Raw genomic sequence first — 72,089 nt, 5'->3', positions numbered from 1 at the left:
AACATGAAAGGCATTGTTTTTCTTGATTTTGTACACTCTCTCTATGCCAATCTGTGTGTCTCCGTTGCTTTCTTTCTAGACCTGAGGTAGTTGTCACATCTGGTAGGGAGAGTTACTTCTGTTTGTGCAACTTGGAGGCAATCTACCAGACAGCCACCGGAGAGATGCAGGAGGAGCAATATTTGTTTCTCTTTCTTTGATGCCCAAATACAGGGTATTCAAGAGCATGTATCTGTCAGGGAACTTCGCACATATCTTGATATACAAAGGTCTGCTTGCCAGAAGAACTGTGATGTGTTCAAAAAAAATCAATCCATTTTTCCATCGTATTGCTTCACAACATTTCTGTGAAGCAATACAAGGGAGATAATTTAAAGGAATTCTGGTTTTGAAAAATAAAGCTTGTTATCTATTACTTGGGCATTTAAATTTAAATATCCCCAAAAAGTACAAAAGTTTTTTGGTTTTTTTCTGTATTACAGCAGCAGCGGCAAGTTTACTATCATACTTGAATGGGAAGCAGATACAAGCATGAGACATCAATAATACATCTGCCTAAAGGATGTATCACAAGACAGAGTGCTGAACGTCTATCCAGAGGATTGGATTTTTTTTTATCTCTTCTGTAGTCAGACTTTAACCCACCAAGAATAAACTAGACAGGCCAGGCAAAGTTTTGCGATGATGCAAGAGTTTTTGACAGAGCACTTCATCCACATAACAAAGTTCCCCTTCGGACTCCTTTAACGGAACAGGAAAGCTCACCAAAACAGTTGATGGGTGCTCACTGGCCTTAAATTTGCTCTCTGTAAAGTACCTAATATGTTTTTAGGTTTAAAGTAGAGACGATACTTTATGTGGTTTCAGTTAGCAAGTGTCTGAGATTACCAGATTTAAAGTCTTCTTTATCAGTCTTTTAGTTGTTTCCCCAGATGAATGTATCAGATTACATCAAATTACATTAAAGATTTTGTTCTCTTTGAGATTTTGTTTCCCTCTCAACAACCTGAGGAGATTGTTTTTCTGGATTTTTGTGAGTTAGGTATAAAATTCATACCTTATCTTGTCACCTCTGGATTCACATCTCAGCTATGCATTTAAACAGTATTGACCACATGGGCACCCGCTGACAAACAGACAATGAATTGCGGTCAGGAAGAAAAGATTGTGAGTCTGGGTTTTGCTTCTTAACAACCATCGACACAGAGACCATGAAGTGAAACAGTCAAGCAACTGTCAACTGAGACAGTGGAGCGAGAAGAGAGGCAGACAGAGAGAGAGAGAAAGAGAGAGAGAGAGAGAAGAGAGAGAGAGAGAGAGAGAGAGAGAGAGAGAGAGAGAGAGAGAGAGGAAGAGGGAGAGAAAAGGATATAAACAGCCTCCCTGTAACAAGTTTGCTTTTTCGAGGTATCAGGTTCATAGTTGAGTTTATAGTTATCTGTGAGGTATATCCTGTTTGGTTTGGCATGTGCCTGGGCTGCAGCAATAAAATTCATTGAAAGCTATGAACCATTAATTAGCCTGGGTAATGGAGCTTGTAATTTTTTGCAGAGGCAAAACCCACGTCAATCTGAATTTCAGATGAGCAGCTACAGAGGCTGAAACAAACTGAAACGGCACTGACTGAAGTTGTGTGAAAGAGAGTGTATGCATGCCTTTGTGCAGTGGGTGGACATGGCCATGCATGTAAATATGTGCTGTGTATGCGAATGTTTGTCTGAATTTTAAGAGTATCTGAAAGCTTTCTGTCAGGTGCAAGACTGTGGCTTTTCACTCGGCACGCCCCTCGCCTCCTCGTCTGTCTCAAATTGAATGGAAGCAAAATGGGCTCTTTCATGGTGAATGCGTCCCTCAAAATGGCTTGACGATCAGGTGTAGCAGGGCATTGAGACAACTTGGACGAACTGTCATTTTTGCTTATCTACATAAAATCACAGGCTGTTTGATCATCAGGCTGGCTCACAGTGCAGTCTGATTGAAAACTGATGGGAAATGAGAGAGGTTTCGTCAGGCACTGGATAAGTGCTGCAAACTACGTTGAAAAAAAATGAGATGAGCAAGTGCTAAAAAATGGTGAAAATAGAGGTATGTAAGTATAGGCTTTGTACTTTGTACTCTGCCCGTCTGCATGGCCTTTTGATACATTCTGAATACAGTGGAGAGGTTAGCAAGGGGGGGGGGGGCATCCTGCTAGGAGCCTAGCCAAAGGAAGATGTAGAAAACACACTCACACATACATGAAGACTGTGTGCCATGGGAATCCACGCAAGTAATACAGGATCAATTACTAGCTGGTTGCAGGAGTGGTCATGTAGCATCGAGTGTCCAGGGATGGAGGTCGATCAATGCTGACTGCAGAGGGGTCCAACATGCCAAACACACACTTCACATAAATGGTGGGGGCAGGAGTTGCAGTACATGAACCCTCCATACTCCTTACAATGTTTTCATTTAAAGCCTCTATATGGTAAAGATAACAAAGAGTAGCCACCTATACACATAAAGACACACAGGATTGATGATCTATGCAAACTGTTCTTGTGTGAAAGTAAGACACAGGTCAAAGTTTATACACACACAGCCCACCCAGTGCAACACCTACATCATATTTCAGCTCTATTATGAATGTTTAGAGCACCATCAAACATTGTTTGGAGAATTCAGAGTCAAATGTTAAAGTGCAATGATGAAAAAAAGCTTTTGAATATAATGGAAAGTCTCCTTATGGACCAGGCACATCTTCAAAATAAAACAAAGCATAATAATACAGACATTTATGATCATAGTAATGTCAAGAGGGTTAGAAGCTGCAAGCCGCTGTCTAGTTTTTTTGTTATTTGTTTGTTTGTTTTTTTGTTTCTTTTGCCATCACCGCTTTGCTCTAGATTGAAATATTTCAACAACAATGTCAAACTACCATTCAGCTTCAATATTACTTGTGTTTTAGGAATGATTTTAATGTGAAAAACTCATTCTCAAGGCAGAAAACAAGAGAAAACAATGGGAGGTATTCAGGTGAGCAATTATCAAAGTAACCATGAGCAAAGACTGCTTTGAAATGCACAAATTTTCAAAACAGTCACAAATTTCTTCAGCTACAATAAAGCCAAGTTTCACTGCTGGATCACTGAAGTTCTATGTTAAAATTTAGGCTTCCTTTTCCTTTCCTTTTCGTGGTACAGTTAGCCTGATACAGCCTGCTGCTGACACAGAGCTAGCTCTGGCTTTGGTGTTTGGTAGGTGTTGCTAATTTACAAACACATTTTTGAAAAACACGATACCTGACAAGACATTGCAAACATTTAATAAATAAAACTCAAGGGAATAATCATCAAGAATAGAGGGACATAAATTGTTTATATTATTTGCTATGCTTCAGTATAACTGTATAAAAAGCATAAATGTGCATTTCGCCAACTACATAAAATATATTAATAGACTTGGATGGATGGATGGATGGATGGATGGATGGATGGATGGATGGATGGATGAATGGATGGATGGATGGATGGATGGATGGATGGATGGATGGATGGGTGGGTGGATGGATGGATGGCCTTTAACGTCAGAATTGACTTTGAATTAAAATTACTTTTACAAAATCGAGTCCAAAGTGTTTGGGTTTTTTTTTTTATTATTATTGATAGAGAATAGATGTTTGAATGTGAGCAGGCTGTGCTAATTCCTCTCAAACCCCTCTTTCTTTCAACCACCTTATAGGATATCCTTGTCATTTCTCATCAATCCAAGTTCCTCTGTTTTAAATGGCTCCCATTCACTTTCTTTAATTGTAGAGTGTGAGTTGTGTCACTATCTCATTAATGTCCAAGTCTGCACGAGCAGGCAGTTCTGCTCCAGTGGGCACATCTGCCCATGCTCATTCATGCAGCCACAGAGGTGTCAAGCATGGAAGGAAACACACATACACACTTACTTGCCGATGCAATGTATTGTCACTTTGGCTATTAAAAGCCAAACTGGGCCGATTATGATCCCATTCAGAGAGAGACTATGGCTCTCTGGAGATGAATGATGGCACATCATATGGTGCAGGTTAAAGTGGGAGCTTCTGGGCAAATGGACGGAAAGGGGAATAGAATAAGGGAGATGGAAAGAATGTGCGAGGTATGAGGAGAAGAGTGGAAAAAAGCAGGTGCTGAAGGATGACAGAATTCTTGTGTCCTGACTTAACAATCATAGAATAAAAAGAAAGGAGCCTGCTGCCATTTTAATACAGTGTTCTGTGACTATTAGGGAATGATTCATGTAATAATAACAAATTCAGCGGAAATGATTCAGCCCACCTCTGCTATGGTATCACGTTTAAACAGTCTAGGATATTAATGACCTGAAAATTAATATTGAAAAATGATCATTTGAAATTGACTTGAATGTCCATTTTTCAGTCACATTACTGCTGACAGATAACAGCTCAGCAGTTTAGGTTTCTACACTGGTTGTGCCAAGTGATTTCTCTTGGCATCAACTTCTACAACCACATATTAGCATCAAATCAATAGACTTGCACATTTCTAATATTTAGCTACATTCCTTTGTGTTGTTGTATTTTTCTCTTATACAATGGTCCACCTCTAGGTAGGTGGACAATTACGTCCTACCTCATTGTAAGTCAGATTGTAACTTCCATCTAAATACTTCCCACCATCAAGGAGATAAGTGAGCTTGTATCTGGATCTACTTGGGTTCATTATAAAGCTAACTTTTGATTTGATTTCAGAAGTTTCTACATCCACTATACAAAACAGAGTGACAATCCCTTTTCTTTTTAGGAATCTTTGCTCAGAATATGTAAGTTAGAGAAGGCTTGATGTGCCAGGAACCAGGACAATAAATGAGATATTAAGTTGAGATGAGTGAGGATTGCTGCTCATGGACCTGAAGGGGTTGAACGCATTTTCCTGTTTAGATGTAAAATAAACTTTTATATGATCCATCCGCACACACAAAAAAAGCTCGTCAGCGCGTTCCAGCAGTGTCTCCATTCCTTCTGGGCAGGTTTTATAGAGAAGAGTTTATCCTAATGAGTCTGTGATGGATTTTAACAAAGCCGTGAAACTGCTGGAGGTGTTCACAGGAGCATCTTTCACTCATCTCCCCTTCTGATTCTAACCAGATGGTGGATACCTTTCAGGTCCACACCAAGTTGGAACATGTAAACACACTGTTACACATTGAATAACAATGTTTTTTATAACATTATATAGACTTTTGTTATGATGGAGATATTCAGATATGTACATTTTTATAACGTTGTACTTGCTCGAGCTGTTATTGCATGTTTTAGTCACTTCAAAAAAATCAAGATAGTGTTACAGAATTATCAGAGTGATTTTTAATACTAAAATAATTGACATCTAGTTTTGAGCCTCATACCCAGTGTTCAGCACAAGCTCTATTGTACTGACTGCTCACATTCCTTCAGGAGAAAAGCACCTGGTATCTGCCGTTATCTAGTGACACCTCCTTTGTGGTTCTAAGCATACTGAGCAGGTACTAAAAGGTCATGTGAAACATTAGAGACCACTGATTGGTCCAAGAAAATTGTTTCTACATCACTGCTTCATCAATGCCTGGCATGCTCTGAGCACAAATCAATAGGCACCTAACTCAGACAGCTAAATGGATGCAACTCATGTTTTTTGCGGTCCCCATATTGAAGAGATGCACACTTTCTTGTCTCTGTTAGCTGATGAGAGAAACACAAAAGTTGAACGAGACGTTTTGCTTACTGTCCACCTACCTAGAGGTTCTATCCTGTAAAGGAATATATGTGCAGAAATGTACAGAATATCAAAATAATACCAAGTCTTGTATGACCAACACTACAAAGTAGAAAAGAAGTTTTAGTGAACAGATGAAAATATTTTTATATTACCCAATGCCAAAGACAAATGACATGTTTAATCAACATGATTCTTTTCAACTGAGTACCGTAATTAAATATTTTGATTTAACAAGCAATAATTCAATGATCAAAATAGCATAATTATGTCATTTGGACACATTCTGACATACACATAAAATCGAATAAATCCAGACATCTTCTTTTCTGTAGAACAGTACATTACATCAGGGACACTGATGCCATCTTGTATTGATCATTTAACAACAAGTGGCCCAGTAAAATGCATTTGTGCTCATAAATGTCAACATTTTTCAATGTTCCTCACAGTTGTTTCACACGCCACAGAGCAGAGAATCCACATATTAAAACTGCCTTTCAAGACTTCAAGACATAATAAAGGATCCGGATAAAGCATTCCTGGTGGAAATCACAAGCGTTCACAGTAAGGGAGAGGATGGCAAAGGGGAACTTTGACCATGTTGGCTGTTTTTTTTCTGGTCTGTCTCACAGGAGAGTTTTCTGTAAGTGGTTTATTGTGTGTCTGCATCACAGGGAGACAAAGGAGTGGAGACTAAGGAATTTATTAGATTAAAACAAAGTAAAAATTCATCTTATAATAATCTGTCTTATGGTGGACAACTAGTTAGCAAGACAATGAAAATGAAAGAGAAAAAAAAAACAGAAAGAGAGTCATTCCAGGAAATAAAAATAAAAAACTCTCAATAGATAATGTCAGTATTAAATGTTTTCAGTAAAAAAAATGCAAAGGAAGAGCAAGTGACAGACAAAATAACATGTCTCCATTACCTTAAGTGCATAGTGACACTGGAGGCAGAGCAGGTGATGGTTCTGTCACATGTGTGATTGTCATCCCTTATGCAGGCACCAACTCATTGACTTTCAGTGGGATTGGGGAGTTATATTAGATGTGTTTTTCAAGGGCACTGGGGTGAAGTGAAGCAAACAAAATGAGTCAGTGCCATTCACAAACCCTGTTCGTACACCATGTAAATTAAAGGTCATGAAAGAATATGAATATAAGTCTGTTTGAAGTCACATTTAACAGTTCATTATTTCATGTATTTCTGCAAACGTGTCAACCTAAATTGGTTAGGAAATTTTAATCTGATATAAACCAGGCCATTAACATTCCATAATGAGCCACCACCAGATCTGATGGTGCTTTACCTTACTAACATATTGGAAGTGTGTTTGCATCAATGAACCATGATGTAGCCCGTTGCTTACTATCCCCTTATTTAATTTTAATTTATTGTAGATACTATTACTGACAAGTAACTCTACCTGTACTCTGTAATTGACTTAATATAATTACCTTTAAAAAAAAAAAGTCTGATCTGTAGCCTCAGTTGTTATTTGACGGTTAATTCCATTGCCTACTCTAAATCGATCATCAATACCAAAATGTTAAAACAATACCTGTATTTTGGAGAAGAAATAACAAAAATGGTCAGAAGTCGGAATTTATTCTCTGAATTGTTTTGGGAGAGAATTAAAAGGCATATTGGCGTAACAAACACTTGATTCGGCGATACGGTTTCAGACAGGAAGTGACACTATATCACTCAGAGAGAGACAAACTCAATCTGTCACTTCAGGTACACTGCTTACGCAGAGGAGGGGAGGGCAGACAGCTCACCTGGGAAAGGAGTCTCAGCCTCTGCTGCCTCTGTCGCCGGTTAGCCACTCACAGCAACAGCAGGGCACTTTGATTAATTTGTCCAAAGGCAATGATTTATTCGTTTGTAAGAGACCCGGGTGAACTGCACAATGGTTTTTACACGATGTGCATACAAAGGCAACACGCATCCCTACTTGGACTTCCTTAATATTTATACACCGGGTTATTCCTCTCTCTCTCTCTCTCTCTCTCTCTCTCTCTCTCTCTCTCTCTCTCTCTCTCTCTCTCTCTCTCTCTCTCTCTCTCTCTCTCTCTCTCTCTCTCTCTCTCTCTCTCTCTCTCTCTCTCTCTCCTCCTCCTCCTCCTCCTCCTCCTCCTCTTTCCTTCGCATTAATCAGTTTTGACAAGAACCCAGAGGAGTGTGTTTAATGTGAATTTTTATCATGATTAATTTTGTTTGAGGGAAGCATCTCGATACATTTTAATTCAAAATCTGCATTTCCTTTTTTTGTTGGGGGGTTGAGGGTAGGGAGGATTGTCAAACAAAAACTCTGGTGTTGGTTACTATATTCTGGCCCAAAACAAAAAAAAAAAAATAGTACATCAAACAACACATTATGCCATAACAACATATTCTGTAACTATAATATAATATAATATAATATAATATAATATAATATAATATAATATAATATAATATAATATAATATAATATAATATAATATAATATATATCATGGAACAATTAAGGCACCCACACTAGCAGCCTTATTGCCAAATTATACTAATCATCAGCTGTTTGAAGTAATCAAGTCAAACAAACAAAAATTTTCTCACAGTTCATTGACCATGCTATTATTGATGACTGCTACAACCAAAAGCAGAAGAAAAGATCACCTATTGAGATGAGACAGAGAAGATTTGAGGTGCTGCTCTGTGGAGCGCTGAAATAAAACATCTCACCATGAGCCTGAAGTTTGGGTGTCTTTGACATTCTTAAATGCAATTATCCAAAAGCAAACTGATGAGGTTTTTCTTCAGAACACATTCTGTAAAATTCTACAGTAGCCATCAAAGTCGATTAGATTGAATCAGAGTCGATTAGATTGAATCACATAGGAAACATGGAGGCTTCATCCATGAGGAATGGGCTAAGATTCCTCAGGAATGCTGCCAGATGCAGGTATCTGGACACGCATGCAAACCTGGGCCTGTAAAGTGCTTAAGACTCTTGTCATTAAGGAGTTGAATAATTTTAAAATAGCAGCAGTCAGCAAAAGAGGCATGTTGTGTTAGATTGGGGGGAAAAGCATAATATGTTCTGAGTTATGCTATGCTGCTCTTGTCTGATGTGGTTATTGTGTAGAGCTGATGAATAAAACATTTTGCCAATAAACCTATATGATACAACGGGGGCTGAATCATTTTGATATTATAATGTAATACAATATAATTGTTTGTCTATATGGAGATTAGACAGATAACTAAAATCTTGGTGGAGAATGTACCTTATGATGGAATGAAAGTCCCAGCTGGTGCTAGACTTTCTAAATGTGTAAATGATGTTGTTTTACCACAGACTACATATACAGCTAGCACCTGTCAGAAACAGAGCAAAGGAATATGTGAATAAAATCCATTAACCCTAAAAGTAATCCTGTTATGGACAAACCTTAAATCACAGACGGTGTGCGGACTGTAGCAAAGCAGACAGATTCACTGCTGCAGCACTGTCTACATATAGACAAAAGCTCTCTCTCTCTCTCTCTCTCTCTCTCTCTCTCTCTCTCTCTCGCTCTCTCTCGCTCTCTCTCGCTCTCTCTCTCTCTCTCTCGCTCTCTCTCGCTCTCTCTCGCTCTCTCTCGCTCTCCACTATCCTCTCAGGAACACATGCATGCACAATTCCACACACATACACACACATGCAAAGTGCTGATGCCGGCATTTTGCACTCTGTGTTTTCACTCTCAGCTCTTATAATCTGTTTTATCTCAGGTACTGCCAATAGCAGGTTTAATTAATGAGAGGATATTCCTAATGTAATTTAGCCGGCACAGGATTATAAAATGACACATCACTTTGCTGCCTGCAAGGCAATAAGGGGAAGATACAGCGGATAAGGAGGGAAGGGATTGAGGGAAGGAGAGGAAAAGATAGAGAGAGGGAAGTATGTATAATTCTAAAGTATTATCAGCGCTACATCAGAGCTCGACAGGCACATTAAAAAGCTGAAAATTGTCTCGGCTAATGCATGCATCTATACTGAATCTGTGTGTAAGAGCGCCTGTCTCGCCATGTGTGTCATGTTTGTATGTTTATGTTCGCACGTGTGTCAGCAGCCTGATTTTCAGGGCTTAGGTTTTATCTTTTTGTACAGAGGGAGTCCCATACTAATTAAGTCTAGGGCAATTAGAGCAAGCTTCTCAGCCTAAAGCATTACAAAGTGTCACTCTCCCATTCATCCTGAGAGCCAGAAAAGCAGAAAGCAGACAGGCGAGAGACACAGGGTTACTATTAAAATCAAGATTGCCGGTATCCTACTGTGTGTACACCGCTCAGTGAATAGATTCATTTATGAAAGGATGGATGCAGGGCTCCCTGAAATTTAATGCTCCTCCAAGGCCATATTTTATGGAGTCACTTAAGATTGTATATCACCATTCATGCTAAATAAAAACTTTAATCCGTAGGTCAATAGCACCAGAGGGGGTTTTGTATCCTTGCTGTTGATCATACATAATTCTATGTAATTTATGCATCAATGCATTTTAAAGTTTACTTTAAAAAGGATGTGAAGGCAGCATGTGCGAACACTAGATGAAAATTAAATTTGTTCTTTTACTCATTGATGCTTTTCTTACAGACTTTTTTGCATATTTGCATATGAATGAAAAGAAAAGGCTCCCTTTTCACAGTTTCTGAATTTCATTGGTTCAAAAATGAAAATTCAAGCACACACTTGACATTCTAGTCTTGTGCACCCAGTTAAGGTTAAGTCACACATCATCATGGACAAATGTGCAACATAAGAGTCTTGGCCATCAACCCTTCCAACCTAATACAGAGAAATTTCTCCCAACCTTGGCAAATTATTACTATAGCCCAGCATGTATTCCATTTATCATGATCTGTGACATTGTCCAAGAACAGAAAAGCTTTTTGTAATAGCAAATTTGACATCAATTTAATTAAGTGTCTGGACATGGACCTCAATTTGCATTTCCTAGATTATGGGCTGCGCTCTATATTCAGAGGGACTGAAAGAGGTTTCATAAAATGAAAAAAGTATTTTCCTGGTTTTAAAAAAAGAAAAACAGATGCTTAAATCATGGCTGTAATCATGAGACACAAAGGCAATCAGTGCCGTGCGGTGAGGTTCATGGCTGGTGAGGCACTGACTTCATCATAATCAGATAAAGATGTTTACAAACATACTAACCTACAGTGTAGCTTATTCACCATTTAATAAGCAACAGTGAGTGGGAAATTTTTAAAGTCTCATAGCAGAATTATTTACACATACAATCTTTAACACACAAATAAGCACATTTGATTAAAAAACTTGTTACCTACACATTTTTTTTAAAGTTATGTTTACTTATAAATGTAGTTGATTCGCAGCTCTGCAAAAGCATCATAAAAATTCTGAGTTGAGATATGTAATCTTCCATTTTTATAGTAAGGCAAGGCGAGCAGAAAACAAATGAATGGCTGCACTTGACTCGCTGACTATAGATTGTAGTTTGCTTCCGGATTAGTTTGGGAGGGTGCGGGAGCAGAGTTACTGATACTAAATGACTAATTTTATGCTCCTCATAGTGATGGCTTCTGGGAAGAATCTCTACTGGGAGCGGGGATGTGATGGACTATAACACTGTTTCTGGACTCGTATGAGTCCCTAATGGAAGGCAGGTTGGCATTTTTTCTTCTGTCCTGACACTCCATTGTAGTTCGTTCCCCTGGTGTTTGGTGGTCAACCCAAACATGGAGGTGACAGACATGTGGTGCAGACTAGATGTCAGCATCTCCTGAGGGCGAACTTGACCCAGGGAAAGATGCGCGTCGTACGCTGTGCTTTTTTGATTATTGAACCAATTTTGGACAGACGCTTTAAGTTGTGGGTCTGAAAAAATAGCAGACGCAGTATTCTTGAGTTGGGGGATTGGGGCCAGTGTTCGGGTGCTCCTCCTGAAGGTCACTGCTGTTTAAAGTATGAAATATTCAATCAAGTACGACAGTTTGGTGAAGAACAATGGTTTATTGTGTATCAAACATAACATCTCACGACTTATTCTTTCTGTCTTTCTTTCTTTCTTTCTTTCTTTCTTTCTTTTTAATGCAACTACAAGCAAAAACCATTAGATTGAGATTTAGAATCCAAGTGAGATGTTTACGTTAGGCATTAGCGTTTTGTTGTTTAACTGAAAGAAATCTACTTCCAGAGAGCTCGATTTGTTTTCCAAATGATTTGTACAAAGATGCAGCACATTCATTTGCAGCCACTTAAGCATTAAAGGCTATAAAACGTAGCACACATTTGGAACATCATTTGAAGAGTTTGGTGCGACAGAGAATTTTGTAATTGGCAAGATTAATAATATTTACAGCGCTGAGATGCAAATCTCACTTCACTGGGGTCCCATAAATAATTGAGCACGAACAATCACTGTGAATAATTAATTTCTAAATATTCTTCAGTGTATGTTTTTTTTTTTTTTTATGACCAGAGGGCACGCTGAGTTTCGTGTTTGCAGCAATGTGCAGCAGTAATTACGCCGAGCGTATGCGGCCCCTCTTAATTGCTGGGAGAAGTTCCTTCGTGCCAGCAGTCTTCTTCAGAGAGAAGGACTTGGAGAAACAAGAAGGCAGAGAACAGAGAAGATAGAGAGTAGACAATCATCATCAGCGTTCTGTCAATCTTGCCACTTATATTCTCTCACCATCCTTTTTATCACAGATGATCCCTGTACCAGCTCTCCCTGTCGGTGTTTGATGCTAATGATTAGAAGAGTGACGCTAATGGAACTAATTGCTTGTGGTGCATTTTATTTTTTCTGATTGCACATCCTATGGTAGTGGTAAATTAGAAAGGGAACTTTAAGAAATAAGAAATCAGTTAATGTGTGTAGTGAGATTTCCAGACCTCCAGGAACCACTAGGAATACCGCACTCCTGATTAAAAACACAGGTATCATTAAAGCATCGCCCAGCTCCCCATTTCAAATAGCGAGGTTTTAATCAGACACTGTGACTCAACTACAAAACACAGAAAGCAGAATCTGAACCTATATGTGCTTCCACTGTACTTCCTGCTGTTAAGGTCACTGATGTTAATGATAAACACACCAATTAATTTTTCACTAGGAAAATACATGACAGATGACACTTAATCAAACTTGCCTTTTCTTGATGATGCACTTGAATGCTTGATAATGCACCTGTAGCAGGCTGCAAATGTTCTGAATTATTGCTCGGCATTGTTGTTCTCTGTATTTTTACATCATCCAAAACCCATCACAACAGAACCAAAATCTGTTGTAATGGCACAATCCTGTTTCCTCCCTTCACTGAGTTGTTGCCAGTCAAAGATAAGTGATGGCTCCTTTCATTGGCTGAGGCATAAAGTGAAACAGAATGTCAGGCACAGCGCAGACAAGAAGGCACTGAGTAAAATTTTATTACGCTCTGATAGATGATTTGCACCTGTTCTGATTACGGCCATAAAACACAGTTCCATCCATTTCTTGAAGCAAAATATCCTTCGCAATTAACTCAAATCCCCTACTGAGAGATAATAACACAACAAAGTATTTTATACTTTTGAGTTTTGACAGGATGTAAAGTTTTGTTGTGTGTCTTTCTTCTTTTTTATACAGAGATTACTTGTATTTTGCTGTCCTTTCTTGTTAATTACCTCCAACAACCCCAGAGTTGTACTTTGTCAGATGCCTAAAGCCATACTAACACTCAGTGGCCTCCCTCATCATCCTATCTCTTCTCTCCTCTCTTTTACTCTCTCATCCACTCTTTTGCAGTGTAGCCAGAAACTTAACCAGAGGCCTTGCTGCTCGCTATCGATCCACGTGTCGTAATGATGGCTGAGAGATTGCTTGCACCAGGGAGTGATCTGGGAGCTAGTGCAGGATTAAGGAAGGCATGGATTGCTATTGATTTCTATCTGATACAATCATTTCATTTGGGCTCAAATCTCCTTCCTGGTGCATTGTGAACCAATCCACAGCGAATATCTTTTAATTCTCCTTCTCCCCCCTGCACCCCTCAGAGGAGCCAAACACTATAACATGCCTGTCTACTAACAGGGTCAACACCTCCTGTTGTTCTCGCTATTACTACAAAACTTATTAATTAAGGCCAGCACCAGGAATGAGACCTAAGGGCTCCACCCCCCATAAGGGACCTGAGATAGAATGAGATTTTAGGAAAGATCTCAACTTTACCACCCGATAGGTCCGATGGTTAATACAGCTTCTCTGTGACAGTTTTGTGAATAGCAGGGTCATTTACTTTGATTGATTGTTTTGTGTTGAGAAACCTCCATGTTCCCCCTGAAAATAAGGCCAATTTATTGAACAGCAGTCCCCATGGGTGAGGGTTTTAAATTTGTTGTCTCTGCTGATGAGATGTATCACTGTCACTGGATTTATGTCATCAGATCAGAATCCAGTGGTTCTTATAACACATGCCCCCTTTTTTACTGTATGAAAACATGGCTCATTGATGCTATTCTGTGATGGATTAATGAAGAAGAACTTAGGGCGGACACAGAGTAATGAAACATACACTTTCTACTGGTTAGAAAAGTAAAATGTGAGACTGTTGATGCTGTAATACAGCCAAATTTAAAAGATGACATCAGTTCAAATGAATCTAATATGCTGCTTCTCCTTTCTGGCTTGGCATCTCATGATCTCCTCCTTATGCACTTATGGGATGATGAAATTCACATACAAGCATGATGCTACCACAGACATGCTTTGTAAGTCGGCTTATTTCCTGACGTGCTCTTCAATTAGTCCAATTTATGTAGCAAGGCCAAGATTCACCTTCAAAGCAGGAGAACAAGCAGCCAGACTCCTATTGATTCGGCCCTGCTTTTCCTCGCGGCCATTGATTAAATCTCCGGCATTATTTGCTATACAGGCCAGGGGATAGCGTTATTGCTCTGTTCTGCCGTTACCTGTCAGTTTCCTTCCCTACCAGACAGAGAAATAAGACCACCAGAGGTAGAAGAGAGAAGGATGTAATGGAGACCCCCCCCCCCCTTTTCCTCTCAGTATTGAAACAGATTTGTCCCTTAATGAAGGTCTCACCACGGAAACGAGAGTGGTCCAGGAGGGTCACAGGGGTTCCAGTAGACGCCCCCTTATCCTGGGCTGGCTTACCCCCACAGCCACTGGAGATGACAGTGCCCCAGTCCAAGTGTTTGACCCCTTAGATTGATTTATCGTAATCAACTGTGGACCAGGAAGAATCCGGAGGATGCCTATGTACCGAGGAAAGGCACCTTGGGACCATACAGACAATCACTATACCCTCCATCAATTTAAACATGACAGGAAGCAAAGACAGAGAGACAGAGAGCTGCCGCTGGAGAGGGTGAGAAAGGAGGTTTCGGGTAGGTGGGGATGGCTAGATGAATGACTATATATGTGTGTGGGTGTACGTGGATTGGTGGCGATAGTGGGGGATATAGGATGCAGGGTCCCTAAGGCCAAGACAGTTAATTAGCTTTGTGAGAAAACAATCACACTAACAATCCAAATAAACTTATTAGACTACTCCCATTATCGTAGCAACTCTCCCAGGGCAGTGGCAGGTGGCAGGTTGAGAGACAGTTTTTCCGTCCCTGCAAAAGATTTGCACATTTGCGTGGTGATTCTGGAAAGACATGCAAACTCTTGCACAAATTTCGCATACAACACATGACTGTCCTAATGTGGAATGATACCAGCTCATTCAAGCATCCTTTAACACCATTTTTAATCACCGGAGAAGTGTAGCTTCTGCATTTATTTCGACAGGAAATGAGAGAGGTTCAATTATGTGTGAGATACAAAGGGAAATGATTCCACAAGCACCCCTTCTCACTTTCACCACTCACTACTGGCCTTGTGTCACTGAAATAGGGTACAAGCCGATGATAAAAGTCAGCTTGGCACATAAAGCAGCATCTGCCCACGCAATCTGCACAAAACTGAGTGACCAGTCTTTAGCAGCCATTGGAAGCATAAACACATCCCCCTCACCTCCTACCAGCACTTCAACAGATTAAATAATGCTCATCGTAAATTTTAAAGGAAGGGAGGATTTCACCCGAGTTGGACTCAGCTCTCCGCGGACACGTGATTTCTGAACTGATTGGCCAAATCGTAAATAGTAAAAGGCGGCCGTCTATCATCCGCTTGCAAACATACGTTACATAAAAACCTAATGAGCACAATCAGGAATATATTTGTTTGATTTAACTACCAATGTGTAGACCATGGCCTTGTGCTAATGCACTTGTAGTCTGGTACAACTGGCATATGGCCGCTTGGGATGATATGCCGAACATAAAGAGGCCAGGGTGTAGAGTGAGAGCAGATGCAGTCCTCTAGGGGTGTGGTTGGCATCGAGCTGTTTTCCTTGGCCGGTGTCCATGCTTTCCCACTGGTGTAGGACTGTAGGAGATGCTTTTAATATGGCTTTAAGTCCCACTGAACAGTGGGGAACCTTAGGGATCTAATTTAATACGGGCCAGCTGCCCATCTCTCCTGTTAACAGCCTGCCATATGTAGGTCTGTAGTCCAAGAGACTGTGAGCAAGTTGTCGACTGTGTGCCGTGAACTTCTATGTTTTAATGGTGCATGTCTGAGTGTAAGTGTACATACAAGTGCCACGACTTCTTCATGGCAAAACTGTCTGAAGTACAAAGTTACAAAGTGAATCTAGGATCACATCTAATGCTGAAGAATATAATTTAGTAAAATTATAAGATTTTTCAAGCGATATCTGATTCAATAAGTAAAACAGTGATTTAAGGAATATATCACCAGCCGTTCAGAACTGAAGAAGTTTCTTAGATGAGAGACAACATTTTCAAGATACACACATGCAAACTAATTTCACACAACACAGTTAGGGTTGCGTGGTTGAAGAAAGAGGCTAAAATGTGGCAGTCCAATAATTGAAGACCTCATGGGCTCCAAAGCCACCCAGTCCTCCCCATGAGGATGTGAAAGCTGAGGTCTGACACTTGGCCAGTGGAGACCACAAATCCTCACGTCAAATTTGACCTCCAAACCACCACAGAATGGTGAGGTCACCCCTCGATCAGAACACACGGATGACTTTTATCGTGTTTTGTGGAATTCATTCTGCTCACAGTGATGTCGTTGTAAAGGTGTGTGTTGACAAATAGGTGAGTATGTTGTTTCAGGGGGGAGCCAGCTTTTACAAAGCTCTATTATTGAGAGAGAAGTCTGGTTTTTAAAGCCCCTTTGAACTGAATCGTACCCCAATAGTAAAGTTTACTGACTTTGAGAAACCCAAAAGTGTGGAGCCAATCTCCCTGATGACACAAATAAACAGTATGTGGAGACATGATGAAAGAAAACAAACAACTAAAGATAATAAAGTATTTTGGGGTTGTGTGTCTGTGTTTATGGTGTGTGCAGAGTAATGATGCGCCATGTCTGACCAGAAAGTCGCATCTTGATGATGGATGGCCGATTATAGCAAGATCTTCCTGCTCGTCCCAGGCCCGATGTGCTCTGTTATTAGCATGCATATAAATGGATCATACCCGGCAGCCTCTTCACTCACATGCACTAATGCCATTATGCAGCACTGTCATGTCCATCAATAAAGCATAGTCATACTGGGAATTTGAATATGTGCGTTTGTGTGTGGAGGTGGTGGTGGTGGTGGTGGGGGTCGATATGCGATAAGGGCTTCTTTCCCAGGGTTTAGCACATGGGTGTGTGTGTGGCTGTAATTGTGAGGAGTGTTTTTCCAGACTGTGATTCTAAACCTCCTTCTTTAGTGAAGTCATGAGCTCTTAAAGAAAAGAGTAGAGCCTCGTATTGTTAAAAGAATGGAAACTCATTTCACGAGTGGAGCACATGTTGTGATTGAGGGTGGGGTAGAGGCTCTGGTTTCTTTAGTGTGCTTATTTGTATGTTTTAGAATGTGCATATATTCATATGTGTGCGACATGACATACTGGCAACAGTGATGCTCAATCCTGGCATTAAACTTGGAAAGCACACAGCACAGTGTGTTTGAGTATGTCTATGGGTAGAGGATACTCTCTTTGCCAAAAGGCATTTCCTAATTTACTACCTGGCAACCCTCATTATGGGGGAAGCACGCCATCTAGGGAAGCATAAATCTTCCTAACATACAGGTTACTGCTCTTTTTATGTTAAAATTCTGCTTGCCTCCCAATGTTACAAACAGTGTTTGCTTTAATAACACAATCTGTTCCACACAACTGCCATTTGTTTTATGGACTATATATGTTTCAGAGTTACACTCACAAGCAACAGTCAGACAGCAGGAGATATTGGTGGGCATAATGAACAGTCCTTCTCCCCAATAAGTGACATCAGCACCATATTGAAGAGAGAAGATGTGAATTATGTAAAATGTCTGGTAGAATTTCTCAGCTCATATTGCTGTGGTAAATCATTAGGAGACATCATTGAGATTATTGCTACAAAGAAGAATGTTTCATAAATCTGTTTGTATGTACATGTGTGTATTATGTCAGTGCATGTGTGTGTACCAAAGTCTCAGACTTCCCTTAATGATGCTGTTGTGTCCTTTTGTTTTCGGTATCAGCCAATTTAGGACATGTATCCCATAACTCTACAAACAAAAGTATCATCAGGATGATTTCAACGACTTCTTAATTTTGCAAGAGTAACCGGCAGTTTTGTGCTGTAGGTTTCTTGCAATACTTTTCTGATAATCCAACGCAAATAAACAGTACAAATAGTTTTTATGCTTCTGAAAATCAAGAAAAATACAGTAGGCAACAACTGTAGCATGACAATAAAAAAAAAATTTGTAATAAAAATAGTACTAGACCTTTCGGTCCCCTCAGTAATATTTTGTTACTACAATATCTTCAGGGCTTATCCTCACAACGGAGTGTGACTGAAATGTCCATTACGTGTAGCTGAACTTTGATAGCACTCTCAGCTGGACAAATTCAGTATGTAAAATGTGAGATAGCCAGCAGTAAGTCATTGTAACTTCTTCTAGCCTTTTGGAAAGCATAGTGTCAGGCCTCTCTGCTTTTACAGCCACAAGCAGCAGGGAACGTCCTCTGATTGGCAAGCATGTCAAGTTAAATATGTCTTGCGCCTGCTGACACACAACCCAGCAGTTCACATGTTGGTTTGGCAAGGCAACTGCTGTCAGAGCAGGTTTCACTACATGTCTGTGTGTGTGTGTGTGTGTGTGTGTGTGTGTGTGTGTGTGTGTGTGTGTGTGTGTGTGTGTGTGTGTGTGTGTGTGTGTGTGTGTGTGTGTGTGTGTGTGTGTGTGTGTGGTGTGACTGTTGAGGTGGTGGGACAGAAGAGGGTGTAGAACAGAGGTATAAAGGGGTGGTAAGGGAAGTGAAGGGAGGGTGAGGTGAAGTGTAGTAATGGGGTCAGTCCCAAAGGTGAGGGCTATAATCCATCAGTAAGCTCTCCTCCCGCGTCTGTGCTATATAACAATGTGCAAGAGATGCATCCGCGCATGTAGGCACACATTAACACACTCACCCTGACACATTCTCATCCAGCCACAGCGTCCAACCACATCTCAGTGTGTGCTGTTTGATGAAAACCAGAATGCCCCACCAGATCACACAAATCCCAAAGCAACTTTCAGGCAACTTTAGCATCACAGGCCAAGCTGTGTCTGTGTTGACAATATTTAATGCCCAAGGATTATCCCTGGAGTTCAACAAAGAATCTAGACCACTGCTGACACACTGTGGGTTTACACAAGCCTTTGATGGATACCCCTGAATCTATTAACCAGCTGCGTACAGTAGGTGCAGCTCTACCCTATGGAGTGCTGCATCACTCTTTGGTGCGCTGTCGTTTCGTGTTAATTGTACCGGGCTGTGTCAAGGTGCCAGCTGGAGAGGATGGAATATTCAAAGCTGTCAGCAGGAACTTGTTCTCAAGTCGCCCAAAAGCCTAGAGCATTCATATTCAATCATCTACACTTTATGTCTACACTGAAAATGCTAAAATGTTTGTTTGTCTTTACTTTTACCAAACCACCCCACTAGTCCACCCCACTAGTATCTATAAAGTAGACATATGGATGGGAAAAAAAGTAGGAAGGGCCTCAAATGCCAAAAGCTTAATTTCAATTTGAGCACAGGAACTGAAGGGATCTTCTATTTCCTTTCAACGGTAAATTAAAGAGAATAACCCATGATAGTGTGATGCATTTGCAATAATTCATTTTCTGTAGTTGCCACATTGCTTAAAGGGTGTTCAGGCATTGAAACTTGGCCAGCCTTACAAGTGAGAGGAAGAGAGCTTTAAACCTCCGGCCAGGTTCTGCCTGGAACAAGGCAATCTCCTTCGCTCACAGAGCCTGCATTTTTAATGAGAACATCTGCTCCGGTGGCCCTCTGGTGGAACCGAGGCTTGCTTAATCACACAGTTGAGCCCCTCAAGTCCCTCGCAATGGGATCTGTTCAGCCCAGTGATCAGACAGAACTGGCAAATTTGCACTAGAGCAAAGCACTGGCTGGTGGAGACTAAGGATAGTGGGTTGGACAGTGCATAGGGGATGTATTTGATGCAAAAAAAAAAAAAGTGAGCCATGTAAAAAGGATGATGCAAAACAATTTATAAGCAATCAGTGGCCTAGAGATGGGAGGTGAGGCTTTGGGATGAGGCTTCGGGATCAATATAGACTTTTTGTATATAGTCACATAAACACATTATTGGTGGATTATTATGCATTTGCATGAGGATGAAATACAAAGAAAACCTTACTCTACCTGTCCCTTCCTTAAGAAATGCAGAAGCTTTCATGATTCACAACAACACCACAAAAGGACTATGTAGCCATCAGGAAAGTCATATGTTTCACAAAAAGGGCTGAAAGGCATACTTCTTATAGAGGATGATGAGAGGTCATCACTTTTCTATTATTTCACTGTTTAATTGCAGACAGAGTCATGTTCATTCTTTACGCTCCCAATAGTGTTTGGAATGCAAACAGTGTTTTAAATCTATAACCATAGTGTTGGAATGGCTGGAGGGTCCAAAATACAATGTTATACAAAGAAGGGCAACATAGAAATTATTCCCATCATATAAGCCAGAGTGGTTAAAATACAATATAATAAACATGAAATGCATTCTAATGCCCAAGCAGTTGTAAATCTGTGGGGTTTTTGTCACATCAGGTGATAATAAAATATTAAATTTCTATTCAAATCTATTGCCTTAGTGTGAAAATGACTGGAGGGTCCAAAATCCAATACAAAGTGCTTTATGCAAGGAGGAGCAATATAAATTCAATTCAAATCACTCACTCTTGTTCAAATTGCTACACGATAAAATGTTAAATGTGTTCTAATGCTGATGATAAATTTTTGCATTGCTTGTTATTTTTATATGCATGCTATAATTTAAATGGTTTAAGGAAGAGAATGCTTTGCATGCTAAGATTATGCATCACAGAGTTTACCTATTCTAAATTAAATCTCTGCTGTGCCACTGTTGGCTGGTGTTTCAAATCAGTGACTATGTTTACCACTCCGATGCCGTTCATTTAAGATATTTTGCCACCCAACAACAAGATACAATGGAGATTTTGAAAGCTTATTTTAATCATATGATCCATATGAGATTAAATATATTAACTATAGCACACTTGAAAATAAACTACACTAACATCTAGGGTATAAAACTTTCATTCAACTCTTCAGGTTCTATTGTATTTCTGATCTTGGTGGGAGTGTCCAACATACAGACACGAATTCTGAACAAGTTTGTTAACTAAGTGAGTATCACAATTAAAAAGGCATTGTCTCAGTCATGATGAAGAAAGACACTTAACCAGCATTATATAGCTGAAGTCTTCACAGCAATTATTTCCCTGTGTACTTGGGCATGTATGCTGCACTGTCCATATATATTTGTGTGTGATTGTGGAAAGACGTTTTGAGTGGTGCCACCATTAGTCGAACTGTAGCAGGGAGTTCAGCTTCCTGTGTGGGCGCTTGGATGTCTACAATCACATTTCAAACAGTGTTCTTTAGGAGTGATACCATCAGATCAAAGATGATCTACAACAAAGTTTATTTCTCATAAGGACAGCAAGCTTACATCATTTGTTGACTCCATTTAAATGAAGAAGAGTTAGATGGTAGTCATCAAAGTAAGGTCACATTCTTGAATTGTCGGTATACTTCCCCCACTATGTCCACTGGTATTGCTTTTATTCCATTTCAACCGAGCCCCAAAGCTGCACCCCAGCTGAAGCACATAGTGTTCTTCACCTGTTTATAATAAATGTATTAATACTGAACATGTTACATATCCAAATTGCAGCACTATGCCAAAAAATACTACTCTGAGGAAAGAAAGAAAGTCACGTTTCAAGTAGATAACAGAAACGGTTTTAATCTCAGACAGATTAATACTGTAGTATTATAGTAAGATATGTTAATTTAATTATGTATAAAAACTCAATTTCTTCTTCAATAGTTGTATATTATTCAATAATTAAATAATTCAGATAATAAACTTATGTAGACACACACAGTAGGCATTCTATAAATTATGTACAGGATCGACCTCTATAACTGGTTACATTATTATCTGCAGCTCCTTGCAGGTTCAGACCAAAATTGTAATTGCACGATGTGGAAAATACATGACTTGGCATTTTAAGAAGTAAAGGAATGGCCATTATCTGTTCTTAATATCGAGCCAACTGCTCCCTCTCTCCTTGTCCTGTGATCATCCTCATCTATCATCATGTTTATTTTAACCGCGAGGTATACAAACACACTCATTATGGTTATGTATTTGGATAAAAATATCTTGCCTTATCTTAAACAGGGTTGCATACAGGATCTGGTTCTCAAGGGAGGACCTGAAGACCTTGCTCGGCTTTTGCGTTTTGCATGTGGACTACGTGCTTTAAGTCCCTGTCATCACTTGGGTCCACTTCAATATGAACGGTGTGTGATAGCCTCCATATTTTCACCAGTCCCCTGCCTTAATGTAAACCATCTAATATTGTGAAACTGGCCTTCTATTATGAATGCAATGCTGTTTTCACCACATTAGTTCTTTAACTGTTCTGTTATTTTGCACCCCCTTTCTCTATATAAAAGCTTAATAACTTTTCAATGTGATAATTAAATCACAGGACCATGTCGTCATCCTGCTTATTGCAGTTTTCAAGAATGTGGGCGGTGCACAGTACATGCACGTGGGATTCCCGACTATTTAAAACTCCAACAGTGATTGTTAACTAAAGCTGACCAGAGAACCTCTCATGTGCCCCCATGCTATCTGCAACACATGGACAGTGTAAGTTAAGGCTGACCAGTGAAATACGTTGTGAACAAATTCAAAAAGTTTTATGCATAATTTAAACTCACACTTCAAAATGCATAGACGCACAGCAAAATGCTGGAGGTTCTAAATTAGAGTCCTGTGATTAGGGGTTTATTTGTGCATACATTTTTATGTGGCTGTGTGTGTGTGTGTGTGTGTGTGTGTGTGTGTGTGTGTGTGTGTGTGTGTGTGTGTGTGTGTGTGTGTGTGTGTGTGTGTGTGTGTGTGTGTGTGTGTGTGTGTGTGTGTGTGTGTGTGTGTGTCTGTGTGCGTGTGTGTTTCAAGTACAGCAGACAGACTGACCCTCTTAGCACACTGAGCGCAGTGAAATATGAGCTGTTGAGATGCTTTGAGACCCGTAGCCTCTGGTTGAACTTTCAATGAGGCCCACAATGTGCCTCAACCACTACCAATTAGATAGCACCCATAATGCAACCTGAAAGATGCACTGAGCTTGATGACTTTATAAACATCCTGCCTGTATATGACTAACGCTCAAAGTCTTGTCATTTTTGGTGTGTGTGTGTGTGTGTGTGTGTGTGTGTGTGTGTGTGTGTGTGTGTGTGTGTGTGTGTGTGTGTGTGTGTGTGTGTGTGTGTGTGTGTGTATCAGATATGACTGTGCACGTGAATTTCAGTGTTTTGAGTGTTTGAGACTGACAGACCCTTTTTTCCAGGAATACAGTCCCATCCTGTCTCTCTCTCTCTCTCTCTCTCTCTCTCCCTCTCTTTCTCTCTCTCTCCCTTGCTCTCTCTCTCTTTTTCTCTCTCTCTTTCTCTCTCTCTCCCTCGCTCTCTCTCTCTAACACAAATACGAATAAAGTGAAGAAAATTGCTAAAGAAACACCTCAGACACCCAGTGATACCAGTAACTCTGAGACAGAAAATGACAACAGATTAGGGATGAGCGAGTACACCAGTATGTATCTGTATATGTATCTGTTCAACCAACTAGATTATGGGTATCTGTATCAGTACTCGGAATGGGCGGGGTTTAAACCGGAAGTGGGTGTGGTTTGACCGGAAATGGGTGGGGCTTAAATCACTTCATTATTTTAAGTCTAAAATTTTATATGGATTGATCACAAGTTGCTATATTTATTGTTTATTTTAAAACTATTTACAGAACAGACTCGAAATTGAGATTCAAATCAATGTTTTTGATCACAAAAGTAAGATAACTATTTACAGAATAAGTTTTTTATGGAACTGAGTCAGAACATGAATATTCTTAAGTCTATGAATGATTATTTACAGAAGAGCCTCAGAATTGAGATTCAACGCTTTTGATCACAATAGTAAAGGAACTATATATAGAACAAGTAAACAAAAAAGCATTAATGAAGTGCATGCAATACGAAATTATCAACTACGAAGTATGCATGAACAAGAATTGTCTTAATACTTAACAAAACTTTTTTTTTTTTTCTTCTTTTTCAGTTTAATTTTTTTTTATAATCAAACTGGGCCATTTTGTTTCACATTAAGTTAAACAACGTTGATCGCGGTGAGTTTGTGTGTGTGTGTGTGTGTGTGTGTGTGTGTGTGTGTGTGTGTGTGTGTGTGTGTGTGTTTGTGTATGCGCGCTATGTCTCATTTAAAATATTTATAAAGTATAGAATTATTAACTTGAACAGAGTTTAGAACAAATACGTAAAAAACGAGTGGAGGCAGTGGTTAAATGCAGGAGTACGTGCAACAAAAAAAACAACAACAAGAAAGTTCACCAGGTAACCAAACACCGAAATAGAGGCAAGCTGAAAAAAACTAAGAAGAAAAACGTGAGGAACAGTGAAGCCACCAACAGAGAGATCAGTAAATGTCTTCTTTTTTTTTTTAATGTATTTTTTTAGTTTGATTAATTTTGAAAGGTTAGATATGTTTCTTTGTTCAGGAAATGCACAGTAATAATGAAAATCCTCTTTACGTGAATCTCTTTTAGATTTAGTGTCAAAGTGATCATTTTGTAATTTGACTTTTATGAATAAATGTGATATTAAAAATAAAAAAAAATCTCTCCCTGTCTCTCTCTCTCTCTCTCTCTCTCTCTCTCTCTCTGTCTCTCTCTCTCTCTCTCTCTCCCTGTCTCTCTCTCTCCCTGTCTCTCTCTCTCTCTCCCTGTCTCTCTCTCTTTCTCTCTCTCTCTCTCTCTCTCTGTCTTCTCTTTCTCTCTCTCTCTTTTGACTACATTATCTTATCTGATTACTCTCTCAACTGAGATGCGCAGACAAACTGGAGACTGCAGTGTAATATAACATGCCTGCATGACTTGTGGTTGCTACATGAGATATGCCACCACACACATCATACCACCGGTAACATCAAATCTGTCTACTTCCCTCCAAGACCTGAAGGCTTCATTGTTATTAGCCGTACAGAGGAACTCAGACAGCCAGGCATATCAATACTGCAGCAAAACTCTCTAATTACACCATAAATTAAAGCAATCTCCGGCCGAGCTATGACCAATTTATCTGCAGACCTGGATTTAATGTGCACAGGGAGCTTGCGTTGCCCCGTAACTTGTGTACACCACAGAACAGAATAAGGTACCAGCCTGTAAAGCACACTCCACGGCAATGAATGATACCTCCATCTCACGCATTCTCGATCATTTCAGCCGAAAGATAGCTTTCCCAGCTTTGGATCATAAAGTGGCAGTGAAACTGTAGCCTGCCATCAGTATACAGCACTATTAAATAATCCACAGTATTTTCAGTGGCCTGTGGGGACGACGCAGAGGATGGTATAAACATTAGAGTGAGGAACAACCCTCCAGTAAGCCTTTTTATGCCATGTGAACAGGTGTGAACTTTGCCTCTATCCTCTCAAACAATTGTTAGAAGAAATAAGCAATATCAAGCTCAAGATTCTGCCACAGGCTGAAGCAACACATTCCCCTTGAAGTGTATCCAATGATTTTCTTTCTAAAGCTGTATGATAACAGCTTGTAAATATAATCCCATAAATACTGGCTGAATTTTAACTAAACTTGACATTTTTGTCAGTCCTTTTACATGCATATTGCTTATACACTTCAATACTGCAAGGTACAGTGCTCCATGGTGTCAGATGCTCTGCAAAGTTGCAAAGCATTGGGGCTTAACTTTAAATGGGCCACCTGTTCCACCAATCCATCTTTCAGGGTGCGACAAGTTTGAGGTCAAGGGTAAAGATTGGTCGTTTGGGAGGGCAGAAAATTGAGGTCAGACAGAGAGAGGAAGGGGAGTGTGGGAGGATAGGAGTAAAAGTAAAAGGAAGTACCTTGCACTCACATGCACCGTGCACGTGGCCATGCTGGTAGTAATCACAGGGAGACTTCTTGATAATGAAAAATAACATATTAGTTGGTGCAATATAGATTATTCTCCATCTTATTTAGTACCACCTTATCTGGTTTCCTAGTAAATAAGTTGTAATAAATCTCTTTTTGGCTGATACTTTTAATGAGGTGTAGCGCTCCAAATCTGAGGAGAAAGACAAATGAGATGGGGTTAAAGAGAGAGAGACAGAGTTTAGAAACAGAGATAAAAGGAAGATATGTGACCGCCAGATTGTTTTTTGGCCAAATACTGTGGTTTCAGATTCTCCCAGAGAGCGCTGTGAGCGTCTTGCGTTGACATGGCTGTAACAGAGAAATCCAACGGACCAGTGACTCAATTAAAATGTTGCACTTTGCATATTAATCACACCAAGACAGTGTACTGTTACAGCCTCAAGGTGTTGGATGGTGTCCATTAACCAACTCGGTGTGGGAGTATGTTGATTCAGAATTGGTTTTGCTTATATATTAAACAATTTGATGGTTTTACAACGGATGATTACTCCTTCTACTTTTTAATTTATAGTGTTTTTGTCTTCACTTTTCCACCTCAGGATGGAATGGCTGTCAGAGACATTTCCTCCCCTCTGCTACATTTGCCCTCACCTCCTTATGAAAAATAGTTTAGTGCCATTTTGGAATGTTGCTGGAATAAACATTGTATAGCTTCATAACTAGAAGAACTGTTGACACTGTAAGTGTTAAATGCAAATAGGTTTGGCACCAAAGAAAAGTAACTTTCTTGCTAAGAGCAGAGAATGTAGTAAATACAGCACAGATGCCTCTGAGAGACAACAGTTTTGAAAAAAATAGAAAAATCCAAGCCTTCTACCTAAATATTTCTCTTTATTCTTTATGGAGTACAATTTTGTAAGCTCAAATAAATGCACAGCACATGCAAATATGGTGCATGAGATTCCTGTCCTTGGGCCAAAAGATCTCGGCTGTTTTGAATTAGCTGACTCCTCCACAGTTCCCCTGAAAACATTGCAGAAAATGACTTTTTAAAGACAACAACAAGTCATTAAAATGAAAGATCGTTTTAAATTCATTGTTTATTCTTCACCATTGTGCTGTTTTAAGAGCGCTTTAAATTAGGTAAGGAAGTGAATACCTTCAGGGGACGATGTGCGTGTGTTTTATGTGTGTGTGTGTGTGTGTGTGCGTGTGTGCGTGCGTGCGTGCGTGCGTGCGTGTGTGTGTGCGTGTGCCTGTGTGCATACAGTATGTGTGTGTGTGTCAGTGTGCCTGACTATGTGACTATTTGTCCCATCGCTCAAATTAGTGTTAATGATACATCAGTCAAAACTCCTACACAACTTGACAGCATGGTGAATATTTAATAAGTCTATACTATTGTCACTGTATAATACCATTAACACTAATGACACCATGCAGTTTATACAGATGAAGGAAAAGTATGCATTTAAAGTATTGGCATATACTATTTAATACTTTAATTATTATATTGATAGCGAATTTGATATTTCAAACTCATATTTTATGTGCTCATCCTGAACTGAAAAATATATTTTGTGCAAAACAACCTTTGTTGGTTTTAATGTGTTTCTATGGGGACGATGTAGTTCATAGTCATTTTTATTATTATATTTAGATATTTTAATTGATTTGCCTTGTCTACTTAAGTTTGAATTATTTTTGCAAGTTGTTTTCGCCATTCAATATTTCTAAAGTCGCGACTCTTGCAGTTTCATAATACACACCTTTAAAAAAAAAAGGAGAAAAAAAAAGTCAGCCGGGTTCTAACATGATGATGCATCCAATAGGCAGGATTAATCATCTCTCTGCTACTGAGGCATAGCGCGCTGCTCCGTCTTGGCAGGGTGGAGACATCAAACACACTCTCTCTGCCCGCCTGCATACCGTTTCCCCTGGAGAGACAGAGATGGGTTAGAAAGTGGAGACTGGCCTCTGGTAGTGCAAATCTCTGTAGAGTCCATATTGATTACACCTGCCACTGGCTGCTAGCTGGAGCTGTGCACTCTGAAAGCTGGCAGCACAGGCCGAGATGGATAACGGCTTCTGCTATGCTCCGGCCAGCTACATCATCACTTGGCTTTGTAGAGCATGTGTGGGAGGCAAGATGTTGTATTTTTGGTCACTAAAGCAGTTTTAGACAACCTTTTTATAGTACAGATTACCTGCGAAATCGAGGTCCCTCAGATTTTCTTTCATTGCACTTTTATCTACGTTCCGAGGATGGCAGATTATAAAAAAAGACAAACAATAAAAAGATCAGATGGTGGCTCTGTTACATTTATATCTATCCTCCATATATTCTCCATATGCTCGACCACAGCCTTGAATGTTATAAGTTTCTTATCAGAGATGGAGAGCTCTGGAAGTGTTTCAGAGTGAGGAAGTCACAGACTTGTAAAAACATATATGCTGTTGATATCGGGCCCCAAGGACTTTTCGCTAAACTCTGTTCAGAAGGCAGGAGGAGTGACTTATGGGAAGAGTTGGGCTGTAAAGCCAGTGCAAATCCTTTTCCACTGTTAGTTCACAGTCCCTGCTGTACACTGCCGGGTATATAGTGTTTATTATGGAGATGAGCTGCTATAAACTCAATATTTTCCAAAGCGCAGTGAGGAGACTGTAAAGCAGGCAAACACTGTGGATTTCACACAGGAGAGCCATAGAATGAGCAAGCTAAATGGGTGTAGAGGGATTCAGATGGCTTAGCCAGGATAAGGGACTGGGATGTAGTGGAATGTTTCTCTCATTTGTGTCTCCTGGCCTATCTCTCTCCGTCTCTCACTCTCTCTATCGCTATCGGTTTTTACACCCCAAATGTCTTATTTACAATCGTTTACCTCTCACACAGTGGTGTATGACAATGGCGCCGGGTAGCAGAAATTGAAACATAAGCCTCACTAGATCCCCAGTCACCCAAGTTTAGAAAACACACCCATGAATTCACAAATAGTTGCACAACTTAAGCGAGCATTTGGTATACTCGGTTAGCGGTTTTATAATTAAAAAGTAATTTGGCGCAGGAAAGTATGCAGCTCATTTTTACAGAGTTGTCCGCTGTAGTCGAGCAAACATTTGCTCTGCTTAATGATTCATATTCCTCAGTATTATCCTCGCTTCCTTTGTCAGTCTGTGCATTATAATTTCTCCTATCCCTGCAAGCATCTCATCCCCCAACCGTTACGCATCTGTCTTCAGTGTAGTGATCATCAAAGACCAGTGGCTCCCCTGACACCGGTACAAGAATCCAGGATCACATTGCTCCACTTTTATTTATGAGTAGCAGCGTGCGTTTAAATATCTTCTTGCATTCTGAAAGATTAGTTTGTTTTGACCTAGCCATTATTTCTGTGGTATGGACCACAAAAAAACAGATCTCTGCGTCTCAGGAGAGACGAAAATCAAAGACTCAGACCATGGAAGAGACAGTCAATTCGGGCATTTTTTGAGAATAAGCCTTGCTTGTCGAACTAGTAGCTTCCCAACTGCTTGCTGATGCCTGATGAGGTAGGAGACATGTCTAAGCATTAATGCAAGTGAAACAAAAATAAACCATTTTCAAGTATAAAAAGAGATGCGCATACACAGCTGCACCGAACTTGGCAGTGTTGCCTTTGATTTATTCCTCAGGGGTAAAAATGACGGTATTTGTGCATTTGGAAGAGAAGGAGAAAAAAAAAAAACATGACACACAAGGAACATTCCAAGTTCGCCACAGGAAATCAATTTATTTGAGAGGGCAGCCCAGCTATAAATAGGCACACCCCAAACAATAGAGCTGGAATTAATTGCCCAGATTTTGTGAAAAGGCGAGAAGACTCCAGAGAGCCAAAGTTTGTTCGGTCTTGTTTTCATATGCGTGTTGTGGAAATATTAGTCTGGTCTAGTTATGTTATTTTGTTTTGGCATATTTCAGTTTACTCACAGCTGTCAAAACAGAAGCGAGTCTCAATCATTTTCCTTCCTGATATGACGACTTACCACTTGTCGACACCACTGCCAGCTGCCTTATTTGACAGAATATGATGATTTATCACAAGTTCTCCACAGTAAATAGACAATAACTGTTTTGTCACACTCCACTGAGTTCTAACTGGGTTTTCGGGAGTGTGTGAGGGAGTGCTGCAGGGGCCTTGTGGGGTCTGATGTGCCGTTTTTAATGAGATCTCACAGCGGTGTTTAAATATTTAACCATTCCTGGTGAAGCCTCCCCAACAGCCGCCAGGCAAAAACTGGTGAGGTTTCATGCAATCATCACAGACTACACAGCACCTATCCCCTGAAAACATCAGAAAATAAGAACAACCTGAATATATAATGGCATCCTGAATACACAGCCTGCTGCGCCTAATACCCGCACCTATTCACAGAGACGCCGTCTTTGCCCCCGCAAATAAGTATTCAGACACCGTGACAAATGGTGAGCATGATGATGAAAAGCTGTTGAATTATACATCTCTTTTTTGATGGGATATTTTCAAAACTTTTTTTTCCCTCTCCCAACAAAGTAATTCCCCAATCTCTCGCTTTGCTTTTTGCCTTTTTGCACATCAGTTTCAGCCTCGTTGTGTGTTTTTGACAAACATTTCTCCTCCGATCAGCTTCACCTCCTGCACTCTTCATGTTTTTACATCCCACCACCTGTCATTCATGGAGAATGGTTGCTGGGGTGTCTGCCACCGCCTGCTGTGTTCAGAAAGGAGGTGCAGTGCTGTGTGCGCATGCAATGTGTTTAAGCGTGCAAATCTCTCAACAGTTGTTGGAGAGAATTGGGATGCGGACCAAATTTTGATAGGTTGAACAGGGAGAAGGATGAGAATCAGAAATACAGTATAATTAAAATATCTGCCCTCAATATTTTTTTGTATAAAAATTAATCTTTAAGATTAGGTTAGTATGTTTTAAGACCAGCTTTAAATACTTTACAATTTTGCTTTTCAGCCTCTCTCTTCTAATCAGATTTCTCTAATTTCATTTAATGTAATGCATTTGTGATTCCTGGCAGTTGTTTAGGAGGTTGATGGATACAGGAAAAACCTTATATGGCAGCTGAAGCTGCTGGTAATATGTAATTCATACGGCATAGCAATTGGTAAATGCAGTGAACCTGGTGGTTCCTGGGCTCTGGAGGGACAGATGACAACATCCACCTCTCACCTTGCTCTCGCCCAACCTCCCTATACTCTCCTCCTTCTCCAGTCCTTCCCTGAGCTCCTCCCTCCCCCGTAGATAGCCCACCCTACGCTTTTCCAAAAAAAATCCACCGCCATATCCAGACCCCGCTCTGAGGAGGTCGCACCAATTGGAAGGAGCAGCATTAGCTCCGGCTAACATGTCCTGTTTGTGTGCGGTGAATGTGTATTTGATAGGGGATGTATAGACAGTGCTGTAGGGTCTTTAGAATTTGGCAGACATTCGGTGCCAAATCATATGCATGACTCCTCTCGCCATGCTGCTTCATGTGTCTGCCAAGTGGGGCCCGTTGGGGTCTCTGGCAGGGGACCCAGACTACCATTCAAAAGCAACCCCCGACCACACTCCTGACACACACACACACAAACACACAAATCAAATCACCTTATATGTACCTCCCAGATGCCCCACCACCACCAACATCCCCCACCCCCACCCCACCCGCCTCAATTTTGTACCAGCCTATGCCCTCCCCATTCCCCTCCCACCCCACCCCTTTAGTCTCCATACCACACTCATTATTAATGATCTGAGGGACAGCTTTCATTTGATCTATTACTTAGGATGGGATGGTGGCTGCTGTGCTGCTGCATCCCTGCTGGATCTTTAATTATTTCATGGAGGGTTTTCCTTCTCTCCACTGCTCCTTCTCTGTTGTGCAGATGAAATATTGAAGTTGAGGAGTGTAGTGCAAAGTGGCCCCATGCAGGGCGAGGTGTGTGCTACTCTGTGTAGTGCAAGCATACTGTATATTTTTTGGCACATGGTTGTGTGTTTGTGTGCATGTGTGTGTGTTTGTGTGAGTATATGTGTGTGTGTAGGGCTGAGCTCCTCCCGCTGCTCTCAGACACATCTTAGTTTTTCCGTGAAATGTGGTTTGGACTTTTATCTTGCAACTTCAGTAGTGAGGTCATAGATTGGAAGCAGATTGAAGTTAGTCGTTAACTTTTTTTCCCTCAAACTGCAGTTTGGCTAAACACAGATTTTCAATGTGTGAATGTGTGAGTTGTTAAGATCTGTGAATGTATCCTGGCAGTCTGACAAAAAACGACCAAACATCTCTTCATGTTTCAATAAGGAAAAACAACCAGAAACCAATGTAAAGCGCATCATTTCATGACAGGAGTATTAAGGGTAATTAATGTTACGCCAAATTCATGTTGAGGGGCAGTAATGGCATTTGCCATTTACTTTTTGGTGCCAAGAACAACAAGGCATAATAACATCCAGGTTGAGGAGGAGTTGAGGAAGAGACTGTTTATTTGGAAACCAAAACTCCACACAGGCCAGATAATAGATTCACTTCACTTTATACCACAATGTCTCCAAGTAGTTGAAGGTCTATAAATTTGATAAAATTCCTGAGATGTATGAATCCATACTCCATAAATGTAATGACAATTTTTTTTAGTTTATTTGATTACATGTAATGGTGGGATTTGCATCCACAGCACCCCTCTGTTCAGTAAAACATTGGATTGCTGTAATTGGTAGTAGGAGTAATCCATGTGCTTATGTGGGAGAGCGCTGGAATGACATTGATATACAGCGCTCCATTAATTGCCATATGAATAGAGTCTGCAGTGGTTGGCGCTCTGCTGATGCATCACAGTAAAAGAGATGGGTCACTCTGTCTTCCCCGGCCCGAAGCTTTGCCAGGCTCATAATTACTAAAACCCCCAATTAATCTTCCCATCACATAGGGCAAATATACACTTCCTCAATATATAAATGAGTTGCAGAGTGCACTCTTAGTGAGAGTGCAGGCCCTCGCGTGTGTGCTTACACAAGTTGGTGTGTATATGTACATTTGCATGTACTTTTGTGAGGGCCTGTGGCCATGAGGGCATCAAGTGCAAGTAATGCTATAGGTTCCCATCACACTCAGAGGCAAGCCACACTGGTTATCAATACAAGCGGTTTCCCAGTGCTGGGTCAATATCATACAGTCAAACAAAAAGTTTTGTAAAAAGCAAAATGTTACAGTCAGAGGTGGATAAGAAATTTTGAAATAATCACTGACCCAAACAGGCACTTAAAGCACATTTTTTATTCATTTAAGAGTTGTTTTTAAACAAACTAGAAGTATTTATCTGAATGTAAATCAAACCTTGACATTCCTTTCTGATTTCATCGTGTGAGCCCCATGAATATTTTTACATTAGTATGTTTGTGGGCTCAAATCACAATCTAAATTCTCATATGAACAAAAACTATATCCTTTTACTACATTTCAATCCAAAGTGTTGTCAATAAGAACAGATGCACAGACCCCAACTCCACAACGGCACTTCTTCACAACATATGTGTGTGTTTACCGGAATCCGTGCGTACATGTGTGTCTACATGAATATGTATTTCTGATTGTAGCATGCAGTCTTGGCCCCTGGCCATTCAACCTTTACTCATTCTAAACAGAATCTTCTCCACTCTCTGGTCGGGCATCCAGCCCACCCACTGTCACATTCACAACACCTTACTGGCACCCAGTGGCAGAAGGAGGTACTGCACCCACTTGATGCCTGGACGACAGCATGGGAGATAGAGAACTGTTTACAAGTGGCATTTGCCCCTAATTACAAGCTGTACTTGTTGAAGCACTTGGTCGGCAGAAGGACTAGCATCCACAACAACACAAGGTGGGCCGCTGATCCGCCGGTAAGCCTCCTCCACTCTGCAGAGACATACATGAACAAGTGAAGAAAATGAACGCGTAATCGGAGCAAGTAACACTTTACATCAGACTGAATAATATATTTTCAGGCAGGCCCATGGGTGTTATAACTGGTCAAAGTGTGACGATGGAGAAAATGAGCATTTGCAAAATTTATCAGTAGAAGCAACACGTATGGCTCAGATTTAATCTGTTTTGCGAGACAAATGAAGAAGTCCCTGTGAAAGTAATTGATGCGGTCTACACAATTTCTCAACGTGTCAACGGCAGACAATCAAATCCCTTCATCCTCTAATTCTGCTGGCCCAACATCTGGCTGTCCTGAGTGGAAAGGCCATTATATAAGGATAGAGGATGAATGAAAGCCGGCATTGACCTGTCTGCGTAGTGACTAACTAGGCTGGCAGTTCCTGTGAGTTTTGACCAGCTTAATGAAGCACATCCACTCAGCAACTAATCACCTGTTCTTTCTCATCAGCGGAGTCCCCCGTGGGAGGGTAATTGATTATTAAGTGTTTGATGGATCAGACTAAGACTGGGCTGATCTGACTCAGTAAAATGGGCAAAGCAGTTAGTACTCCATCTGTGCTTTCGTGTTTTCACAGAACTTTTTTTTAATCAGACCGTAGAACATTTGTCAAACATGTCATATAGCAAACTGTCCGCTATGGTTTTTTTTCTTCTTTTTCCTCTTGTCAACCACTTTGAGTACCATTCAGCTGTGCTGGTATAGTTTACCTTAGATTAACGGAGGTATGCACACAGTCCTAAAGATAATTATAGCAGAAAAACTATTTCTATGTTACAGAAAAAGTAGTGTTCATTATTTAGAAATAAATAAATTCAGTCAAAAGCTATAATATAATGTTGAGGGATTTTTTAACAGGTATATTCTAGTTTTTATTTCCTGTGTAATTTTGAACATTTTCTATTGAGACTCTGCTGGTCTGGTCAATTTAAGTCAACTACCTGCAAGTTTTTGTATTTGAACCGAGGAAAAAAAACATTCATTCATTCATTTACTCATTAACTCGTCTTCTAAACAGGCCCCATCCGCTGCTGCGGGTCGCTGGGTGCTGAAAGCTATCCCAGCTGACTGGGGGCATGGGGCAGGGGACACTCTGGGCTGCTATGGATTTCAACTATTTGGCAAAACTTGAAACCAATATAGGGACCTAATCCCATGGTTTGAACACTTTTATGACCTTTATAAACTCGGACTTGTGTGAATTTTGCCTATTTACTCCAAGTAACTCACTTGAGTCTGAAGAGTCGGTTGTGGTCCAGCTCCTTCTCCTCCAACGTCTTGCCTTGACCTCTGTCCCTCAGCCTCCTCTTTCTCTCCTCGGGGTCCAGGGTGAGTAAGACCACCAAGCTGGGCTGTAGCAGGTCACTGGGCCAGCGGTAAACCTCTGAACCCTCTGCTGGGAGGTTAGACACTGGACCGCTCACAGCTGTGGCGATGGCATAAGCTGCTGTGCTGTGCCAGAATCTGGTGACAGATAATGGATTGCACATTGAAAGGTGAGTGATGGATAAGCAGATGGAGGGATGATCAGATAACGATCCTCACAGGATTAGAACATGTTAAACACTGCAGGTCTACAGGAATGTATCTGTCATTCACAAATAGGTCACAAAGCAGGCAAACTTTCCAACACTAACCACATCTCAGGTGTCTTTACCTGTCAACAATGACAGGCGTCTTCATACACTCCTGGCCTACTTGTTCTGCTGTCATGTAGTTCCCCAGAGCATAGAAGGCCCTGCGGATGAGGGGTGGCTCTTGATCAAAGCGGGCCCTGAAGGGAGAAAGGCGCTGGGGAGGGGACCGCAGAAGTGTGGCCCCCAATGTATTCTTCAGGGACTCAGTCAAGGTGGTCTTACCTGTGGTAGGAAGAAGCAGAGAGGAGGGTGGCTTCACAAATAACAACACAAAAAGTAGATTTTTAGGGAACAAAAATCTTGAAATTAATTTCTAAATGTATTAAACCAAAAAATTAAGGGAATAAAAATCTCCCATCTCTCATTCATGGTTGAGCTTTAACAGGGACTGCAAAGCGCTGGATGACTGAGCGCTTCAGTAAACCATTTTCACAGCGATGCAACTTTTCTGAGGTCATGATACATGATATTCCATTAGGTGAAGCTGCTAGCAGATAATGGTTTTAGCAGAAAACAACTGACCATCATTTTTCGCGATCCATCTATACATCACACTGATCCCATATTTATTTATGAGGTAATGGCATTAACCTGTGGCATCCAGGCCCTCTATGACAACAACAGGGAAGTCTGGTTCACGCCTGGCGTCTGCTCTCCTGGGCAGCAGCTCCATAACAGACTTAGCCTCTGGGATGATGTCACCACACTGCAGAACAGACTCAATCAGTTTGCTGCTGTGAGACGAGGCAGGAGGGAGTCCTAGACTCTGCTGCACATGAATATCTATACACTACTGTGAGGCACCTGGCACTTACAGATAAATGGAATAATAACTACAATGGCACTCAGTAGGGTGCGTGACTGCACCGTTTGCATAGCTCTCCTGGCCTTTCCCTATCCTTTTACAAAGATTCAAGAAAATCTGTTCCAGTTTGTTTTTCTAATTCTGGAAAATGAAAATAAGCCCCATCTTGCAAAGTTAAGGCATGTTCTAAACATCAATTCTGACTGACTGTGATCTGGGAATGCACTGAAATTTAATAAGTCGTTTATTTGCCCATGACTCATTTGTCCACCAAGTTTTGGTGAAAACATGTTCAATTTTTGAGCTGCTGGTAACAAAATCTAAGTAGTCAGAGAGTACACAGAGTGCATATAACTGTCAATGTCAGTGTCACAAAAATGTAAATAATTGGAACAGACTCTATATTGCTGCAGTCAAGGCACAGCACACACGGTGGTGGAGTCGCCATGGTGATGAAGCTCTCCTATTAATTCAGTAGGATGTAATGACACTGGAAACGACAGAGTATTTGGAAATATATACCCAGATCTTGATCGAGTTTTATCGTAGCCTTGTGATGTCTTTTTTTTAAAATTTATTTTAATTGGTTAATTAGTCTTCATGATATTGGCAAAAATGTCATAAAAATAAAACTTTCCACATTGTTGTGGAAAGTGGACAAAAGTTGTCTGGAATATAAATCTGTGCTGCAATGTTCCCAAAATCCAGCTCAATATAAGGTTTCATTAGAATTGTTTAACCATTTCAGACATCCTGTGTGCAGACAGATGAACGAAGGTCAAAGGTCACATTAAAACAGACCTTCATTGGAGAGGTAATTGTGTGGGACATCTGGTATAAACGTCATTACGTTCTTCTACCACATGAGGGCGCTATTTCACTTTGTCTTATTAATAAATCAACTTTTCCCACGTTCACTACGCAGTTACGTCATTGTACAACAGTTAAACTGTGTCATACGACAAACAAGAACCTTTTGCAGAACTCCGAATGCCCCTTCAAAACTGTAGAAGACGTCGGAGTTGATGATGTTGAGAGTAGATGGATGACATTCTGGCGCTTCTGAGGGCACCACAAAGTGCTGCGTTGACGTTTCAGTCGTTTCGCTGTCGGCGTCTGACCACAGATGCTGAGTCCACACTCGGCCATCTTCACCTCTCACGTATGAACACACAAGCACCGGTTCTTCAAGTAATAAATTGCGCAAAAAACTCTCCGATCGGAATGAACTCACGGAATTATGTCGAAGAAAGTAGCCGTTGATGAGAGAATCCTTGACATTTGGTTGAAATGAGGACATGGGAAACACGTCACACCGCACAGGTAACTCTCTCAGCAATGTCTCCTTCAGCTGCGCGTAAAACTTGGCTGTTCTGATTCTGTCGCTTCCGCAGACGAGGACTGAGTAACATTTGTCACTCTTTGGTACTTCTCTGAACACCTTAGGGACTTCTTCCCCCAGGTGCGCCTCCTGGATTGAAAAATAGTCAGGTGCTCCATCTACCTCCACCGAAAACACACGAGAGGACCAGTGGCGGAGGACAGACATTGCGCGCCGTGCCATGGAGATGTTCGGATCGCGTTACGCTTTTAATAGTGGCTTCCGACTAGAGGTTATTACATCAGCTGTTCGCTGCAGGGAAAACGAAAGTAACAGCACAACAAGGCAGAAACGAAAAGGAAAACGAAACTTCAGAACCTGAGACTATCGGTTGTGTTTGCTGAGAATAGAGAAAGCATAGTTCAAGGTAGTGACCGCCTCGATGACGTCAGACAGGTGGGGGCATCAAGGAAAATGAATTGAATAAAAACAACCGAACGATGTGTGAAAGTTATGAATTTCATATCCACTCAAGAAGAAAACAAGTCGAGTGTGAAATAAAAGCGTAAGTTTTGATGTCTTTTTTATTTATTTATTTATTGCAAACGGAAGGTTTGTTGGTTTGAGGACATCGCCTTCTGTCATAAGTTTCGTTTTTCATCTTGGGTAAACAGAACGTCGTCATACACACCCCTCACGTCCTATACCCTCCCACCCCACACTGTTTAAAACTGCATCCATCCTCCTCCGTGTTTAGACTTCTATCCGTTTAAAGATGCAACAGTCTGTGGTCGCGTCCCCGAAGATGCTGCTGCACCTCTGCATCAACTTCCTGTGGTCACTTGTGGCGATCGCTTTCTCAAAGCTTCTTGGTCGGACAAAAGGAACCTGCGAAGGAGGAACATCACCGGTTCAACGGGTCGACGACAAACTCGGAAGTCAAAGAAAAGTTCATCTAACCATGACTCCAACAAGTGTTAACTATCATTTTACGCGCAAGTGTAATTACAAGTGTGGGTTTTGTTTCCACACTGCAAAAACGTCCTTCGTCCTGCCTATAGATGAAGCAAAGAGGGGCCTCAGACTTCTGAAGGAATCAGGTAAGGTCAGTGTTTTCTAGAATGTAGAAGGGCATCCGTAAAATGTACAGCATTATATAAGATAACATTCAAAACATTCCTTAGTGACGCAAGTGATAATCACTGAAGATACGCGATTTTAAAAAAAAAATGCTGTTTCTTATCTGACACATACAAAAAAATGTACAGCCTGAAAGAAACTAAACATTATTTGTATCTGCATCTTGACCTGACGCAAACTTTTCAAATGTACTCTTGTCATTGCTCACATGGTTCTGCTCAAAGATGGCCAAAGAAATCAAAAAAATCGTTTGTCTGTTTGTATTTATTTCACTGCATATAAATATTCACAGAGGAAACATAAGGGTGGTAAAACAGCCTATACAGCAATAAGGAAAAGAAAGTGGGGACACAACCAGATTAAATGATCTGAAGTAACTAAAACTTTCATGTGTAGTAGATATAGTGGAGTGTGTGTGTGTGTATACTGTGTGTTTGTGGTTTGTGTGCGTGTGTTTGTGTGTGTGTGTGTGTGTGTGTGTGCGCGTGTGCATATAACACACAAAAGTACAACACTTGAAATTCCTTAATGTTCTTTTTCACACTTCGGTTGTGCCATTAAATTCATTTCTATGTTTTTCAGGCATGGAAAAGATCAACTTCTCTGGAGGAGAGCCTTTTTTACATGAGAAAGGAGATTTTTTGGGGAAATTAGTTCAGTACTGTAAACAGGACCTCCAGCTCCCGAGCGTCAGTATCGTCAGCAATGGAAGCATGATTAAAGAAAGCTGGTTCCAGAAATATGGTAAGACTGATGAGATGAAGTTAGCATTTAAAAACTAAATTCAGACAACGAAGATAGGGTGTGGTTCAGGAGTTTCATTTCACCAAGGCTAAAAAAAGAAAAAAGGAACGGTGGGACTGGTCTATAGTCTCCTAGCGGTCAGTTTGGTTTTGATTCCTTATGTTTCTATTTGCTATAAGGCTCTTCCCAGCTATGTCTCCATATTTCGCTCTCACTCTCTCTCTCTTGCTCTCTCCACAGGCAAAAAAGAAATTCCAATAAAAGAAATGTAAAGAAAAAATTAATTATCTGAAGTTTTTTTTGTTTTCTTTTGTTTAAATAACGCAGACAGAAAGAGATAACATGAAACTGAAAAACAGAAAACTAGTCAGGGACAAATTGAGCAAAACATCAAAGAAGACAGAATGAAAAACCGACAAGAGGTAGAGGAAAATGAGAAAATGAGCATGGGAATTTCAGAACGAGACAGGAAACAACAAACCAAACCCAAGACCATAACAATTACTCATTACAATTCAAGAAGAAGAAACTTTAATGTGGAATCAGTACAGATGCTTTGCTGTCTCTCTCTATCAGGTGAATATCTGGACATCTTGGCTGTATCCTGCGACAGTTTTGATGAAGAAACAAACCAGCTGATTGGCAGAACTCAGGGCAGAAAGAGCCACCTCGACGGCCTCTTCAAGATTTGCGACTGGTGCCAGCAGTACAGGGTAGCGTTCAAAATCAACTCAGTCATCAACACTTTCAACGTGGATGAGGACATGACGGAGTCTATCGTTCAGCTCAACCCGGTTCGCTGGAAGGTAAGTTCGAAACATGAGAGCATTGTTTTTTACGTACATGTACAGTATATCCTGACATCCAGCTGTCTTCACGTCTAAAGGTGTTCCAGTGTCTGCTGATTGATGGAGAGAATGCAGGAGAAAGTGCTCTGAGAGAGGCGGAGAGGTTTGTCATCAGTGACCGGCAGTTTGAGGAGTTTCTGGACAGACACAGCAGCGTCTCCTGCCTGGTTCCTGAGTCCAATGAGAAGGTACAATAACTGTTGTAACCAATACAAAGTGTAACATCCCTAAAAGTTGATTTTTTAATCCTTGTAGGTTATTTAAGAGTCTTTACAATTACTATTAGAGTTGTCATGAAATTGTGTCATTGAACATTTTGCAAGCTGTCATTTTTACAAGAACAGGCCTGCATAGAGAAACAATCCGTTTCAGTAATAATTTGGGATAATTTACACGATTTACATAATTTATTATTTGTTGTCCATATTTAGCTCTTAAATTGTGCAAATTAGTTTGCACTGTAAAATACATCAATTATAGTCATCAAGAAATGAAAACAAGGCACTAACAATTTGTTTTCGAGGTTAATTTATACCTCATTATATTCCAGTTGTGACTGGAGATCTTGAAACAGCAGAGAACCAGTAGCATGTAGTCACTATAAAATAGGATGGCCAAAACCTATTCTTACTGCGTCTTGTCATAAATAACAGAGATTTGTGGAACAGCAGTGCTGCAGGTTAGCAAGTAAATATCAAGCCCTTGTTCTGCATTAGATGCAAAAATTGATGTTTGTGATTTGTTGCCCTTACAGATGCGAAATTCTTACTTGATCCTCGATGAATATGTAAGTGCTTTTACTTTTTTATATCGAAACACTCACACTTGTTGTTACAGTTTGAATGCATGCGAAAGACTTACTTCATTTTTTTTCAGATGCGCTTCCTTGACTGTCGAGAGGGACGTAAAGACCCATCCAAGTCGATTCTTGATGTCGGTGTGAAAGAGGCCATTAGCTTCAGTGGCTTTGATGAAATTATGTTTCTAAGGAGAGGAGGGAAATATGTGTGGAGCAAAGCTGACATGAAGCTGGAGTGGTGAAAATCTCCACTTCCCCCCTTTCATGTGTAAATATCATACCTTCTATCAGGATTTTTATTGCAGTACTCAGTGGTTTTACTTGTCCTTACACATGAAAAATAGTTTGAAAAACTATATTTTTAAAGAAGTATTTAAATGTCCACTCTGGTTGCTATTTGAAACTTAAAAATATTTAAAAAAATGTCAAGTTAGATTCTAAAAACATAAACAAGTTGAACAATTTGTTTTAACATAATATCCTTGGTTTCACTTTATTTTCATATTTTAGTGTATGAAATGAATAGTGTCCACTCTAGTGACTGATGTGTAACATCCGTCAAAACTCATGCATTTACAAGAGAAAAGCTTTTAAATAGCTGTTGTATACCTGCATGAAAGGGTTAATTCACATTAGTTGAGCAATAGCACTAATCAGTAGAACAGGGTGATAAGGTTTAATTTGTTTACTTTTGTTTACTACTTGTGTTTGTTAGAATGTGTTAAAAATCTTACACGCCTACATGGATGTTCACTACAAGGTTATGTGTTTACTGCATTGACATAATCCATTTATTTACTTTTTCGTCATTATATTCATGTCTTCAAACAAAGTGTATGTTGATAGAGGAATGTTAAAAGGAAGGATATTGTGGGGATTTGTGTGTGAAGGATCAACAATGTTCCTCTTTCCGATGATTTATTCATGTTTACCTGTAAATAATAAACTTAGGTATATTTTGGTGAGCAGAAACTGGTTGCATCCAGCTCACGTGAGCTTCAGTAAAATAATTTATGTGGAAAATAATACAAAAAACAAATTAAAGAAAGTTTAAGCTTTTAATTCCATTAATGTAATTACGTGAACACAGCATCAATCAGGCACGTAAACCAGTTCCGTAGTTTTCACTCCAGGGAAAAAACATGCACTTAAAGTGAATTGATCTTTCCAAATTGCTTGTAGGTGTGAGCGTGTGTGTGAATGATCGTTTGTCTTTGGTGTGGCTCCACGGTGCACAAACGTGCTAGGAGTGTCCCCCACCTTTTGCATGTAAGTCCTCTGGGGTAGGCCCCAGTAACCACCCCACATGACCCACAAAAGTGGAAGAAGCAGATAAGAAGATGAGTGAATGTTACTCCACACCTGACATGCCCCTCATGTTTTATCTGTAAATATGAACTGTCATCATTAACTAAAAAAATAAAAACTTGCTCTGAACAGTGTCATTCGAATTATTTTCTTCTCACATTTAACAAAGTCTTAGAGTCTTACAACTGAGTCCCTGGGGGCGGCAGTTACTCAGCGGTAGACCGGGTGGTAGAGCGGGTCGTCCAATGTTCCCAAGATCAGCGGCTCCATTCTCGCTCTCGCCCAGCCACCCAGAGTGCGAGCTGACAGTGAAAGGCGTCAGTTCATCTCTCAAACACCACCAAGGCACCCCTGAGCAAGACACCGACCCCCTTTACAAGTTGCTCATTTGGGCACACCATGAAGGAGCTGCCCAACACTCTACCTCCCTTTGCATGCCTACAGGCCCCTTGTATGTAAGTGTGTGTGTGTGTGTGTGTGTGTGCGTGCGTGTGTGTTACAGGGGCCTGTACACAACATGCAGATGTGACTTACTACCACTAGAGTGTGCTATTAATTTCCTCTAGCACAGGGGGGTCAAAGTCAAATACACAGAGGGCCAAAAAGACAAATTTGCTACAAGCCGAGGGTCGGACCGGTTCAATGTTTATTAAAATGTATTGAAACTAGGCGGGAACCTGTGGAAATTCCGCGATGAAACAATCATATCAGATTTCACACCAAACATATGGAAAGAATAAATAACTGCCTTGTTCTATGGAGCTAACGCCAACTGATGCTAGCCGAGCTTTTGCTGCAACACGTGAGACACGGTGATGTCCTGTATGCTAGCGCATTTTCCATCTAGATTAGTTTACTACCTGAACAGTGATTTCTACATTTTATTTGAACAATAAAAGTTGAAGTTTTTGATGATGTAACTTTCTAGAGTTGGATGCTCCCAGCGGGCTGGGATAAGCTCCAGCACCCCTCAACCTGTGACAGTGGTTGAGGTGGGAGTAGAAGATGGATGGATGGATGTATTTACTAATAAGAATCGAATAGCTTTAATTTTTTTTAATATAGGTGAGGTCATGGTCCCAACATTACTTTCCTTTCACTTGTCAATCATCAATCTGCTTTATTTGTAAGGGACTGATTTAGCTGTACATTGTAAAAACGTTTAATTCTTATTAGTTGAGCCATAGCACTGATCAGGTGAACAGGGTGATAGGATTTCCTATATGTATTAAATTTGTTCACTTTTATTCTCCTTTAAAAACAAACATCATGTGTCAGAAGGACGTCTTAGCACAGGAAGCTGGTATCTAGTTAAATATATGTAATTGCAGTGGTCTGCCAGCAGGGGGTACTGCTGTTTGCGAGAAGTCAGTCAGCTGGCTCTCCTTAAAGCTGCAGCGCAGGACAGCCTCTCACGAACTAATGGCGTCTCTCCAGTTCCTGCTAGCGAACACAGCCGCAACAACGGCACAAAGGGAAACACACCGCCCCCGGATTTTTTCTGCAACAAAACAGCGTCTTGTTCCTCGCTTAATTTGTGCTACGTTTGCGCCTACTGGACGTCGTGTACTTGTCTGTACTCCAGAGTAGAGCGTGTACAAAAAAATATCCTACTGTCAAGCAAAACAGAGAGTGTGTGTCAGCTCCTGCCACCCGCGGTTTGCTTATTTATCTCCGCTGTTTTCAACCATGGTTGGTATTCGTGTTTCACCGTGGCCTGATCTCAGGCGCTGCGGGACAGAGTAGCAGGTCAACCGTCGGGATCAGCCCGCTGTTCGGAGGGACACAACCTAAACATGGGCATCACCCCTTCTGAGATAACCTCCTCCTCCCCCTGCGCCTGACTGGCCTCCTCTTCGTTAATCCAATTCAGGAGATCATCTTCTCCACCGTTCCCGAGGTTACACCATCAAGACGGCGTTATCTCAGAAAGCCAGGTAAGGGTTCCATTTTTAAAAAAAAATTTAATAGAACCCAAAAAGGAGCTTTTTCACCCTCAGTGTGAGTTAGAAAATGCTGTCGCATCTTATTTTTTCCCCCAGTTTCCTCGTTTTTCAACATGCGTGCTTGTCTCCTAGCTTGACTGTTAGCCATGGATGTTTGTATTTGTTAGTGTCGTGGAGTAAAGATGACGGAGCTGCAGGTAACTCCTTTGAAATTTTCTTGCGGTCTGGTTTCACCATAAATAGTAGCCGTGGTGTTTTGACTCCAATCACGACTTGATCGGAGTGAACGACTCTACGGAGCTCTGAAAGGTCACCCACTGCCCCCCGTCCACGTTAACCAGCAGTGAGTGAGTGACTGTCAGGTGTGGATGAATGGACCTTTACTATACTGTATTATTATTTGTAATCAAAGGTTAGCAGGCGCTTGGTCCGCCTACCTTGATGTGGTTCAATTTGTGTTAAGCAAGCAAAACTCAACAAGCAAAGTACTGTATGAATCTGAAAGGTTGTGTTTCTTTTTTCATAATTGTTATTTTTAGTGAATTAGATTTAGCACTAAATGGTTTATAATGAAATGATGGCACCAAATGCAAAATTGTTTGCTCGCTTGCTGTAAAAAAAAAGCTTGTGGTTGTTTGATTGTAGGATGTTATTTTTCCACTTTCCAATTATACAAGTGTGTTTTTAGGAGTAAACCAGGAAGTGCGTTGGTTTCCCGGGTTGACTTAGTCAAATTCATGTTTGATTTATAACCTTGATTAGTGTCATACAGAATCACCTAACGTTTAGGAGATGGTTGAGGCTGAGAATGGAGTCAATCTAGGTTTGAGACACCTGTTTTGTTTAAAGAAAATAATCCATTATTCAAATTACTGTCTCGTCATTTAATCTTGTTGATTTGGTTTCATTGAGCTGACAGTGGGTATTCAAAACTTTGGTTTCAGTAACGGATTTGACACTCATGTGATAATATATTACTTTTCATGACTTCAGTCTTATACCTAAGCAACATTTCCACATTGGAAGAAGAGTTTTCTGCGTTATCTGGCAGGGCTCTGTCTTTGTGGTGTCAGGTTCCCGAGAATTATGCAAAAACTTAAATGTCATTTCAACAGGATGTTGTGAGCAGGCTTTCAGGGTGGTGCAGGTTTCCCAGCATACAGTATTTTGGGTCAGAGTTCGAGTGTTGCATTTGTAACCAGACATCATGTAAGCACTCAAGTTCTTAAATAGCTCCTGAAATTAATGTTCATTGCTCATGGAGAGTTTAGTGCCCTTTATATCCACCCTGTTTGGCTTGCATTAGGATCAGACATGGACTTTTATGAGAGCATTATGATGCTCCTGTGTGCTGTGCTTCTTCCGAATGGCTGCTTGGCATTTACAACGGTTGCCCTGGCTCCATTTTCTCAGACAGGTAGGGCAAGCATACAGAGACATCATTATGTAATAAAGGTACCAAAGATTCTGCTGACCATCTGAGGCTCTCCATGATTCAGTGTTACAGGAATGTCTAAATTGTCCAAATCAGTCAGGTTGTGCCAGTCCCAGGTAAATAATCAGAAAGAGCAGGTCATTCTGATGATACACACATTTCTAGCTCGCTTTGGAGCTGTGTGTACCCACACAAACAGACTGACACTCTAATGAGGACCACAGATGAAATGTTTTTAGAAACATGTGTCTCTGCAAGCCTAGAAACATATCTTGCTATGATTTTATTGATTTTTTTTTAAACTAATGCCCATGTACAATAGAAGATGTAAAATTAGTTTTAAGCAATGGTGGTTTTCTTTTACTAAGGCAGCCTTTTATAGATTTAGTCTAAAAATTGTGTTTTATTTCAATGGGTAAAACTCACACCTTCGTTATTCTGGGAAAAGAAAATGTATGGCTCCTAATTTGCCCTGTCTGTCACTGGTGTTCTCCACCTACACATAGAAACAGCACAGTACAGCACATTGTGACTAGTACTGAAAGTCAGTCTCTGAAATGTTGGGAAATCACTAAGCAGCAGAAGTAGATGACTCAGGAAGTCATCCACACCAGCGATGAGCCAGGATCTGGTTAAATCTTGTGTTTCATTATCTCATTTATTGATAATGTGCAAAGTTGAGTAGTGTTGCCATTAATTTAAAATGATCGCAACAGTGATTTTTAGATTTTGCCTGTCTATGGTGCGACAGAACATCGGCACGTTCAGACTACAAAAATGCTGTTACCACGTACACCAAAGGCCAAAATGCACAAATGTTTGCTCTTTCAGAGTGACACTGTTGTCATGTAAGCAATTCCAGAAACAAACTTCTGTCCTGTAAAGGTTCAAGCACCAGACATGCTCCTTTTTAAGCTTGGTTTCTGTATAAAGCACAACCAAATAAATAGAAAAAAATCTGTCAAATAGCTGCATGGAACAGCTGTTGTCTTGTTTTTTAGACACCTTCATGATTACCAGCCACGTGTTAACCATCATTACAAAGGTATTGTGTTTCCAGTGAATGCCCTGCAGTTAAAGACGTTGCATGATTGTTCAGTTGAACGCGTGGCTATAATGTAAAGCAGCCCAGCTTCTGTGAAAAGAGAGAAACAGTCTGGTTGTTACAGTTCAAATGAACTTTGTCTTTCATTGTTTGAATACAGTAATTTTCCTATTATTTGCACCTGTAAATGTAGGAATCAGAGTCTGCTGCTCGAAGTGAATTAACAGTTTAGAGTAGATAGTTGTTCACATATTTAAACACTTGTACAGAAAAGTACAAAAAGTATTCACAAATATAGGATTTGATATCACTATAATCTTCGGAATTATAACATAGTGTTTGTGGTTAAATGTGCATTTCGGTTTGGAATCCCTACTTGCCCTTGGCAGACCATAAGCTGAAACAAAAGTGGTTAGTTTGTCATGCAAACTTTAAATAGAAACCTTGTGACTTCAGTGAATGCTTTGTAATCTTATCAATACAAAAATGAGTAGTTTAATGCAAAGACTGCTCACTGCAATCCATTTAATGTGTCATCATCATTGTAATGTTCATTTTTCTCACCCTTTGGCAATGTAAAGTTACCCATATATTTGCTTTGGGTGTAACTATTGTGTAACTAACTGCTAGTGGCTATATATCCTTTGTGAGTCTGAACCAACCCAACAACAGGATGTCTGAGCATTTCCTAAAGTTTTCCTAAAGGAAAGTGGGGTCATGATGAGAAACAGAATGTGCTTATAGGGTGAGGTGATTAAAATATGAGAAAGCCCTCTGTGGATGGTAATGCAGCTTGTGTCTGCGGTTTCAGAATGGACACTGAAGCCAAAGTGGGCCCATGATATCTTGCAATGACAATCATAACTGAGAATTTCTTCCATCTAAGCGTCTTTGTCTTCCATCTATACAACTTTGCTTGTGAATTGTTCAAGTTGTTGCTGGCAATTGTCACCGTACCATGCAGATTAGGCCCTGAGTGTGTCTCTGTTTGAGGAGCTCCTTCCTCTCATGACCATAAAAGGTTCATTGTCCACTTGAGTCATGGCTGTCCTTCCATACAGCTATGTCATGTTCATTCAACCCATTTAAGTGACGTGATTCATTCATTCATTCATTCATTCATCCATCAACTGCTTCATCCGCTGTAGTGGGGAGCTGGAACCTATCCCAGCTGACTGAGGGCATGAGGCGGGGGAAACTCTGGCCGTGACACCAGTCCACCACCGGTGAATTGGTCAGTACAATTAATTCTAAGGTTGTCAAAAGTAGTTACCTTTTGCACCACTTGTAATCCTCCAACATAACAGTGACTTGGGAGGTTTGTGTGTTAGTATGTCCATCTCTCTTGTATCATAATCATGTCTTCAAAAGCACACCTCACAAACAACATACTACCATCACCAAACTATGCATGCAGTATATCATCCGAAAGTAATTTACTTCTGGTTAAATGCAAATGCACTCATTGAGTGTTTTGGGTCATCTAGCCCAAACTGTTGCTGGCAAACTATGTAATTCAACTTTACAAAACTTTACACACACAAGCAGTTTGTTGTGTACAGTAAACTCACATTCACAATTTGTACAGATTTGTACATTTTGTGTTTGTCATCCATAAGCTTTGATTGGCTCATTGGATTCTAAACTTTTAATTTATTTTTTTTTAAATTTTATATACTGGTTTGATCCCCGAAGGGAAATTAAGAATGCACACTCTAGCTACTGATTACAAACGCATGCATACATATATGTGAGTACAGGCCCCTGTATCACACACACACACACAAAGGGGCCTGTAGGCATGCAGGGGAGGTAGAGTGGCAGGCAGCTCCTTCTTTGGTGCGCCTCAAAATGAGCAATTTGTAAAGGGGACGGCACCTTGCTCAGGGGTGCCTCGGCAGTGCTCCGGAGATGAGCTGACACCTCCCACTGTCAGCTCACCTCCGGGTATTTTTTGGGGGGGCGGGAGCGGGAATCGAACCGCCGATCTTAAATCATAGGACGACCCGCTCTACCGCCCGCTTTACCACTGAGCCACTGCAGCCCCCTTGGTAACTGTCTATTGAGTCAGAGATGAGATCAACCACTCTAACCTAACCTAAAGTCATTTTTCCACATTTGAAGTACAGTATTTTGTCAAAGGAAATATTTTAGTCAAATCAGCTTAATTTAATGTTGTGCAATGTTTTATTATTTATGCAACTTATTTTTGGAAATTTTTTTGGGATGTGGATGGACAGTTAGCACGGTGTACTTGATTGGGTGAGTAAGGACTAAGCTTCTGTAAATGTGAGATTATCTGGTTTGAGATCTTAATCTCGTGATTGCTTATATTCTGATTATTTACATGTAAACACAATATCTGATATTGTTGTCGAACAACAAGTTGCACAACAAAGCATTCTGCTGATTTTTTTTTTTTTTTTTTTAAACATTTGTTGTTACTTTGGTTTAACACTCTTGACAAGCAACTCCAAACAAACCAAGCTTTAAGAAGATTTTTTAAAAATTCAGTGTTCATCTTCATCCTCTTCAGGTCAATAAAATACAAATTAAAGTATATGTAAACGTGGTCAAGCCAAAATTCACATGAAACTACAGATGCTTTGCCCTAGTTACCCAGGCATAACCACTGTCTAGACTATAAAGCAAGGACTTTGATATGCTAGGCGCCAACCCCCCCTTACGCACACACACACATACACACACACTACACAGTTCATGATGTCAAAATATATCTGGGTGTTTGTGTAACTCCTCATGGCATGGAAAAACCAGGCCTGTTACCATTCTGAGGCTGCCCTCTTAAAGCTCCTCTCTATGTCAAGGACAGATCGAGGCTGTCCCCAACTGCTGTTCCCTTCACAAAGGCATGTAACCTTTTGCAGTCAGGGATTGAGTCGTCCAAACTTGACGTCCCTCGGCATGTGCATGAAATTAATTTATAGTTGATCCCAAAAACTGATCATGCCAATAAGAATACTCTCAAGCATCTTATGTCTTGGTTTTGGCCAGTCACACGTGACTTAAGTGTTTGTTCAGGACTGCATGATCTGTATCTATGTAGGGCCTACACCCATGACCTACTTTCAGTCTGCAATAAATGCTCAAAATAGATGCTGGATTGATTTATCAGTGTATTTTTCCATGAGGTGATGGCAGTAGTATCATAGCCTATGCTGATTTGATTTCAGTTGTTTACATTCATTATAATTTGTCGTATGGCGTATACATGTAGTTATGGATGTGAATTTGCCTACGCGATATTCATTATTTACTGTTTTCTTAAATGTGTCACTGAGTTTTGCATTTGTTCTTCTTTTGGTGAGGAATTATTTAATCCTGTTTGAATTATGAAATCCATTATCAGTCAGACAACAGTTCAGTTTATGCCTTGAATACTGTTGTGTTTTTGACCATAGGGGATGGTGTTGTTTACTTTGAAATGTAATTTTTTGAACTTTTGTTTTGTGGTACTAGTAGCGTGCTGTAACTTCCTGTACATAATTGGACCTAAAAAGTTCAAGCTGAGTGCTTGTGGTCCTTCTTGTTGAATTATGTTGTTGAGTACGTATTATTAAATTATTATTATTAAAGCAGAATAACAAAAGGAAGAAAATTCTTCAATAGCTGATACCTTCAGTACTCCGCCAACTCAAACCAAATAACCAAGGCAGAAAAATTTAGCCTCATGGCTAAGAGGAAACTGTCAAATTGTCAGTAATGACCCAAATCCAAGTACTCCAGTCATTTCAACCAGAGGAGCTAATTATTATTATCATTATTAAAAACTGTGGGTTGTTTTCATGCATTTCAGTTTCAGCCTATTCAATTGTCTAGTCTATTCCAGAGTATACAACTGCAACTTGAATGTTTGTTTTACAGTTCTAGACTTGGTTTCAGAACGGTCGAGTAGAGGTTAAGTATGAATATTCAACATTAATGTTGCTTCCATGATGTATCCCAATCATGGTTTTTCCTCTTATAAAGAAGTAAACCCTCCAGCTTGTAGAATTACACTGTTTTCTAGATACAGTGGTACCTCTACTTACGAAATTAATTGGTTCCGGAAGAAATTACGTAAGTAGAAAATTACGTAAGTAGAGACGCGTTTTCCATGCAAATGCCCTAATCCGTTCCAAGCCCACAAAAATTCCGACATAAATGTTTTATAAAGCATAAAATGCATCAAAACATGTAGTAAATACATGTTACGACTAGATTATTATACAATAAATGAGAGTTGTGCATAATGTAAAAAACAAAGAATAGAGTAAAGAATAATAATGATGGTCATTTACCTTTTAACTGCTGTCCTCATTGTTTTTTGCCCTCTTTGGTTCATGCGCTCCTATCTCACGATGCCGAACAACCGAGTGAAAGCCAATCCTCCTTTTGAACTTCTCCAACCACCCACGCAATGCCTTAAACTCCTTAAACTAACTTTTGTTTTAATAACGTGTCAATTGTAGATTTCTGGCCATATTCTTTGGTGAGATCAACCAAACGCATCCCTTTCTCATGCTTTTCTATTATCTCTTGCATTGTTTGTATGGACAAAAAACTCTTTTCTTCGTCTTTTCCTCTTTCTCCGTCACTTTCTTGGGCTCCATGGCGAATACGTACTCAAAAAGTTATTATTTTTGCGCAAAACTATCAGACTACCTCACGGGTCCAGTGCCGAATGCCGAGACACTCCATAAGCACCGTTCTAGCTCCACACAGAGGTGGAGTGGCACCCCTCTTAGCCAATGGGATGCCAGGAAGATACGTAATAGGTAATAGCCAATGGCAGAGCAGCTATGAGAATGTTGCGTTCAGAAACCTGTGGGAGATTCAAGTATCAGCCGATACTGTGTTTTTATTCGAGTATCAGCCAATACTGTGTTTTTACATTACGTAAGTTGAAATTTCTTTCGTAAGTAGAGGTATTATTTTCCTGCTGAGAAATTTCGTAAGTAGAAAATTTCGTAAGTAGAGGTATCACTGTATAATTTGGAATAAATCATGCAAAATGCTGTCTTACAGTTTAGCTTTTTGTTTGTTGAACAAGCAGTGTGAAGCAGAAGTTTGTTTGAGGAGTCTGTCTGTGTCGAGCGGGAGAATTTTTCCAATTATTTCATTGTTTAAGGTAACTTTCTCCAAGAATTTAGGTAAATTTACTATTTTTATGAGTGTTGGGAACTGATTATGATTGCTGTTCACTTGGCAATCAATGAAATGAATGTATACCCCTCCCATAAAATCTATAGACTGTATTCTGCTGTTGGCATCACCTCTGGGATTCTTTGCTGTAGTCTCCATACCCCTGCCCATCGAATGTCTGAATCTAAGTTTCATGTTTGTCTGCATGCACGTGTACAAACCCCAGCCACGTGTGCACGACTACCGTTGTTTGTGCACATTTTCTCCCTCATCTGTTCAGCCTGTTTGTTACCTTGCCCAGCGGGAGTTTTTTCTCAACGAGGTAACAAGAAGTAATAGCAGGCAGTGCAATTGAGCTGAGGGAGTTTGGAAAATTGGCGGAATTGGCATGTTTCCACATGTTTTCTCTGACTGTAGATCTCTTTTTATTTGATTTTTTTAATTTTTTTTTTACCTTTTTGTATGTCTCGGAGAAAGCAAAAGATTTGACAGAAATGATACTTAAAAACATCTCTAATTGGCAGTGAAATGTAGGGACTACCTGTGGGGGAAGAGCGGTAAGAAGGAATACAGGAGAAAAGAGGGCAGACAACAAGATCACTAAGATTTCATCTTCAAGAAAGGCCATAATGAAAGTTAGTCATTTATTTTCATATTTCTTTGAGTATTTGTACTTTGGACATTCACCAATCATAGGGTGAATATGATGCTTTTTCTAGTTTTGCCTAAACTAAAAATTTTGGGTGACTTCTAGTCAATACGTGAATTTCAAATCAACTGGAATCTCATGCTATGTAAACATTTCATTTATGGAATTCAATTACTGCTCCAACCCCAATGAGACAATAACATATTTATTGTATTATTTTTTATACTCAAGACAGGAACAAGGACCACAGTAAACTTGAGATTAGAGTAGATTTTGCTGATCTGGTCAGGTAAAGGTTTTATCCAGTTATTTTTATCCAGTGAGCTCCTGTCATCATTACATGCTTCTCAGTACATTAATTCAGCGGCAGCACCAATGTCCTGAGATTTCAGGTAGAATATAATCAGAAATGTCCTTATTCCAGTCTTGTCTTCATCCCCAGCTGAACAGTCTTTTATTCCTCATCCTCCATCGTGTTCTGCTTGACGCGTCTAATTGGTTTCCAACATTATTATATAAATCAGCTGACGGACAGCTTTATGCAGGTGTTGAAAGAGTCTGTCTGCATTTAAGTGTGTCAGGGGATGAGTGAGAAACTGTGTGGGCTGCTTGTCAACTCCCAGATCAGCTAACAGTTGCTATCGGCTTTCTTTCGCATCGTGAGCCATAGGTGAGGTATAAATAGGGTCTTACACAATGCTTTGATGGAGCATTACATAAACAGAAAAAAAAGTCAAATCAGGAGAAAAGGGAGCGCTAAATTTATGTTTCCCCACTTAAAATATTTATGATGGAAACAATTGTTGTGAAATTAAGTAGTTGCATTGATAGCACTCGTAAGTCATAAGTCACCTTATGACTTATGACACTGTTTTGACTTATGACTTTGGTAGAATGTTTCTGCTATTAAAGTAGCAGGAAGTTGATATCTAGACTAAATGAACTTCTGCTTCACATTTAATTCAATGTGTGCACTCCTCACCAGCAAAACAAAAAAAATCTTGCACACAAAAAAATGATGGTTATGATAGTAATGATCTCATTGCCATGGTAGGGCCTGGGCTAATGGTCTTATTTTCACTTATTTACAGCCACAAGAGGCTTAAGAGCACCTTCCCATCGCTTGAAATATATATTTGTCAGTCCACTGTTACTGAGAAAATACTGACTATCTGGTTAATAATGCAACAGAAGGATGGCAATGCACCACCTTTTCTCATGAAAACTCATTTTCCCTGCACCACTCTTTCTCCCTGCTTTTTTTTTCTCCCCTCAGGCAATCCCTACAAAACAATTCCATTTGTCCCCATCGACCCATCCTGTCAGCATTTGAACAGCTTTTCTGAAGTCTGGCAGGAGAAACACTGAAAATAATTTTAAACTACTGCTTTGTGTCGTGTGAATTACTCTTTAATTTTTTTCTCACCATGATAATGGAAATCAACAACTGTGACAACAGCACAAATATAGACGAAGATTGGTTTCAGCCATCAAGTCATCCGCTTTGCATTTATCCCTGGTGAGAATCTGGATGTCTCCCTCCATGAATTAAGTCCATCAATCTGTCATGTTTTGCTTTCTGCAGCATAACTCAAAAACTGTCTGATATTCAAAAAACAACCAGGTATGGAAGCAGTCTCTGTTTACTACGTGGAGATTTCTTTTTGTTTTTCATTTTTCCTTCTCATGGTTACAATTTTGCTTCAGGGTCATTCTGATGGTTGATTTTAGTGGTTGGCCTGGTGCATGGAAGGCAAACTGTCAGACTTTGTTCACTGACTAGAGTACTAGTATCTTTGAATTCATTAACCACAATCACTGAAAAAAATAAAGGTCAGAGACAAAGCACAAACAAGAAATGAAATAAATTCTAAATAAGTGTTTACTGCGTTTTCATTGTTATATTTGACAAAATGGACTTGAAAGTTAGAACTGAATTTTTCGAAAGATGGAACGCTGCATCGATATTTTGCTAACTACAGGCTCTATCTCAGTTTCTTATATTTTTTAAGAACCTGAGATAGCCATAACTTGTAACTAATTCACAAAGAGACAAGACGTGGATAGTGAATCGGGTGGAGCTGAGGACTCTCCCTTGAATAAGGAACACACAGGAATACTGCTGAGCTATTCCAGACGTGTCACATAAATCATCACATTTAAATTTAGCGAGCTTCTACTCATGCATTCAATCCATCAGCAATTTTCTCACAAGGTTTCATCGCTGGATTTTCTTTGCATACATTTTTGCCTCCAGCTCAGCCATATTGTACATAAATAGGCTCATCTGCATACCTGGACAGCCAAGTTTGATTTAATCATTACACTGGCTGAAATTGTTTTTCTCTTATTCTGCATCGCTGAAGCTCAGAGCACTACCACACACACTCACAGGGTCAAATTCATCCTTGGATCCATCATTAGAACACTTTTATTTGAGTTCATTATACGACTCCCTGGCCAGCACTTTCTGGTCAGTGTGATGGATGAATCCCAGGTGATGTCACTGAGTCACAGAAGAGATCAATTAAATTAATCATCTTTTCCATTCGCTTCATTTTCTCTTCTAACCTTGTATTTACATGATGATACGATAAAGAGGTGCAGGAGGTGCACAAGTAAATCGAAAGAAAATGCATTTGGAGAATTATTCATACTTGATCCTGTGACCAAAATCTCATCTCTAACAACCTTTGAATTTAGTTACCTGCTGAAAGAAATAAACAGACATGTTTTTTATGTTATTGATCTGGCCTGTTGTTTGCCTCATGATCTTGCCCGTTGTTTGCCAATTAAATTGATTTAGACATCTTAAATGGCATTGTTTTAACATGATTAAAAAGATAAATCAGTGATCTCTATTAATCTTTTTGTCTGTGTTCAGATGCTTAATGAAGTTGTGAAAATATGATGCCATCTGGCTGCCAAAATCCTCAACATGTATTGAATACATTTGTCCAAGTGATGAACCTGAAGCTAGCCGTCTTCCTCTGCTGTTTCATCCGTGTCAAGTAGAAGCAGCAGTTGAAGGATATGAAGAGTACATCTCATGAGCTGCTGTCTCTCATCAGTCACACATTTCCAGACTGTCGTTTTGTAGCCTCCCTGAAGTCTCATGACAATCTTTCTGTCCTGTTTACACCAATGAGCACCAACTGAGATGTCCTTGGCAGAATCTGTATTAATCAGCATTACAGGAAGAAAAAGGAGAAATTAATTTTGAGATAAAGATGTATGGAGGTGAGACCCAATCATTTTTCTTGAAGGTGCCAGAAAAACTGAAGCGATTGAGGTGTTAAACGCCACCATGCATGGATTGGAACTAATTTAATGAGGATGGTTAACTTGAGAGATATGGAGGTTCTGCAATAAATGAGTTTCTAATGAAGAAACAGATCTGTGTCTCACATTTCACCTCAGACCAAAGGCTATGGTCATATCCAGAAATAAATGATTTTGTCAACATATTAATCCTTTTTTTATGTTGTTAATCTGGCCTGTTGTTTGCTTTCATCTAGAACGTGAATGAAGGTCTGGATTGGTGGTGGAGGAGAAGGATGAAATAACTTTAACATGCTGTTAAACAAAAAACACACAGTGCTCCTCTCTCTGGGTAACACATGTCTCCAGCATACACACCACAATCTCGTTCCTTTGCCATGTGTCTCTCCCTGTCGCTCCTCTACCGTGCCGCCCCCCCTCCTCCCTCCAGTCGTCTTTAAAGGTCCTCCTTCACCTAGTTGCTAAGCAGCACAGTGAGAGCTCCAGTGTTGACTTTGGGACTGCGGAACTCCTTCCTGATGTTCTTTGCTCTCAGCAACAGGGGAAGAAGATTGAGCAGAGAGTAAGAGACAACCTAAAATAACCCTGACTCACAAAAGTGTTATATCATCCCAAGTGGAGATTTGAAGAGCCGAGGTAGCTAATGGCTACAGAATTTCAGGAGTGTTTTTTTTTTTTCTTTGTTCCTGACTCACGCTATTTGGCCTGGAATAAAAAAGAGCCTGGTTGACAAGAGCTGGTAACATTCTGTTTACAGCAGGCCAGTCTGAAAAAAAGGTTTTAGTCTGTGTTCATACTGTGTTTATGGATGAAACTATTTTGTTTGGTTTTATTGTGTCACAAAGAATAAAGCCTGTATAGTACTTTGAGTTTATTATGTAGATGAACCAAACCAAATGGAGCCTCATCTGCTCTCATTTCAAGGTTTTCTGTTATTATCAGCGGGATTGACAGCTTTTCCCATGCACTTGTCTTCATTAACCATCTCACCTCTCTCTGTTTCTCTCTATCTCTCTTCCCCATCTCTCTCCACATTTCTCTTTCGTTTCAGCTCGGTGGCGGTGAAGATGACCATGGCACGGTACCGTCCAACGTGGGAGCTGGCCATGGATCCCCTTGTATCATGTAAGCTGTGCCTTGGAGAGTTCCCGCTGGAGCAAATGACCACCATCACACAGTGCCAATGTGTCTTCTGTACACTGGTGAGCATGACACTCCCGGAACGATGAACCATCAGTCAAATTCATAGAATAGTTTTTTTGTTGTTGTTGTTTTTAACAATAATCTGTTTAGTTCAAACTGAGCAGCACTCAGATCAAATAAGTTAAAATCTCCCTTTTAATGCAAACAGATTTAATTTTGAAGGTTTAAACATACACAGCCACCCCTGTCTCTGTTTCCGGTGCTTTCATTTTCATTTTCCCCCTCCAACTACCTAATGGCTATTGAACAAGGCTAATGTCTTAATTGTCTCTTTTCTTTTGCCCCACAGTGCCTGAAGCAGTATGTGGAGCTCCTGATTAAAGAGGGCCTTGAAACTGCAATTAGCTGTCCAGACTCTGCCTGTCCCAAAAGAGGACACTTGCAGGAAAATGAGGTATCGATGAATAGAATTCGATCTTTTTTGCACAGATTGTCAGTGGATGAATTTGGTTTTTTTAGGTGGTGACTGGTTGCCGATATTGGGACCATCTGCTGCTTCTCCTTACGCTCATGAACATTTATAATAATGTCCAATATGTCTTGGTTACATAATGGGCAAGACTGGAGGAGGATTTTTATCAGTAAATTGATTTCCAGAAACAATGGTGGCTTTTCAGTTTCATACACTGGTGTATAGATTTTAAATACTGCATGTGCATTTAAAATGTCACGACTGCTAGACTGCTGATACTTCTTCTGGAAATGAAAAACATGTTATATCCACAGATCATATTTAAATATAATGAACCTATTACACTCATATGCAACATTGGACTGTGCTCACCATAATAATGAGTGTGCATATGCCTTCTTTGCTATCAGAGGTCAGTCGGAGGGCAAATCACTCCTCATCCTGCGAGCAGTTTGTTAGTGTCACGTGGTTTCTGTGGCCTGAAGGCAGAGCGGTTCAGCACCACGGCCTTCTGTTTCTAATCAGTCAGCGTCATGGGATCTCAGTGGAACCCAGGCCACTCATGCCAGACAAACAAAATGGGCCTCATTCCTATCTGCCCTGACAGCATTCCTTCACCTTGTTAATGATGGTTTTTTTGTATTTTACAAAGCCCCATTGATCATTTTAGTAAATGAGTAAATAAAATGAGTATATACTGTAAATCTTGCTTTGCTGAATGTGCACTTTGAATTCATCCTGGTAATTATGTTCTCTTGTTCTACAAGTGTGACAAAAAGCACGTTGGAAATTCTGATCTTGAATGAATTTGAAGTTGATGTTGTGGTAATGATATTTTACTTACCTTCAGTATGTGTCATTGCTCCATGTAGCTTCAGGCTATAAATATGCACACTAACCTGCTTATTTCCCTCCCACCTATATTCCCCTCTCTCTTAGATTGAATCCATGGTAGCCACAGAGACAATGCAGAGATACAAGAAGCTTCAGTTTGAAAGGGGTAAGTGAATGCCTCAGACATGTTTTCCGAGCATAATGTTGCCATGGCAGCTGTCTAAGCAGTGCATTCAGGGCACATGCCCATTCAGCCGCAATCGGCGGCTCCTCCGGGAAGTTATTAGTCTTCCCCAGACCGGGTGAGAAGAGCTGAAATATGTAATTTGTGGGTGCACCCCAGGGCATCTTACCAGTTAGACCGATACGATAATCCTCACCCAGGAGACATCTCACCCAGATTCGAAACACTAAAGAGCAACGGCTCACGACTGTGTTTGCCTGTTGTTGGAGAAATTAGAAATTTGACTTGGTGGTGCGAATACAGACACAGCTCACTGATTTTGGGCAAAAATCTCTGAACATGGTTCCCTGGGGAACATGATAGATGCACGATCAAATCCTTCCATCAAAAAAACGAAAAAGGCTGGATAAAAAGGATAAATATATGTATTGATAATAGAGATGGGCCCTGTTAATGGTTAAAATCCTCAGACTTAGTTTCTGATGCTGCCTGGATAGGGACAGTCGGCTGTGTCATCAAAGTTCCATATTTTTCCGGCTGAGCCAAGACATTTGAAATGTCAGCTTGGAGTTCTTGGCAGAGAAGCAGCAGGAAAGAGAACGGACACAAGGGCAAGTACATTATGCTATGTACTGAAAGAGAACATGCAAAACACTTCAGTCATAAAAATAAAATATCAGCAGGTAAATAAACCTTGAAAGTGTTAAATTATATTTGTATTTATAAGAAAACTTCTAGCGATTTCAGCCATGCTCCACTGCAACCTTGGAGATAGCTCTTTTTTTTATACTGATGACATTTTAAAAAAAAGTAATCAAACATTTTAACGATTTCCCCACACACGTGCAAACTACCTCCTGATAAAATTAAGTGATTGCAAAGTCTTTCCTTGTGATCTGTGTTAATTAACCACATTAAAGAGCTTCTGTCTGTGATACTGGTATTTCCTGTATTTAATCAGAGGTGCTGCTGGACCCATGCCGGACGTGGTGCCCTTCCTCATCTTGCCAGGCCGTGTGCCAACTTAAAGAAACAGATTCTCCGGTGCTGCCCCAGCTGGTCCAGTGCTCCGTCTGTGCCCTTGAGTTTTGTTCGGCCTGTAAGGCCAACTGGCACCCCGGGCAAGCCTGCCAGGAGAGCAACCTGCCCATCACTTCTTTCCTACCAGGGGAAAACAGGTATCAGCTTTCTTGATGTATTTTGTTGCTCGAAGCAAAGATTTGGCATATGACATTTTGACAACATCTAAGGGGCATTTTTGTACTTTTTCATTCATAATAAATGGATTCACTAGAAAATAGTTTCATTAATAACCACTGGTATAAAATATAAAAATTTGTTGGTCAATTTTTTAATCTCAACAGTTTGATTTCATTATGTGAGTAATATACAAACTGCTAGTAAATTATGTCAAGGATATTTATATCAGGATAATTTTATTCTACATATAGGCACCTTATTAGACTCATAAGTTTTATCTATGGTCCGTAACCCTCTGTTTTAGCCCAATGGTCGTGGACGGTCTGTGGCTTAGAAGGCTAAATGAGTTTAAATTAACCACGCCTTTTTTCAGGAAGTGGGCGTGGCTTGGGTTTGCTGTGTTTTGCAGAGAAGTGTTGCTTTCCTGGAGGAGGCATAAAGCGCACCATGACATCATAGTTGGTGTCAGTTATATGCTTGTGTGTTAGTTTGGAGCAGATATTCAGTGTATTCTTAAATATGGACTGGAAGCTGCTTTTTCTGATCATCGTCCAGAACTCCAGCACCAAGTAACTGGCAGATATAAAACAAGCTGCTGAAACTAAACTGAAGTAAAGTGAGCTGGTTATTCATGTAAAGGTTACAGGATCTTCCTGTTGGAGTAGAAAAGGGCTATCTGGAGACGTGCGCCACTGACCCTTTTCCTGGTGATATCCGCTTACTCTGAAAACGTCATTAGCTCTTCAGAGCTTTCCTCAATCTGTGCAGGTTCAGGATCGAGTTCAGAGGCTACAGTGGAGGGAGGGAGAGGGTATTAACAGGTCAGTTCTAACTTAAAAGAGCTTTGGCATTAAGGTTGTCTCTCAAAGCTGGGTTCGGATTCTCCCATACAGCCAAAACATGTTATTAATGTTATTAAGGCTTTGTGGCCAACAAAGACCCCAGGGCTCCTCTTTTGAATGCTTTTTTGACCACAAAGACGATTGTCCTGAAGGACAGTAACAGGCTTACCTCCATATTTCAGGAGTTAACTGAAACAAAAGTAATGGAGGTAGATAGAATAATAGAATAAAAGTATGGGAGGGATTTCAGTACCATTTAGTGAATGATAGTTATTGGACAAGAAGATATCTGGCATCTTTATGCCAAAGATTATAAATATTGATTAGTGGGTTCAAGCCTTGCACCTTTTGTAAAGTGAGCATCGATTGTGTCTCTCTCCCCAGCACCTCTTTTTATAAGAACCAAGAGGATGACGCACCGATCAAGCGCTGCCCTAAATGTAAAGTTTACATCGAGAGGGACGAGGGCTGTGCACAGATGATGTGTAAAAACTGCAAACATGCCTTCTGCTGGTACTGTCTGGAGTCCCTGGATGTGAGTGAGACCTTCTTTTCGTAATGCATTGATATGCAAGGCAATTGCGAGCTATGTTATGCCCCCCCCACTCCTTAAAATCCATATTATCTTAATCGTCTTTGCACACAACAGTAAAGTCATCATTTGTCTTCGTGACACATACCGATAGCTCTGGAAATCAGTTTAACCTTACCTTGATATTAAGACAGAATAAGATGTTTGTTTTTGTTTGTTCAAATGCTCCAGCTTTATTTGTATTGCCTGTTTGCATATGGCAGGATGACTTTCTCCTGATCCACTATGACAAAGGACCATGTCGAAACAAACTGGGCCACTCCAGGGCGTCCGTTATCTGGCACAGAACACAGGTGAGAAACCCACCTTCCTCCCCCTAATGTCTCCCACTCAAAAGAAGCATGTGGACATCCACGTGCTCCATGCATGCCTCCCTTCCTTCACTTAATATGCTACTATTCCGTGACCGACTTGATAGCACAATAGGAAAAGGGTGGATTGCTCTCATTGCTCTTACAAGTATACTTTCTGCTTCTTCTTTTTTTCTTTTCTTTTTTTAAATAAATCTCTTATTGAACACTTTCCACTCAGTTTAGATAACCTGGGACCTTCTTCCTTGGTAAACAAATGAAATTAATTCAATAAGTGACACAAAATCAGTGGCATCTGACGCTTTTTTTTTTTCTTCTCAGTTTCCACATTTCTGCTTAATGTCTTAGCCAAATCGTCTATTCATGTATGTCCTTTTGTCCATCACACACAGTGGCATCTGCTGCCCAGCGGGGCAGGCTGAGTCATATGCTTACCATTCAGCTGGTGGAGGCCAGCTCACCTTTTACTGCCTAGTGTCTTTGTTTTTACTCGCTTTACTCCCCTTCATTCCTTCACATCTAAAAAGCCTCCCTTCACAAATACAAGATGTTCCAGAACAAGCATCTACTGTATAAAAACATGCATTGTCAGCATCTGACAGCAAGTGTGTATCAGCTAATCTCACAATCAGTTACCATTAAGGCCATGACCTGAACGTGTTATAGTGTCACCAGGGTGCACTAATCAGAGTAAATTCTCCCTGACTGTATTCTTCTACAGCACACTCTAACACTGTTTGTACAGTGCAACATTTCCTTGTTAGGTAACTGGCAGAAACACGTTGGTGATTGACACACCTCAAAGATTGCTCTTGAGCAAAGCAGGAGGAGCTGAGCTGCATGTGATTTCATGTAAGATTGAATGATGCTGCTCTGAAGTTGCTAGTGTCTGGCGCCCCCTTGTGGTGCTTTTACAAACTTTACATGGTCACAACTGGAGGGTTGTATCAGTCAGTCATCTTCAGATTACCACCGCCATATCCGCGGGTCACGGGGAGCCGGAGCCTATCTCAGCGGTATAGGGCGTGAGGCGGGGGACACTCAGGGCACGACACCAGTGCACCGCGGAGCCACACACAGACATACAACCATGTGCACACACACTCATTCCTACGGGCAATTTGGAACGGCCAATCAACCTGAAGCGCATGCTTTTGAAGGAAGCCGGAGAACCCGGAGACAACCCACGCAGACACAGGGAGAGCATGCAAACTCCGCACAGAGCGGGACTCGAACCCAAGCCCGCCGTGTTGTGTGGCGGCAGCGCTAACCACTACGCCACCGTACCACCGAGTTGTATCAAATGAAAATATATACACACACACACATATATATATATTTGAGATAATATTTGCAACACTCCGTTTTTGTTTTTTTTAGATGCTAGATTAGTTAAATTATGTTAATTAGGATCATTTCACATTAAGAGAATTTTAATTTACTAACAACAATTACAAATGTGCGATCTTTCCGACCTTTAATTCTGGGACAGTTGCTGACAGTTAAGAAGTTACAGCTCAGCCGCTGAAGGTGTTTCGTTTTGAGTCATATTGCTTCATTTGACTTAGATTTGCTGCTCTCATATGTTTTTCACTACAAACTGCTGATAAACATTGTTATGTAGGCTGACATCTCTTCATCTGACCCCTACAGCTACATGCTACTGATGTACGAAAATCATTTCATGAAATTTACACATTATGTTATATCCACAGGTCGTGGGGATCTTCGCTGGTTTTGGGTTGCTCCTGCTGGTTGCTTCCCCTTTCCTCCTCCTCGCCACTCCCATTGTCCTCTGCTGTAAGTGCAAGTGCAGCAAAGGCGACGATGATCCGTTGCCAACCTAAGGACGCCGTTGTAGGTTCAGCAGAGAGCTGCTTCCACAATGGGCCATCGGTTTTTCTTTTCACTCCTTTACGATCTCTTCCTCCCACCAGCTTTGAGCGCTTCTTATTTTAAGGCTGAGCCTGCACCAGCCCGGGTTGCATCGGGATCCATCACTCTGCATAAGAGGCACGGGAGGAAAAAAAGTGACCCTACACCAAGTCATGATGCAGTGTGAGGTTAAAAGGTCAGAAGAAGTGACACTTGTCTAGGGGACCACTGTGTCCACGTATGTGAGACGTTGGTAGTTTGGGGATGTGGAGGACGTCTGGGCTGCTTTAAGTGGGTCTGAGTCATGGATTACCGTGGTGTGATAATTTGTTGGGTTATTACAATTAAGGTTAAAATCCAAGGTGAATGCTTTTCTCTTTTATTGACAATATTATGCAGGAGCTATTTAAGGAAGAGCATTCAACTTCATTGCTGTTTCGTCAGATTGTCGTATGCAACAAAAGCTTTTTCCCCACCACCACACTGGCAGCGTAGCTCTACGGATTCAGTCTGTAGCATTGGAGTTACGGCAACAGGAGTTCGGCAATCATTCAAGTTGCACACGGTGTCATTTCTGTGACACGTTCACGACTGAAGCAGAGGCAGGAGGCAACCATCGCTCTCAGCCCAATGTACAGCACGTCCTCTTGATGATGTCACTGTTTTATAACCTGTTGCTTTAAATTGAACTGTGCTCAAAGTAAAGTCTATATGTTGTACTTATTGAGTGTTTACCCAACCTGTGAGGTACACCTGTTAAAGGGGATTGCCACTCAAATGGAAAAAATATATCCAGCTATGTTCTATTATTGACTCTCAGCTTGTGTTTTATAGCCAAATGTTCTTCTTTCTTTTCTTTTTCTTTTTTTGTTGATACCAGTCCTTGAGTCACCCATCTCTAGATTTGGACTCATCTTTGGTGGTGGTGGGTGTGGGTTCAGGGTGGGTTTCAAGAAGGATTTATAAAGTTGTATCAAGACATGATCCAAATTGAGTGGTACTCCCCTTTAAATTCAACATTAATGTAAAGTCTACCAGAGGACTTTGGACCCACATGTTGTGAAACCATTTTTCATATGAGATGTCATTCCTGTTACTGTCAGTCCCCAGGTGGTGTAGCCGCATAGAAATGAATAGCCTTAAATTGAGAGTAGCCAAATTCAGGCCTGTGCATTAAAAAGAGTCCAAATCAAATCCAAATAATCCCAGGGAAAGCATGTTTGACATTTTCAAATATTAGTCAGTGGATCCCTTTATATTAAGATGATACTATGATGTCATTCATATGCCACCCTGTTAATTGCCATATTGTAAAGAACAGCTAATTTAACTGTCCTAAAATGTTCTGTGTGACCTGGGGCCTGTATTTCGTAATCCGTTTATGAGCCGGAGAGCTGATCCACATCCACGCAACCATGCCAATGTTGATCTCAAGCTCAGTCGGGATCAGATCTCCCACTCTTACTTAACAAATACCAACTGGCCCAAATTGCAAACTTGCATATGTTAGTGGTCAGTGTCAGTGGTAAATACATTGTTTGTTAGAACCTCCAACAGCAAGCGACTTTGTCTTGCAGGATGTTAGAAAAGTCTTTGGTTTAAATAAAATCACTGAATGTTCCATTTTTGGGTACACAAGTATGAAGCTGCTCACCACTATATCACTTTATCTATGCAAGTTTGTACATTATCATTTGAAAAGGCTGTCAGTGGGTTATAATCAACGGTAAGTCATGGGTAGGTTTAAATTTCTGCAGAATGTCAACATACTTGTAAAATACGTACCACTATTTTAATTTTATCAGGGAATTATTCTGAAAATATCCACTTTAGTACCGGTTATCTTTGTGTTTTAGCTATAAAGCTTTAATGTTTTTGAACTTGGGAACCAGGACAGAATTTGGCCATTTCTTCCCCTAAAGTTTTTTTTTATGGGGAATCTTTTTTTATTCTTAGTCTTTTATTATTGAACAGCTTTATAAAACCATTTGTCTGTGTTGATGTTGTAACATTTTTATCCTCCCTTTTCATCCTACAACAGTCTGCAGAATCAATTCTGCTACCAGGAATAGCCATTCTAATGTCATGAATAATCCAAGTTACTACTGCTTACTTGACCCTCGCTTCTAGCATCATTAACGACTGTTGATGTAGCATGTCATAAGAAGAAATTTAAAAAAAAAAAAGATCAATATCTAACAACAGTAGCCACTCACCTTTAGAGTTCCTTATCTATCCTATGTTAATTTTGTTTGAACTCAGTTGTTGCACAAACACGATCATTTGACATCTAGTCTGAGCTCTAATTTTACATTTAGTACTTTCTCCAAAAATAATTAAGTTCCTCACCTTTTGTTGTTATGACAATCGTGCCAAGTGGATTTCCTGGGAAGAAAAAAAGGAAACGGCTGTGTGTGCATTTTGACGATGTATCTATAATGTTTTAAGTTTTTACAGGGTGGAAACTATTTGAATGCTTTATGTAAATGCCACACTGTCTATGGGGTAGCATTGTTTTACTTTTTGACGTGTTATGTGATGTGGGTATGGTATGGTGCCTGCTGTGTTTAATGGAGTTAAGCAGCTGAAGTCAGAGTTGATGCACACGGTTTTCAATTTCATGTATCAGGGTTGTTGAAATCATCAGGACACAAATTCCAATAACAAAAAAAAATGTTGAAACCAAAAAACCAAGAGAGCCATCATGGCACAAATTAAAGTACAACAAGATTATGGCTACTTTCATTTTATTTTATTTTTCATTTTGTTTTTCTTGCTTTTATTTGCTGCCACTACTGAAGAGGTAGATCCTGTATTATGCAACAAAAATAAAAGGGCCAAACAGCAAATATTGCAATCACTGCAGTGCCACATTGCATAATGGTTTTTCTGCCTATATAACCTCTTCAGCAGCAAAAACGGCAGTGTAGTCACTGGAATAGAACAGCTTGGCTGACTAAAGGGCTTGCTTCTATGATCCGGCCGGCGAGTGGGAAGCAAGACAACATGTATTTTACAAATGGATCAATATCTACTTTGCAGCTTTACTGAGATCAAGCTCTGTTACGAGCAGCAGTCTATATTTTATAACCTGTTGTGTCGAGATGAAGCTGCATGACTTTTCTCTGACTTATACATGTTAAATATTACAATACTGTATGTAGCCTCTCTTGGAAATGTAGGGTTGTCACTATCACTGATTTCTTGTTCTTTTTCTGTTTTGTTTTTTTGAGGGGGTGTTTATGATCAGCCACACGTGTCTCATAGTTAGTGGTTTTTTGCATTGTCTGTTAAAGGAGCCCAAATCTTCAGGCCTTATGGGTCAGATTATTTTCTTTTAGTCACTTCAGAAAAATTATACTTGTTGAAGGGAACGGTGTTTGCGACTCTACACAATGTGTTTGGTTTAGGAAGTCACTGGAGGTTAACCTGGGTTATTAAAACATATCAATGTCATATTTGCATCAGTTCTGTACAACTTAAACTCAGCATTGCATTATATCTTCATTTTCACTAACACTGTGACAACAGGTATTAAAAGTAGTTTTTTGTGATTGTGCTTCCTTCATTCACATGTGATTTATTACATCTGCATGATAAACATGCTCATAAGTCATAATGGAGCCCATTTAATTGTTAAATGGCTCCCTCTGGTGGGAAAACATATTTCTCTACTGTAGAAAAACAATACAGCAGTTACACAATATAACTCCTAAATATATAATTTCTGAAAATGAAATAAACATAGTTTTTGTTAATCTGGTATTTGGCAAAGAATTTCACTTAATTTTCGCTTTGTATTTTTATTTCATGGAGGAAATGAATAAAAAGCTTAGATGTGGTTGAGATTTCCAATCAGTTTTAAAAGATCAAAAATATCACAATCATAGGGGTTTGATTTACCAAATAAACATAGCATTCCAGAGATTTTTTACTAATTCTCTGAATTGATCCCGTGAGGCGGATTTCTCAGATTTTATTCCGTCAATGAGCAAATAAGAAAAATATTCTTTTATGGGGGGCAGGTTCCGCTTGCACCCTTCATATTCCCGGCAGCTCCGTCTTTTCTGTTTCAGCTCTCTGTTCATCAGACATGTGTCAAGCCTTTTGTTAAGGTCTGCCAAAGAACAGGTTGTGCTCTCCCTCTCTGCCTTTGTGTCTGTTTTCTGCCAGATGTTGGATTGGAAGCATTAACAAGACAACCCGGAAAACAGTAGTCCAAATGCTTGATGAAATATCATCCCCCGCCAGCTGTTCTGTTTTTGGTTGTCTTTCTACCAATCACTGGGCTGGACCATAGGAAATCACCATCTGTGGGCATCATGGTGAGAGTTTATGGATGAGTGTTAAAGCTGATGTGTTATCTCAACTAAATGAAGTATGACACAAAGAGTGAAGGGACACTGAGATGGAAAGATAGATCACCTGGGTAACAAAGAGCTTAACCTGACCAGGAAGCAAAGAGCAGAGCTCTATTGCAAAGGCGAGGGGGCGGGATGAGGCAAGATGAGGCCTTTGCACCTGCTCTGTATTGAACACAATGTTCTTCTTTTGCCTGTGCTGGCTGCAGGCCGATTGGACTTATCTGCTATGGCTTTACCGTCCAACATGATGGTGCCAAGTCCTCTTCCTCCTCTCCATCAGCATCCTCTGCTGCTCAAACTCATCAGTCAGTCAGAGGTCTAAATAAAAGAAACTATCCCATATGTTCAAGGAGTCTGAAATTTTTTAAGCCTGTGGTGTATTCATATCAAAGCTGCTCCTGAAGTCTGACTGGAGCCGATCCCAAAGACATTGGGCAAAAGACAGGGTACACCCATGACATGTCACCAATTCGTCACAGGGCTTCACAGAAAGACATCCATTCACTCCCATGGGTAATTATGAGTCACCAATTCACCCATATTGCATGTTTTTGGACTGTGGAAGGAAGCCTAAATATTCCTGAGGATAAGCCACTCTGCAGAGGAAAGACCTGGCATATGTGTTGTCTAAGAAAGTGATTGGATGCAAGTATCTGCTTTGTTCATTTAACATAGCTTAATTTGTTCTGTGATGAGAACAAGTGAGTAATGAAGGACATCCAGTGACCTTTATGTAAAGTAGTATGTACATGCGTCACAACTATTATTACGATAGGCTTGAGTTTAATGATATACTTTTGCCAGAAGAGGGAACTAAAGTGCTGTAAATACTACAGTCTACAGATGATTCACTCACTGGCTTCTAGTACACAAACACTGTGACATGTTCTCAGTATGCAAAGAGTGAAGTTGCAGTTCTTTTCCGAGATGTATTCAGTTTAAGCCCCCTTCTCCTGCACGATTTTGAAAGCTGCCACATCTGAAGTCAAATAGATGAAGGATTCATTCTTAACGTGTGTGTGTCTGTCTGTTTTTCAATATAAACTGTATGTAAAGAATGTGTGCATGTACATACTGTATGTGCGCATATATGTATGTGTATAATTTTATGTGTGTGTGTGTGTGTGTGTGTTCTGCGTGATGTTTTCCCATTCTACTGATCATTATTACAGAGGTTCTTCAGTCCTGACATGTCACGCTGACAGGCAGTGTTTTGCCCTGCTGAGGAAAGAATAGACCAAACATACCTGGACATAAAAAGCTCAGGGCTGTCTGTCAGCTATCAGTAGGGGTGGGGGGCTAATAATAGGCATGTGCATTCACTCATAGTTCCACACACAATACATAGAGCTCTAATTGTGACCAGGGGCCATTGAAATCAGCCACTGTCTGACATAAGATGACAAGGTCCCGTGTCTGATCCATTTAATCCCAGCATGCAGTTGTTGTGCTCAATGTCCCTTAAGCCTATGACATCTATTAGCGCTCATTAGCATCCTGTGGTTCAGCGAGAAAAGACTCTGTCCTGTCAGATCAGTAACAAGGGATGTTCAGTACTTACTGATGTTCTAACAGTCAGTCCCCTCCTGACATCTAATGGGAGATTCAAGCAAACATTTAGCATCCACACAGTAAACAATTCTGGAAGTTATTGAAATATACAGATTATAGGACATATTTAAAAAGAGAAATTTAACTTCTGAGAGGAAAGCCAACATGTTCATTTTTTTGAAGGATGGTACAACAAAACTTAAGTGTCTTTTTGAAGGCTTGTAACCCAAAAGAAGAATCCTACATCTAAACGGCAACTTATTGTTTCTACAACTAAAGTACATTTCAAGGTATGTTAACTGAGTATTTACCATAGATTTGTGTTAAACAAAGTTGGAGTTTAATTTTAAGCAAATCTTCCCAAAATGTCAAATTACTCTTTTAATAACTACAACGTCTCACAGCCCTTAACCATACAAATCATTAAATGTTAGTTGTTAGTTGATTAATTAATTGGATGGTCAGCAGATTTCCATAAAAACTACTGAACAGATTTTGAAGAAGCTTGGTGCGAGGTTGGTTTTAGGGTCCCATTTGATGTCAGTCCAGATAATAGGAACAAATATGTTAATCCTTAGTGAAAGTATGTGCACGACTGAATGTTTGTAGTTTGGGTGGGTCCTTGTTTTAGTTGAAATGACAACAAAATTCTGCATTCTATGGTAGATCTTACTTTATTCCATGGGAAATTCAGGAACAATATTGAAGAAAAAAAACTTTCCCAAAATGTTAAAGAGATTTAAAGACAATTTGTAAGAAATTATGTGGATTCAAAACAAAATTTGTTGGAGTCTATTTTGTATCAATACTTTTTTGTTTTTTTGAAGTTTCATGGAAAGCGTTTGAGAAGACCTTTTTACAATCTTGCTGACAAACCTATAACACTATAGGCAGACATAATTCAGTTTACGCAAAAGTACAATTTAATTAAGTTTCACTAAGCTGTCCTTTTCTGCTGATTTACACAAGGCAACTGTAAAAGAATCCGTGAGTGTCAATCAGCAGTCATACTGTGTGTCATCATATCTTCAGCTGTGCTTCTCTTTCCCTTCAGCTAACCGTGCAACTTCATAGAATTCTCATGCAACTGCTTCCTCCAGCCTGTTCAACAAGCCCTGTATTTGTCTTCCTCCTCACCGTTCTCCCACGTAATCCCTAACTCTTGCTCTTTTCTCTCTCGAGTCAATGTGTGTTAGTTTGCCTTGGGTCCTTCACCTGAGCCACCTCACCTGGGCCTGTTGCAGCCGTGGGGAAAGTAACACCTGTTTTCTGTCACGGAGACATTCCTGCAACTGAGAACTACACATTCTCCTATAAACAGGCTTCGGTTGATTGTGATACTGCCATTACCTGCGGCGGGAGGGGAGAAACGAAGACAGGTTTTCAAGTTCTATTTACATTTGTTTCAGCAAGGAAATTCTTCTTTTTGAACAGATAAATCGTTTTTTTTTAAACACCTGAGGCTACAGTAGAAAAAAAATACTTTTATTTTTGGAGATGGAGCTGAATCAATTTCCAGCCCACTGCTCTTTATGTAATGTCAGTCGTGTCTTTTAGTTGCTGGCAGTTGATGTGTGTTTGATTAGTGAGACTGGAACCATCATGTACCCGAGATGACGTACTGTACTGAGCCCCTGCTGCACCCACCGCCACCACAGCTTCCAGCCATGCACCTGTTCCCTTACCCTCCCCTGTCTCTCCCTCACACACACACACACACACACACACACACACACACACACACACACACACACACACACACACACACACACACACACACACACACACACACACACACACACACTGTCGATGCCTGTGGTTTCAACTTGGCTTTTTCTCATTAAAGACTCATGGAAATTTGACAGCTTTTGACAGTGAAGGTTTCCACATAGATCCTGCCGTAGTGACAGAAATCCGACAGCTTGATGATAACTGCTGCCTTATGGCTGAAGCGCAGGTGTCCCTCATGGCTGATGACAATAGGCAGCTCTGAGTGATGGGTGTCTTTGATGAAAAGTTACAGAGATGGAGTAAGTGTGCATGCTGGAACAGAAACAAGATCGGGGTTCTGAGCTTGTGTGAGGAGACTGATTTAATAACGACGATATTCACTCCCATCTGTTTTGATATTGAAGTTTTCAGCTTAAAGACATTAATAAATGTCCCTAACAGCCAGACTACCATGTTTTTGCACCTACTGCTTACCCCCCACCCCCGTCCCCCCTCACCCGTCTCCTCCTATGCCTCCTCCTCCACCTTCTGTCTGTAAATCCGTGCCTTAGCACTGCTTTTAATACT

The 72,089-nt window shown here is 40.3% G+C and overlaps 3 protein-coding genes across 6 annotated transcripts; 2 read left to right on the top strand and 1 right to left on the bottom strand.

Moving 5' to 3' along the window:
* Positions 1–33,652: 33,652 nt before the first annotated feature.
* Positions 33,653–38,470, bottom strand: cmpk2 (cytidine monophosphate (UMP-CMP) kinase 2, mitochondrial). The gene is made up of 5 exons (XM_068339069.1): positions 37,735–38,470; positions 36,548–36,662; positions 35,977–36,178; positions 35,550–35,783; positions 33,653–34,291 (listed from the first exon to the last, which is right to left on the bottom strand). The coding sequence occupies exons 1-5, from the start codon at positions 38,323–38,325 to the stop codon at positions 34,171–34,173; spliced, it is 1,263 nt and encodes a 420-aa protein (XP_068195170.1). The 5' UTR covers positions 38,326–38,470; the 3' UTR covers positions 33,653–34,170.
* rsad2 (radical S-adenosyl methionine domain containing 2) lies at positions 37,991–43,045 on the top strand. Of its 2 annotated transcripts, none has more exons than XM_068339070.1 (7): positions 37,991–38,084; positions 38,840–39,182; positions 39,805–39,966; positions 40,543–40,772; positions 40,853–41,002; positions 41,569–41,601; positions 41,691–43,045. In XM_068339070.1, exons 1-7 carry the CDS (start codon positions 38,052–38,054, stop codon positions 41,853–41,855), a joined length of 1,116 nt encoding a protein of 371 aa, XP_068195171.1. In that variant the 5' UTR covers positions 37,991–38,051; the 3' UTR covers positions 41,856–43,045. The 2 variants fall into 2 exon arrangements, with proteins under 2 accessions (XP_068195171.1, XP_068195172.1); XM_068339071.1 differs by lacking the exon at positions 37,991–38,084 and adding an exon at positions 38,524–38,647.
* Positions 43,046–44,327: 1,282 nt separating this feature from the next.
* On the top strand, positions 44,328–67,430 carry rnf144aa (ring finger protein 144aa). Of its 3 annotated transcripts, none has more exons than XM_068339161.1 (9): positions 44,328–44,858; positions 56,854–56,985; positions 57,475–57,625; positions 57,916–58,020; positions 58,978–59,038; positions 60,018–60,234; positions 61,483–61,633; positions 61,894–61,983; positions 63,717–67,430. In XM_068339161.1, exons 2-9 carry the CDS (start codon positions 56,942–56,944, stop codon positions 63,846–63,848), a joined length of 951 nt encoding a protein of 316 aa, XP_068195262.1. In that variant the 5' UTR covers positions 44,328–44,858; positions 56,854–56,941; the 3' UTR covers positions 63,849–67,430. The 3 variants fall into 3 exon arrangements, with proteins under 3 accessions (XP_068195262.1, XP_068195264.1, XP_068195263.1); XM_068339163.1 differs by lacking the exon at positions 56,854–56,985 and adding an exon at positions 48,496–48,581 and having other exon boundaries at positions 44,329–44,858; XM_068339162.1 differs by lacking the exon at positions 56,854–56,985 and having other exon boundaries at positions 44,330–44,858.
* The last annotated feature ends 4,659 nt before the right edge of the window (positions 67,431–72,089 follow it).

The sequence above is a fragment of the Antennarius striatus genome, chromosome 17 (assembly GCF_040054535.1).
Source record: "Antennarius striatus isolate MH-2024 chromosome 17, ASM4005453v1, whole genome shotgun sequence".
Lineage (NCBI taxonomy): Eukaryota > Metazoa > Chordata > Actinopteri > Lophiiformes > Antennariidae > Antennarius > Antennarius striatus.
Note: the sequence above shows the minus strand (reverse complement) of the source record. Positions and strands in the feature narration are given on the sequence as shown.

Coding starts and splice junctions, on each gene's coding strand:
- rsad2 (XM_068339070.1), top strand. CDS start 38,052: ATGAGGACATGGGAAACACGTCACACCGCACAG. Junction 40,773..40,852: donor TCAACCCGGTTCGCTGGAAG/GTAAGTTCGAAA, acceptor TCACGTCTAAAG/GTGTTCCAGTGTCTGCTGAT. Junction 41,003..41,568: donor TTCCTGAGTCCAATGAGAAG/GTACAATAACTG, acceptor TTGCCCTTACAG/ATGCGAAATTCTTACTTGAT.
- cmpk2 (XM_068339069.1), bottom strand. CDS start 38,325: ATGGCACGGCGCGCAATGTCTGTCCTCCGCCACTGGTCCTCTCGTGTG. Junction 36,663..37,734: donor CATTCGGAGTTCTGCAAAAG/GTTCTTGTTTGT, acceptor TCTGTTCTGCAG/TGTGGTGACATCATCCCAGA. Junction 35,784..35,976: donor ACGCCTGTCATTGTTGACAG/GTAAAGACACCT, acceptor ATCTGTCACCAG/ATTCTGGCACAGCACAGCAG.
- rnf144aa (XM_068339161.1), top strand. CDS start 56,942: ATGTTCTTTGCTCTCAGCAACAGGGGAAGAAGATTGAGCAGAGA. Junction 57,626..57,915: donor AATGTGTCTTCTGTACACTG/GTGAGCATGACA, acceptor TTTGCCCCACAG/TGCCTGAAGCAGTATGTGGA. Junction 59,039..60,017: donor GAAGCTTCAGTTTGAAAGGG/GTAAGTGAATGC, acceptor GTATTTAATCAG/AGGTGCTGCTGGACCCATGC.